The 72,089-nt window shown below is 45.5% G+C and overlaps 2 protein-coding genes across 3 annotated transcripts; one reads left to right on the top strand and one right to left on the bottom strand.

Moving 5' to 3' along the window:
- Window positions 1–43,165: 43,165 nt before the first annotated feature.
- LOC131446642 (PWWP domain-containing DNA repair factor 3A-like) lies at window positions 43,166–46,095 on the bottom strand. 2 transcript variants are annotated; one of them, XM_058618023.1, is made up of 6 exons: window positions 45,859–46,095; window positions 45,110–45,260; window positions 44,464–44,559; window positions 44,197–44,382; window positions 43,984–44,072; window positions 43,166–43,871 (listed from the first exon to the last, which is right to left on the bottom strand). In XM_058618023.1, the coding sequence occupies exons 3-6, from the start codon at window positions 44,479–44,481 to the stop codon at window positions 43,745–43,747; spliced, it is 420 nt and encodes a 139-aa protein (XP_058474006.1). In that variant the 5' UTR covers window positions 44,482–44,559; window positions 45,110–45,260; window positions 45,859–46,095; the 3' UTR covers window positions 43,166–43,744. The 2 variants fall into 2 exon arrangements, with proteins under 2 accessions (XP_058474006.1, XP_058474008.1); XM_058618025.1 differs by having other exon boundaries at window positions 45,110–46,066.
- A 65-nt stretch (window positions 46,096–46,160) lies between these two features.
- On the top strand, window positions 46,161–49,704 carry LOC131446641 (uncharacterized). The gene is made up of 9 exons (XM_058618022.1): window positions 46,161–46,568; window positions 47,462–47,564; window positions 47,642–47,870; window positions 47,957–48,227; window positions 48,319–48,497; window positions 48,614–48,690; window positions 48,780–48,875; window positions 48,958–49,106; window positions 49,294–49,704. The coding sequence occupies exons 1-7, from the start codon at window positions 46,284–46,286 to the stop codon at window positions 48,785–48,787; spliced, it is 1,152 nt and encodes a 383-aa protein (XP_058474005.1). The 5' UTR covers window positions 46,161–46,283; the 3' UTR covers window positions 48,788–48,875; window positions 48,958–49,106; window positions 49,294–49,704.
- The last annotated feature ends 22,385 nt before the right edge of the window (window positions 49,705–72,089 follow it).

The following is a 72,089-nucleotide window of genomic DNA, read 5'->3' as shown; positions in this document are numbered from 1 at the left end:
GCAGTAGTGAATGAAGATCAGGTTAGTTTACTGGCCTCAGTACAGTCCTCACAGTTTAAGTGAGGACACGCACCGCGGCCGCGGAACCACAAGGCTCCCCAGTTACGACAGGTACCGCCGCTGCAGCGCACGGCACCGGAACCGCAGCCGCGGAGCGCACGGAGCGCACAGCAGCCACGGAGCCCGCGCAAACCGAGATACATTCAAGATACATTCTCAACATTAACTTCATAAAAAAAGTGCGGTGCGCCCGGCCCCGCCTCGGCCCGGCGCGTGTCGGTCTTCACTTAAGCCGCGCGGCGTGGCGCAGCGCACAGGCGCACCCTCCATATCCGCACAACGGCGCGACGCGCACCGCAGCCGCTGAACCACCAGGCTCCTCAGTTGCCACACGTACCGCAGCCACAGCACACGGCACCGAGATCCCACCTCGGCCCGGCGCGTGTCGGTCCTCACTTAAGCCGCGCGGCGGGGCACACAGTCAGCGCAAACACGACACGTACCGCCGCCGCAGCGCCAAACGCACAGCAGCCGCGGAACCAGCGTCTCAGCAGACGCCATCCCTGCCGTGAAAACGCGGAAACACACTAAACTACAAACAACGCCACATTTCACAAATAATACATGCAACATGTTTACCTTTTTATTGACAGTGCTTCTATTTGACTATTGCATCGCAAGTAGTGATGATGACATCATGTTTTCTTTTTTAAGTTGAATGATTTGTCTGAATACACTGAAAACACTGAACATGTGTTTGTTCCCGAGCCACTCCATATCCACACTCCGGCGCACCGCTGCCGCTGAACCACCAGGCTCCTCAGTTGCGACACGTACCGCAGCCACAGCACACGGCACCGAGATCCCACCTCGGCCCGGCGCGTGTCGGTCCTCACTTAAGCCGCGCGGCGGGGCACACAGTCAGCGCAAACACGACACGTACCGCCACCGCAGCGCCAAACGCACAGCAGCCGCGGAATCAGCGTCTCAGCAGACGCCATCCCTGCCGTGAAAACGCGGAAACACACTAAACTACAAACAACGCCACATTTCACAAATAATACATGCAACATGTTTACCTTTTTATTGACAGTGCTTCTATTTGACTATTGCATCGCAAGTAGTGATGATGACATCATGTTTTCTTTTTTAAGTTGAATGATTTGTCTGAATACACTGAAAACACTGAACATGTGTTTGTTCCCTTTTCAGGATGAGTTGGAAGCAACCCAAGAGGGGCAGTGGCCCTGGTGGCAGTAGTGAATGAAGATCAGGTTAGTTTACTGGCCTGAGTACAGTCCTCACAGTTTAAGTGAGGACACGCACCGCGGCCGCGGAACCACAAGGCTCCCCAGTTACGACAGGTACCGCCGCCGCAGCGCACGGCACCGGAACCGCAGCCGCGGAGCGCACGGAGCGCACAGCAGCCACGGAGCCCGCGCAAACCGAGATACATTCAAGATACATTCTCAACATTAACTTCATAAAAAAAGTGCGGTGCGCCCGGCCCCGCCTCGGCCCGGCGCGTGTCGGTCTTCACTTAAGCCGCGCGGCGTGGCGCAGCGCACAGGCGCACCCTCCATATCCGCACAACGGCGCGACGCGCACCGCAGCCGCTGAACCACCAGGCTCCTCAGTTGCCACACGTACCGCAGCCACAGCACACGGCACCGAGATCCCACCTCGGCCCGGCGCGTGTCGGTCCTCACTTAAGCCGCGCGGCGGGGCACACAGTCAGCGCAAACACGACACGTACCGCCGCCGCAGCGCCAAACGCACAGCAGCCGCGGAACCAGCGTCTCAGCAGACGCCATCCCTGCCGTGAAAACGCGGAAACACACTAAACTACAAACAACGCCACATTTCACAAATAATACATGCAACATGTTTACCTTTTTATTGACAGTGCTTCTATTTGACTATTGCATCGCAAGTAGTGATGATGACATCATGTTTTCTTTTTTAAGTTGAATGATTTGTCTGAATACACTGAAAACACTGAACATGTGTTTGTTCCCGAGCCACTCCATATCCACACTCCGGCGCACCGCTGCCGCTGAACCACCAGGCTCCTCAGTTGCGACACGTACCGCAGCCACAGCACACGGCACCGAGATCCCACCTCGGCCCGGCGCGTGTCGGTCCTCACTTAAGCCGCGCGGCGGGGCACACAGTCAGCGCAAACACGACACGTACCGCCACCGCAGCGCCAAACGCACAGCAGCCGCGGAACCAGCGTCTCAGCGTCTCAGCAGACGCCATCCCTGCCGTGAAAACGCGGAAACACACTAAACTACAAACAACGCCACATTTCACAAATAATACATGCAACATGTTTACCTTTTTATTGACAGTGCTTCTATTTGACTATTGCATCGCAAGTAGTGATGATGACATCATGTTTTCTTTTTTAAGTTGAATGATTTGTCTGAATACACTGAAAACACTGAACATGTGTTTGTTCCCTTTTCAGGATGAGTTGGAAGCAACCCAAGAGGGGCAGTGGCCCTGGTGGCAGTAGTGAATGAAGATCAGGTTCCTGCAGGAGTTCCCTTTGAAACTCACCATGTGTCTCTGGTCCTCACAATCAGGTTGTAATGGCTCACACACTGATCTACGCTCTCCATTTGAAGTTGTCAGAAGTAGAATGTAATAATTTGATTTAGTAGAAAGAAAAGAGTCAATTCAACTTAAGTATTAACATTTGTATAAAGAAGATCATTTCAGTTCAGATAAATCCGTTTCACATAAGTGTCACATACTTAGTAGTTTTCATTAACTGAATGGAATTAGTACAATGCACTTTACCCAAGTTACTTTAACAACAAATACTTGAGTTACTTGTACTCAAATCAAATACTTTTGTATGCTTAAATTGTTTGAGTTAATAAACTTAATTGGTTTCCTAAATGGTTAAAGTTGAAGTAACTCATTCCCCGCAGACAAGATGCATTCTCAACATTAACTTCATAAAACCAGAGACCATTATGGCTACATTGTTGAAATGAAAGAAACACACTCAGTGCAAACATAGCCACAATCTGGAAATATAAAATGAGGTGGCCCCGTGACGCTGCCGACACCGAGGCTCATTTCATCACCGTGGACAGCGCTATGAAATCACGGCACACATTGACAAATGAACTCATGTGCATGCTCAAGCTACAATACAATTTCAAATGCATTCTTTTCTTTTTTTCTTTAGATACAAGGAAGTGCGGTGCGCCCGGCCCCGCCAGGATCCCACCTCAGCCCGGCGCGTGTCGGTCTTCACTTAAGCCGCGCGGCGTGGCGCGGCACACAGGCGCACACTCCATATCCACACTCCGGCTCAACGCGCACCGCAGCCACTGAACCACCAGGCTCCTCAGTCACAGCGCACATGTTTTCAATAATAAGCCCCGCCCCAAACATTTCAAGCTTTCACACCTGATTGGCTGACCATTGTGCCAATATTTAAACTCCTGTGTTGACAGCCGCACCAGAGGGACAGATCACAGACGTAAGTTTGACGTTACTTTGTTTCCTTGTTTTCTCACTGACTCCAGTCTTCTTCTCATCTCTTGTCTTTAATGAAACCATCACAGCCCCATGTTTGTGTCTCACTCTCTGTTTGCAGCACCAATGCAAACCTGCTACAGTACAAACCTGCTACAAACCCCAGACTGGATTCGGTTTACTGGCGTGAGTACAACAGAAAGTCATCACAACCAGACAGAAACAAACCGCAAACACACTTAACACTTGAATCTAAGTGTAGAGTCGAACGTTAACACTTTAATTTTGATCATATGACATTAAACTAATATTTAATTACCTCATTTATTTTTTTTATAATTTTAATAATGTAAATATTAGCATTTTAGCTCAATAGCTTCCAGGCAATGTGACCCAAAGACTCCAAGTGAGTGTACAAACATAGTACTAGACTGCCTAGTCAGGACACACCTCTTTATATTCCATTTAAATACTTGATTTACTTTCAATCATTTCTTTAATGCAAATATTAGCATTTTATCTCAATCGCGTCCAGGCCATGTGACCCTAAAGATTCCAAAACAGTGCAGCAACATAGAACTAGACTGCCTAGTCAGGACACACCTCTTTTTATTCCATTTTAGTACCTCCCATAATTTTTTTTAATCCATTTTTAACGGTAATTCGTTGATGCTTCCTAAATGAGACCACGGTTGTTGAGAGCAATGGGTCGGACTTTGTACAAGCCGTGATCGTGCACCTATCTCGGGGTGGAGAAGGAGGAGGGTGCCGTTGGATCTGGAGCGAATGTCTGTTGAATATCCAACCTGGAACTGATTTCAGCGCGGTACGTTGTCGGAGGTGATCAGCTCCGCCTCTGCGGACGCTCGGTGCTCACAGTGCCCAGGGCAGAGCAGCGTTACCTCGGCCTGTCCTGATGAAATGATCCTCTGGCTCAGACGTCTCTCAGATGCTTGGTGTGATCCATAGATTTGTGGTTGACATGTTACTTTGTTTTTAATGTAAACACTTTGTATATTATTACTAATAATTGATTTTACCTTCGAATTTTAGGTTTATATTAAAGTGGCACGGCCATTGTATATGTATTTGTTAAAATCCCAAGTCTCCTCCTCACCTGCCTCATCACTGGCACACCTACCTGGACCACACCCCTAATCCTATATAACCCGCCCCTTCCGCCCTTTGACCCCCCTATTTTCCCTCCAAACAATCCACGAGAACAAAGGGACACTGGCTGTGAGTTTTATGGACGTTCACTCATTTAATGATTCATTTGGTTGATACTACATCTTGTATGAAGACTTACTTATTGCTTGTGTGTCATTATACTAGATTCCTGAGTTTAATCCTTTGCTAAAGAGAGGAAAGTAAGAGTGGATGTATTATTGATGTTAGTCTAAGACAACCTCATTTCTTATTGTATATTTGATACTTTCTAGATTGTAATATTTCCTTTATCATTTTCATATAGACAGAATCATCCACCATTACCCCTCATCACCGACTACCGTTTACTTGGAAATAAAATATTGCAACTTGGAAAGCTGCCTGGATCCTGTGTTTAAATGTGCACCCAACATATGATGTTCAGTCAATCACCGCCACTATAGTGTACAGTTCTTTCATATTTGTGTATGTATTTGAATATAAATGTACAATTGTAAGTTCAAATAAATAATACATTAACTGTCAGTTGATGTACTGATATCTATGAGTAGTCTAGTGAAAAACAGACGTAGCACCATCAGTAGCTCTTTGTGTTTTATGTCACAGGTCTCCAGCAACATATGCAGCACTCGGGCATGAAGAAACTGTGAATTCAGCTCCTCCTTGCCGAACTAAAAGAGAGACGACCTGCACTCTTTAGTGAAGCTCAAGTGAGTGAAAGAGGATGGTGACACCCACACACTGTCAAAGTCATTGTTGTAGCAATGCCTCATCTGGAAAAGAGTTTTAATATGACAGCGAGGCTCATTTCAGCACCGTGGACAGCGCTATGAAATCACGGCACACATTGACAAATAAAATCATGCGCATGCTCAAGCTACAATACAATTTCAAATGCATTCTTTTCTTTTTATTAAGATACAAGGAAGTGCGGTGCGGCCCGGCGCGTGTCGGTCTTCACTTAAGCCGCGGCGCACCCTCCATATCCACACTCCGGCGCGACGCGCACTGCAGCCGCTGAACCACCAGGCTCCTCAGTTGCGACACGTACCGCAGCCACAGCGCCCAGCCCTGCCGAGATCCCACCTCGGCCTGGCGCGTGTCGGTCTTCACTTAAGTCGCGCGGCGTGGCGCACAAACCTACAAACCTGCTACAAACCCCAGACTGGATTCGGTTTACTGGCGTGAGTACAGTCCTCACAGTTTAAGTGAGGACACGCACTTGTATTCTCAGTTTGGTATAAGATGTGAGTACAGTGTAACGCCACATTTCACAACTAATACATGCAACATGTTTACCTTTTTATTGACAGTGCTTCTATTTGACTATTGCATCGCAAGTAGTGATGATGACATCATGTTTTCTTTTTTAAGTTGAATGATTTGTCTGAATACACTGAAAACACTGAACATGTGTTTGTTCCCTTTTCAGGATGAGTTGGAAGCAGCCCCAAGAGGGGCAGTGGCCCTGGTGGCAGTAGTGAATGAAGATCAGGTTCCTGCAGGAGTTCCCTTTGAAACTCACCATGTGTCTCTGGTCCTCACAATCAGGTTGTAATGGCTCACACACTGATCTACGCTCTCCATTTGAAGTTGTCAGAAGTAGAATGTAATAATTTGATTTAGTAGAAAGAAAAGAGTCAATTCAACTTAAGTATTAACATTTGTATAAAGAAGATCATTTCAGTTCAGATAAATCCGTTTCACATAAGTGTCACATACTTAGTAGTTTTCATTAACTGAATGGAATTAGTACAATGCACTTTACCCAAGTTACTTTAACAACAAATACTTGAGTTACTTGTACTCAAATCAAATACTTTTGTATGCTTAAATTGTTTGAGTTAATAAACTTAATTGGTTTCCTAAATGGTTAAAGTTGAAGTAACTCATTCCCCGCAGACAAGATACATTCTCAACATTAACTTCATAAAACCAGAGACCATTATGGCTACATTGTTGAAATGAAAGAAACACACTCAGTGCAAACATAGCCACAATCTGGAAATATAAAATGAGGTGGCCCCGTGACCCTGCCGACACCGAGGCTCATTTCATCACCGTGGACAGCGCTATGAAATCACGGCACACATTGACAAATGAACTCATGTGCATGCTCAAGCTACAATACAATTTCAAATGCATTCTTTTCTTCTTTTTTTTTAGATACAAGGAAGTGCGGTGCGCCCGGCCCCGCCAGGATCCCACCTCAGCCCGGCGCGTGTCGGTCTTCACTTAAGCCGCGCGGCGTGGCGCGGCACACAGGCGCACACTCCCTATCCACACTCCGGCTCAACGCTCACCGCAGCCACTGAACCACCAGGCTCCTCAGTCACAGCACACATGTTTTCAATAATAAGCCCCGCCCCAAACATTTCAAGCTTTCACACCTGATTGGCTGACCATTGTGCCAATATTTAAACTCCTGTGTTGACAGCCGCACCAGAGGGACAGATCACAGATGTAAGTTTGACGTTACTTTGTTTCCTTGTTTCTTCACTGACATCAGTCTTCTTCTCATCTCTTGTCTTTAATGAAACGATCACAGTCACCTGTTTGTGTCTCACTCTCTGTTTGCAGCATCAACGCAAACCTGCTACAAAACCCGGACTGGTATTCATGGACGGACTGAACTGGATTTGGTTTGCTGGTGTGAGTACAACAGAAACTCATCACAACCAAACAGAAACAAACACACTTAACACTTAATTGTAAGTGTACACTCAAACTTTCACACTTTTTTTTATCATATGACATTTAAACTAATATTTAAATAAACATTTAGTTTGGAATGAGTATCAAGTAAAACCTGAAGTGGAGCTCCACTGAATATTATTCTTCTTATTATTATTATTATTATTATTATTATTGTTGTTACTAAGTGATGACGAAAAAAACCCAGGTTAGTATTTTGTAACCTAAGAAAACCAATGTGATGTAAGTAATTATTGAAAAGGCTATTTATTAATTTAAATAATTAATGACACTTAAGTCGTTATTTAATGGTGTATTTATTAATATAAATCATCTAAAAAGGCTTGGGTTTCTAGTAACTAACTGGTGCGCGTTCCCGTCGGAGGCAGTCATTTTTCGGCAAGGTTCAATGTGTTGTGCCTTCAGATGGTGTTCTGCACACTTTGGTTGCGCTGATTTGAGTTCCTTTTGCTTTCTTAGCATGGCCTTTCTGCTGATCTTTGACCTCAACATGGCATCACTGTATATTTTCTGTTTGTCACACCGTGGTTGTGCAAGCAGTTTGTAAAAATACTACCAGTAACCATGCCACATTAAAAGCTCCTTGAATCACCTTTCTTCCTAATGCTGATAGTCTGTTTGAACTTGATTTGGGCGTCCTGATCATGTCTACCTGCCTAAATGCAATGACTTACTGCCATGTGATTGGCTCCTTCAATCAGTGTGTTCATAAACAGAAAATGTGTACCTAATAAATTGGCAGATGTGTGTTTAAATCCAACCAGGAAGGAATATAGAAAGCAGTTTATAGTAGACATGTAGTTTTTCCTCTGCAGCTATAGGTGGGTGGAGTTTGCACTGCAGCTTCTGTGGCGTTTGTTTTGTTCACCGTTGTTGGAGACCATTATGGCTACATTGTTGAAATTAAAGAAACACACTCAGTGCAAACATAGCCACAATCTGGAAATATAAAATGAGGTCACCCTGTGACGCTGCCGACACCGAGGCTCATTTCAGCACCGTGGACAGCGCTATGAAATCACGGCACACATTGACAAATAAACTCATGAGTACAGTCCTCACAGTTTAAGTGAGGACACGCACCTCCGCCGCAGCGCCAAACGCACAGCAGCCGCGGAACCAGCGTCTCAGCAGACGCCATCCCTGCCGTGAAAACGCGGAAACACACTAAACTACAAACAACGCCACATTTCACAAATAATACATGCAACATGTTTACCTTTTTATTGACAGTGCTTCTATTTGACTATTGCATCGCAAGTAGTGATGATGACATCATGTTTTCTTTTTTAAGTTGAATGATTTGTCTGAATACACTGAAAACACTGAACATGTGTTTGTTCCCTTTTCAGGATGAGTTGGAAGCAACCCAAGAGGGGCAGTGGCCCTGGTGGCAGTAGTGAATGAAGATCAGGTTCCTGCAGGAGTTCCCTTTGAAACTCACCATGTGTCTCTGGTCCTCACAATCAGGTTGTAATGGCTCACACACTGATCTACGCTCTCCATTTGAAGTTGTCAGAAGTAGAATGTAATAATTTGATTTAGTAGAAAGAAAAGAGTCAATTCAACTTAAGTATTAACATTTGTATAAAGAAGATCATTTCAGTTCAGATAAATCCGTTTCACATAAGTGTCACATACTTAGTAGTTTTCATTAACTGAATGGAATTAGTACAATGCACTTTACCCAAGTGACTTTAACAACAAATACTTGAGTTACTTGTACTCAAATCAAATACTTTTGTATGCTTAAATTGTTTGAGTTAATAAACTTAATTGGTTTCCTAAATGGTTAAAGTTGAAGTAACTCATTCCCCGCAGACAAGACACATTCTCAACATTAACTTCATAAAACCAGAGACCATTATGGCTACATTGTTGAAATGAAAGAAACACACTCAGTGCAAACATAGCCACAATCTGGAAATATAAAATGAGGTGGCCCCGTGACCCTGCCGACACCGAGGCTCATTTCATCACCGTGGACAGCGCTATGAAATCACGGCACACATTGACAAATGAACTCATGTGCATGCTCAAGCTACAATACAATTTCAAATGCATTCTTTTCTTTTTTTCTTTAGATACAAGGAAGTGCGGTGCGCCCGGCCCCGCCAGGATCCCACCTCAGCCCGGCGCGTGTCGGTCTTCACTTAAGCCGCGCGGCGTGGCGCGGCACACAGGCGCACACTCCATATCCACACTCCGGCTCAACGCGCACCGCAGCCACTGAACCACCAGGCTCCTCAGTCACAGCGCACATGTTTTCAATAATAAGCCCCGCCCCAAACATTTCAAGCTTTCACACCTGATTGGCTGACCATTGTGCCAATATTTAAACTCCTGTGTTGACAGCCGCACCAGAGGGACAGATCACAGATGTAAGTTTGACGTTACTTTGTTTCCTTGTTTCTTCACTGACATCAGTCTTCTTCTCATCTCTTGTCTTTAATGAAACGATCACAGTCACCTGTTTGTGTCTCACTCTCTGTTTGCAGCATCAACGCAAACCTGCTACAAAACCCGGACTGGTATTCATGGACGGACTGAACTGGATTCGGTTTGCTGGTGTGAGTACAACAGAAAGTCATCACAACCAAACAGAAACAAACACACTTAACACTTAATTGTAAGTGTACACTCAAACTTTAACACTTTTTTTTTATCATATGACATTTAAACTAATATTTAAATAAACATTTAGTTTGGAATGAGTATCAAGTAAAACCTGAAGTGGAGCTCCACTGAATATTATTCTTATTATTATTGTTGTTACTAAGTGATGACGAAAAAAACCCAGGTCAGTATTTTGTAACCTAAGAAAACCAATGTGATGTAAGTAATTATTGAAAAGGCTATTTATTAATTTAAATAATTAATGACACTTAAGTCATTATTTAATGGTGTATTTATTAATATAAATCATCTAAAAAGGCTTGGGTTTCTAGTAACTAACTGGTGCTAACTAACTCAGCAGCCAGGAGTCACACTGTGAGTGGCTAATTGGAAGAATCAGTAGAGGAGAGGAAAGTAGAGGAAACCAGGTGCATGTACAGTGAATTTGGTCAATATTGCTTCTTGCAATAAAGAGTTACAGGGTGCTGTCACATTTCGGCAGGGCCTGCCGAGAAGTGACTGCACCCTGTAACTCTGGATTGTTCGGGCTTACATTCTCTATCTTTTCAGCATTAGCAGTCGAGGAAAACAGGTGCATGTACAATGAATTTGGTCAGTATCGCTCCTTCAAACAACGACTTATAGGGTGTACCCTGTATACAGTATTATATCTACCAGTAGACCTACGCTCACTACCTCTTAACCGATGCGCGTTCCCGTCGGAGGCAGTCATTTTTCGGCAAGGTTCAATGTGTTGTGCCTTCAGATGGTGTTCTGCACACTTTGGTTGCGCTGATTTGAGTTCCTTTTGCTTTCTTAGCATGGCCTTTCTGCTGATCTTTGACCTCAACATGGCATCACTGGATATTTTCTGTTTGTCACACCGTGGTTGTGCAAGCAGTTTGTAAAAATACTACCAGTAACCATGCCACATTAAAAGCTCCTTGAATCACCTTTCTTCCTAATGCTGATAGTCTGTTTGAACTTGATTTGGGCGTCCTGATCATGTCTACCTGCCTAAATGCAATGACTTACTGCCATGTGATTGGCTCCTTCAATCAGTGTGTTCATAAACAGAAAATGTGTACCTAATAAATTGGCAGATGTGTGTTTAAATCCAACCAGGAAGGAATATAGAAAGCAGTTTATAGTAGACATGTAGTTTTTCCTCTGCAGCTATAGGTGGGTGGAGTTTGCACTGCAGCTTCTGTGGCGTTTGTTTTGTTCACCGTTGTTGGAGACCATTATGGCTACATTGTTGAAATTAAAGAAACACACTCAGTGCAAACATAGCCACAATCTGGAAATATAAAATGAGGTCACCCTGTGACGCTGCCGACACCGAGGCTCATTTCAGCACCGTGGACAGCGCTATGAAATCACGGCACACATTGACAAATAAACTCATGAGTACAGTCCTCACAGTTTAAGTGAGGACACGCACCGCCGCCGCAGCGCCAAACGCACAGCAGCCGCGGAATCAGCGTCTCAGCAGACGCCATCCCTGCCGTGAAAACGCGGAAACACACTAAACTACAAACAACGCCACATTTCACAAATAATACATGCAACATGTTTACCTTTTTATTGACAGTGCTTCTATTTGACTATTGCATCGCAAGTAGTGATGATGACATCATGTTTTCTTTTTTAAGTTGAATGATTTGTCTGAATACACTGAAAACACTGAACATGTGTTTGTTCCCTTTTCAGGATGAGTTGGAAGCAACCCAAGAGGGGCAGTGGCCCTGGTGGCAGTAGTGAATGAAGATCAGGTTCCTGCAGGAGTTCCCTTTGAAACTCACCATGTGTCTCTGGTCCTCACAATCAGGTTGTAATGGCTCACACACTGATCTACGCTCTCCATTTGAAGTTGTCAGAAGTAGAATGTAATAATTTGATTTAGTAGAAAGAAAAGAGTCAATTCAACTTAAGTATTAACATTTGTATAAAGAAGATCATTTCAGTTCAGATAAATCCGTTTCACATAAGTGTCACATACTTAGTAGTTTTCATTAACTGAATGGAATTAGTACAATGCACTTTACCCAAGTTACTTTAACAACAAATACTTGAGTTACTTGTACTCAAATCAAATACTTTTGTATTCTTAAATTGTTTGAGTTAATAAACTTAATTGGTTTCCTAAATGGTTAAAGTTGAAGTAACTCATTCCCCGCAGACAAGATACATTCTCAACATTAACTTCATAAAACCAGAGACCATTATGGCTACATTGTTGAAATGAAAGAAACACACTCAGTGCAAACATAGCCACAATCTGGAAATATAAAATGAGGTGGCCCCGTGACCCTGCCGACACCGAGGCTCATTTCATCACCGTGGACAGCGCTATGAAATCACGGCACACATTGACAAATGAACTCATGTGCATGCTCAAGCTACAATACAATTTCAAATGCATTCTTTTCTTCTTTTTTTTTAGATACAAGGAAGTGCGGTGCGCCCGGCCCCGCCAGGATCCCACCTCAGCCCGGCGCGTGTCGGTCTTCACTTAAGCCGCGCGGCGTGGCGCGGCACACAGGCGCACACTCCATATCCACACTCCGGCTCAACGCGCACCGCAGCCACTGAACCACCAGGCTCCTCAGTCACAGCGCACATGTTTTCAATAATAAGCCCCGCCCCAAACATTTCAAGCTTTCACACCTGATTGGCTGACCATTGTGCCAATATTTAAACTCCTGTGTTGACAGCCGCACCAGAGGGACAGATCACAGATGTAAGTTTGACGTTACTTTGTTTCCTTGTTTCTTCACTGACATCAGTCTTCTTCTCATCTCTTGTCTTTAATGAAACGATCACAGTCACCTGTTTGTGTCTCACTCTCTGTTTGCAGCATCAACGCAAACCTGCTACAAAACCCGGACTGGTATTCATGGACGGACTGAACTGGATTCGGTTTGCTGGTGTGAGTACAACAGAAAGTCATCACAACCAAACAGAAACAAACACACTTAACACTTAATTGTAAGTGTACACTCAAACTTTAACACTTTTTTTTTATCATATGACATTTAAACTAATATTTAAATAAACATTTAGTTTGGAATGAGTATCAAGTAAAACCTGAAGTGGAGCTCCACTGAATATTATTCTTATTATTATTATTATTATTATTGTTGTTACTAAGTGATGACGAAAAAAACCCAGGTCAGTATTTTGTAACCTAAGAAAACCAATGTGATGTAAGTAATTATTGAAAAGGCTATTTATTAATTTAAATAATTAATGACACTGAAGTCATTATTTAATGGTGTATTTATTAATATAAATCATCTAAAAAGGCTTGGGTTTCTAGTAACTAACTGGTGCTAACTAACTCAGCAGCCAGGAGTCACACTGTGAGTGGCTAATTGGAAGAATCAGTAGAGGAGAGGAAAGTAGAGGAAACCAGGTGCATGTACAGTGAATTTGGTCAATATTGCTTCTTGCAATAAAGAGTTACAGGGTGCTGTCACATTTCGGCAGGGCCTGCCGAGAAGTGACTGCACCCTGTAACTCTGGATTGTTAGGGCTTACATTCTCTATCTTTTCAGCATTAGCAGTCGAGGAAAACAGGTGCATGTACAATGAATTTGGTCAGTATCGCTCCTTCAAACAACGACTTATAGGGTGTACCCTGTATACAGAATTATATCTACCAGTAGACCTACGCTCACTACCTCTTAACCGATGCGCGTTCCCGTCGGAGGCAGTCATTTTTCGGCAAGGTTCAATGTGTTGTGCCTTCAGATGGTGTTCTGCACACTTTGGTTGCGCTGATTTGAGTTCCTTTTGCTTTCTTAGCATGGCCTTTCTGCTGATCTTTGACCTCAACATGGCATCACTGGATATTTTCTGTTTGTCACACCGTGGTTGTGCAAGCAGTTTGTAAAAATACTACCAGTAACCATGCCACATTAAAAGCTCCTTGAATCACCTTTCTTCCTAATGCTGATAGTCTGTTTGAACTTGATTTGGGCGTCCTGATCATGTCTACCTGCCTAAATGCAATGACTTACTGCCATGTGATTGGCTCCTTCAATCAGTGTGTTCATAAACAGAAAATGTGTACCTAATAAATTGGCAGATGTGTGTTTAAATCCAACCAGGAAGGAATATAGAAAGCAGTTTATAGTAGACATGTAGTTTTTCCTCTGCAGCTATAGGTGGGTGGAGTTTGCACTGCAGCTTCTGTGGCGTTTGTTTTGTTCACCGTTGTTGGAGACCATTATGGCTACATTGTTGAAATTAAAGAAACACACTCAGTGCAAACATAGCCACAATCTGGAGATATAAAATGAGGTCACCCTGTGACGCTGCCGACACCGAGGCTCATTTCAGCACCGTGGACAGCGCTATGAAATCACGGCACACATTGACAAATAAACTCATGAGTACAGTCCTCACAGTTTAAGTGAGGACACGCACCGCCGCCGCAGCGCCAAACGCACAGCAGCCGCGGAACCAGCGTCTCAGCAGACGCCATCCCTGCCGTGAAAACGCGGAAACACACTAAACTACAAACAACGCCACATTTCACAAATAATACATGCAACATGTTTACCTTTTTATTGACAGTGCTTCTATTTGACTATTGCATCGCAAGTAGTGATGATGACATCATGTTTTCTTTTTTAAGTTGAATGATTTGTCTGAATACACTGAAAACACTGAACATGTGTTTGTTCCCTTTTCAGGATGAGTTGGAAGCAACCCAAGAGGGGCAGTGGCCCTGGTGGCAGTAGTGAGTGAAGATCAGGTTAGTTTACTGGCCTGAGTACAGTCCTCACAGTTTAAGTGAGGACACGCACCGCGGCCGCGGAACCACCAGGCTCCCCAGTTAGGACAGGTACCGCCGCCGCAGCGCACGGCACCGGAACCGCAGCCGCGGAGCGCACGGAGCGCACAGCAGCCACGGAGCCCGCGCAAACCGAGATACATTCAAGATACATTCTCAACATTAACTTCATAAAAAAAGTGCGGTGCGCCCGGCCCCGCCTCGGCCCGGCGCGTGTCGGTCTTCACTTAAGCCGCGCGGCGTGGCGCAGCGCACAGGCGCACCCTCCATATCCGCACAACGGCGCGACGCGCACCGCAGTCGCTGAACCACCAGGCTCCTCAGTTGCGACACGTACCGCAGCCACAGCACACGGCACCGAGATCCCACCTCGGCCCGGCGCGTGTCGGTCCTCACTTAAGCCGCGCGGCGGGGCACACAGTCAGCGCAAACACGACATGTACCGCCACTGCAGCGCCAAACGCACAGCAGCCGCGGAATCAGCGTCTCAGCAGACGCCATCCCTGCCGTGAAAACGCGGAAACACACTAAACTACAAACAACGCCACATTTCACAAATAATACATGCAACATGTTTACCTTTTTATCGACAGTGCTTCTATTTGACTATTGCATCGCAAGTAGTGATGATGACATCATGTTTTCTTTTTTAAGTTGAATGATTTGTCTGAATGCACTGAAAACACTGAACATGTGTTTGTTCCCTTTTCAGGATGAGTTGGAAGCAACCCAAGAGGGGCAGTGGCCCTGGTGGCAGTAGTGAATGAAGATCAGGTTAGTTTACTGGCCTGAGTACAGTCCTCACAGTTTAAGTGAGGACACGCACCGCGGCCGCGGAACCACAAGGCTCCCCAGTTACGACAGGTACCGCCGCCGCAGCGCACGGCACCGGAACCGCAGCCGCGGAGCGCACGGAGCGCACAGCAGCCACGGAGCCCGCGCAAACCGAGATACATTCAAGATACATTCTCAACATTAACTTCATAAAAAAAGTGCGGTGCGCCCGGCCCCGCCTCGGCCCGGCGCGTGTCGGTCTTCACTTAAGCCGCGCGGCGTGGCGCAGCGCACAGGCGCACCCTCCATATCCGCACAACGGCGCGACGCGCACCGCAGCCGCTGAACCACCAGGCTCCTCAGTTGCCACACGTACCGCAGCCACAGCACACGGCACCGAGATCCCACCTCGGCCCGGCGCGTGTCGGTCCTCACTTAAGCCGCGCGGCGGGGCACACAGTCAGCGCAAACACGACACGTACCGCCGCCGCAGCGCCAAACGCACAGCAGCCGCGGAACCAGCGTCTCAGCAGACGCCATCCCTGCCGTGAAAACGCGGAAACACACTAAACTACAAACAACGCCACATTTCACAAATAATACATGCAACATGTTTACCTTTTTATTGACAGTGCTTCTATTTGACTATTGCATCGCAAGTAGTGATGATGACATCATGTTTTCTTTTTTAAGTTGAATGATTTGTCTGAATACACTGAAAACACTGAACATGTGTTTGTTCCCGAGCCACTCCATATCCACACTCCGGCGCACCGCTGCCGCTGAACCACCAGGCTCCTCAGTTGCGACACGTACCGCAGCCACAGCACACGGCACCGAGATCCCACCTCGGCCCGGCGCGTGTCGGTCCTCACTTAAGCCGCGCGGCGGGGCACACAGTCAGCGCAAACACGACACGTACCGCCACCGCAGCGCCAAACGCACAGCAGCCGCGGAATCAGCGTCTCAGCAGACGCCATCCCTGCCGTGAAAACGCGGAAACACACTAAACTACAAACAACGCCACATTTCACAAATAATACATGCAACATGTTTACCTTTTTATTGACAGTGCTTCTATTTGACTATTGCATCGCAAGTAGTGATGATGACATCATGTTTTCTTTTTTAAGTTGAATGATTTGTCTGAATACACTGAAAACACTGAACATGTGTTTGTTCCCTTTTCAGGATGAGTTGGAAGCAACCCAAGAGGGGCAGTGGCCCTGGTGGCAGTAGTGAATGAAGATCAGGTTAGTTTACTGGCCTGAGTACAGTCCTCACAGTTTAAGTGAGGACACGCACCGCGGCCGCGGAACCACAAGGCTCCCCAGTTACGAGAGGTACCGCCGCCACAGCGCACGGCACCGGAACCGCAGCCGCGGAGCGCACGGAGCGCACAGCAGCCACGGAGCCCGCGCAAACCGAGATACATTCAAGATACATTCTCAACATTAACTTCATAAAAAAAGTGCGGTGCGCCCGGCCCCGCCTCGGCCCGGCGCGTGTCGGTCTTCACTTAAGCCGCGCAGCGTGGCGCAGCGCACAGGCGCACCCTCCATATCCGCACAACGGCGCGACGCGCACCGCAGCCGCTGAACCACCAGGCTCCTCAGTTGCCACACGTACCGCAGCCACAGCACACGGCACCGAGATCCCACCTCGGCCCGGCGCGTGTCGGTCCTCACTTAAGCCGCGCGGCGGGGCACACAGTCAGCGCAAACACGACACGTACCGCCACCGCAGCGCCAAACGCACAGCAGCCGCGGAATCAGCGTCTCAGCAGACGCCATCCCTGCCGTGAAAACGCGGAAACACACTAAACTACAAACAACGCCACATTTCACAAATAATACATGCAACACGTTTACCTTTTTATTGACAGTGCTTCTATTTGACTATTGCATCGCAAGTAGTGATGATGACATCATGTTTTCTTTTTTAAGTTGAATGATTTGTCTGAATACACTGAAAACACTGCACATGTGTTTGTTCCCTTTTCAGGATGAGTTGGAAGCAACCCAAGAGGGGCAGTGGCCCTGGTGGCAGTAGTGAATGAAGATCAGGTTCCTGCAGGAGTTCCCTTTGAAACTCACCATGTGTCTCTGGTCCTCACAATCAGGTTGTAATGGCTCACACACTGATCTACGCTCTCCATTTGAAGTTGTCAGAAGTAGAATGTAATAATTTGATTTAGTAGAAAGAAAAGAGTCAATTCAACTTAAGTATTAACATTTGTATAAAGAAGATCATTTCAGTTCAGATAAATCCGTTTCACATACTTAGTAGTTTTCATTAACTGAATGGAATTAGTACAATGCACTTTACCCAAGTTACTTTAACAACAAATACTTGAGTTACTTGTACTCAAATCAAATACTTTTGTATGCTTAAATTGTTTGAGTTAATAAACTTAATTGGTTTCCTAAATGGTTAAAGTTGAAGTAACTCATTCCCCGCAGACAAGATACATTCTCAACATTAACTTCATAAAACCAGAGACCATTATGGCTACATTGTTGAAATGAAAGAAACACACTCAGTGCAAACATAGCCACAATCTGGAAATATAAAATGAGGTGGCCCCGTGACGCTGCCGACACCGAGGCTCATTTCATCACCGAGGACAGCGCTATGAAATCACGGCACACATTGACAAATGAACTCATGTGCATGCTCAAGCTACAATACAATTTCAAATGCATTCTTTTCTTTTTTTCTTTAGATACAAGGAAGTGCGGTGCGCCCGGCCCCGCCAGGATCCCACCTCAGCCCGGCGCGTGTCGGTCTTCACTTAAGCCGCGCGGCGTGGCGCGGCACACAGGCGCACACTCCATATCCACACTCCGGCTCAACGCGCACCGCAGCCACTGAACCACCAGGCTCCTCAGTCACAGCGCACATGTTTTCAATAATAAGCCCCGCCCCAAACATTTCAAGCTTTCACACCTGATTGGCTGACCATTGTGCCAATATTTAAACTCCTGTGTTGACAGCCGCACCAGAGGGACAGATCACAGATGTAAGTTTGACGTTACTTTGTTTCCTTGTTTCTTCACTGACATCAGTCTTCTTCTCATCTCTTGTCTTTAATGAAACGATCACAGTCACCTGTTTGTGTCTCACTCTCTGTTTGCAGCATCAACGCAAACCTGCTACAAAACCCGGACTGGTATTCATGGACGGACTGAACTGGATTCGGTTTGCTGGTGTGAGTACAACAGAAACTCATCACAACCAAACAGAAACAAACACACTTAACACTTAATTGTAAGTGTACACTCAAACTTTAACACTTTTTTTTAATCATATGACATTTAAACTAATATTTAAATAAACATTTAGTTTGGAATGAGTATCAAGTAAAACCTGAAGTGGAGCTCCACTGAATATTATTCTTATTATTATTGTTGTTACTAAGTGATGACGAAAAAAACCCAGGTCAGTATTTTGTAACCTAAGAAAACCAATGTGATGTAAGTAATTATTGAAAAGGCTATTTATTAATTTAAATAATTAATGACACTTAAGTCATTATTTAATGGTGTATTTATTAATATAAATCATCTAAAAAGGCTTGGGTTTCTAGTAACTAACTGGTGCTAACTAACTCAGCAGCCAGGAGTCACACTGTGAGTGGCTAATTGGAAGAATCAGTAGAGGAGAGGAAAGTAGAGGAAACCAGGTGCATGTACAGTGAATTTGGTCAATATTGCTTCTTGCAATAAAGAGTTACAGGGTGCTGTCACATTTCGGCAGGGCCTGCCGAGAAGTGACTGCACCCTGTAACTCTGGATTGTTCGGGCTTACATTCTCTATCTTTTCAGCATTAGCAGTCGAGGAAAACAGGTGCATGTACAATGAATTTGGTCAGTATCGCTCCTTCAAACAACGACTTATAGGGTGTACCCTGTATACAGTATTATATCTACCAGTAGACCTACGCTCACTACCTCTTAACCGATGCGCGTTCCCGTCGGAGGCAGTCATTTTTCGGCAAGGTTCAATGTGTTGTGCCTTCAGATGGTGTTCTGCACACTTTGGTTGCGCTGATTTGAGTTCCTTTTGCTTTCTTAGCATGGCCTTTCTGCTGATCTTTGACCTCAACATGGCATCACTGGATATTTTCTGTTTGTCACACCGTGGTTGTGCAAGCAGTTTGTAAAAATACTACCAGTAACCATGCCACATTAAAAGCTCCTTGAATCACCTTTCTTCCTAATGCTGATAGTCTGTTTGAACTTGATTTGGGCGTCCTGATCATGTCTACCTGCCTAAATGCAATGACTTACTGCCATGTGATTGGCTCCTTCAATCAGTGTGTTCATAAACAGAAAATGTGTACCTAATAAATTGGCAGATGTGTGTTTAAATCCAACCAGGAAGGAATATAGAAAGCAGTTTATAGTAGACATGTAGTTTTTCCTCTGCAGCTATAGGTGGGTGGAGTTTGCACTGCAGCTTCTGTGGCGTTTGTTTTGTTCACCGTTGTTGGAGACCATTATGGCTACATTGTTGAAATTAAAGAAACACACTCAGTGCAAACATAGCCACAATCTGGAAATATAAAATGAGGTCACCCTGTGACGCTGCCGACACCGAGGCTCATTTCAGCACCGTGGACAGCGCTATGAAATCACGGCACACATTGACAAATAAACTCATGAGTACAGTCCTCACAGTTTAAGTGAGGACACGCACCGCCGCCGCAGCGCCAAACGCACAGCAGCCGCGGAATCAGCGTCTCAGCAGACGCCATCCCTGCCGTGAAAACGCGGAAACACACTAAACTACAAACAACGCCACATTTCACAAATAATACATGCAACATGTTTACCTTTTTATCGACAGTGCTTCTATTTGACTATTGCATCGCAAGTAGTGATGATGACATCATGTTTTCTTTTTTAAGTTGAATGATTTGTCTGAATACACTGAAAACACTGAACATGTGTTTGTTCCCTTTTCAGGATGAGTTGGAAGCAACCCAAGAGGGGCAGTGGCCCTGGTGGCAGTAGTGAATGAAGATCAGGTTAGTTTACTGGCCTGAGTACAGTCCTCACAGTTTAAGTGAGGACACGCACCGCGGCCGCGGAACCACAAGGCTCCCCAGTTACGACAGGTACCGCCGCCGCAGCGCACGGCACCGGAACCGCAGCCGCGGAGCGCACGGAGCGCACAGCAGCCACGGAGCCCGCGCAAACCGAGATACATTCAAGATACATTCTCAACATTAACTTAATAAAAAAAGTGCGGTGCGCCCGGCCCCGCCTCGGCCCGGCGCGTGTCGGTCTTCACTTAAGCCGCGCGGCGTGGCGCAGCGCACAGGCGCACCCTCCATATCCGCACAACGGCGCGACGCGCACCGCAGCCGCTGAACCACCAGGCTCCTCAGTTGCGACACGTACCGCAGCCACAGCACACGGCACCGAGATCCCACCTCGGCCCGGCGCGTGTCGGTCCTCACTTAAGCCGCGCGGCGGGGCACACAGTCAGCGCAAACACGACACGTACCGCCGCCGCAGCGCCAAACGCACAGCAGCCGCGGAACCAGCGTCTCAGCAGACGCCATCCCTGCCGTGAAAACGCGGAAACACACTAAACTACAAACAACGCCACATTTCACAAATAATACATGCAACATGTTTACCTTTTTATTGACAGTGCTTCTATTTGACTATTGCATCGCAAGTAGTGATGATGACATCATGTTTTCTTTTTTAAGTTGAATGATTTGTCTGAATACACTGAAAACACTGAACATGTGTTTGTTCCCTTTTCAGGATGAGTTGGAAGCAACCCAAGAGGGGCAGTGGCCCTGGTGGCAGTAGTGAATGAAGATCAGGTTAGTTTACTGGCCTGAGTACAGTCCTCACAGTTTAAGTGAGGACACGCACCGCGGCCGCGGAACCACCAGGCTCCCCAGTTAGGACAGGTACCGCCGCCGCAGCGCACGGCACCGGAACCGCAGCCGCGGAGCGCACGGAGCGCACAGCAGCCACGGAGCCCGCGCAAACCGAGATACATTCAAGATACATTCTCAACATTAACTTCATAAAAAAAGTGCGGTGCGCCCGGCCCCGCCTCGGCCCGGCGCGTGTCGGTCTTCACTTAAGCCGCGCGGCGTGGCGCAGCGCACAGGCGCACCCTCCATATCCGCACAACGGCGCGACGCGCACCGCAGTCGCTGAACCACCAGGCTCCTCAGTTGCGACACGTACCGCAGCCACAGCACACGGCACCGAGATCCCACCTCGGCCCGGCGCGTGTCGGTCCTCACTTAAGCCGCGCGGCGGGGCACACAGTCAGCGCAAACACGACACGTACCGCCGCCGCAGCGCCAAACGCACAGCAGCCGCGGAACCAGCGTCTCAGCAGACGCCATCCCTGCCGTGAAAACGCGGAAACACACTAAACTACAAACAACGCCACATTTCACAAATAATACATGCAACATGTTTACCTTTTTATTGACAGTGCTTCTATTTGACTATTGCATCGCAAGTAGTGATGATGACATCATGTTTTCTTTTTTAAGTTGAATGATTTGTCTGAATACACTGAAAACACTGAACATGTGTTTGTTCCCGAGCCACTCCATATCCACACTCCGGCGCTCCGCTGCCGCTGAACCACCAGGCTCCTCAGTTGCGACACGTACCGCAGCCACAGCACACGGCACCGAGATCCCACCTCGGCCCGGCGCGTGTCGGTCCTCACTTAAGCCGCGCGGCCGGGCACACAGTCAGCGCAAACACGACACGTACCGCCACCGCAGCGCCAAACGCACAGCAGCCGCGGAATCAGCGTCTCAGAAGACGCCATCACTGCCGTGAAAACGCGGAAACACACTAAACTACAAACAACGCCACATTTCACAAATAATACATGCAACATGTTTACCTTTTTATTGACAGTGCTTCTATTTGACTATTGCATCGCAAGTAGTGATGATGACATCATGTTTTCTTTTTTAAGTTGACTGATTTGTCTGAATACACTGAAAACACTGAACATGTGTTTGTTCCCGAGCCACTCCATATCCACACTCCGGCGCACCGCTGCCGCTGAACCACCAGGCTCCTCAGTTGCGACACGTACCGCAGCCACAGCACACGGCACCGAGATCCCACCTCGGCCCGGCGCGTGTCGGTCCTCACTTAAGCCGCGCGGCGGGGCACACAGTCAGCGCAAACACGACACGTACCGCCACCGCAGCGCCAAACGCACAGCAGCCGCGGAATCAGCGTCTCAGCAGACGCCATCCCTGCCGTGAAAACGCGGAAACACACTAAACTACAAACAACGCCACATTTCACAAATAATACATGCAACATGTTTACCTTTTTATCGACAGTGCTTCTATTTGACTATTGCATCGCAAGTAGTGATGATGACATCATGTTTTCTTTTTTAAGTTGAATGATTTGTCTGAATACACTGAAAACACTGAACATGTGTTTGTTCCCTTTTCAGGATGAGTTGGAAGCAACCCAAGAGGGGCAGTGGCCCTGGTGGCAGTAGTGAATGAAGATCAGGTTAGTTTACTGGCCTGAGTACAGTCCTCACAGTTTAAGTGAGGACACGCACCGCGGCCGCGGAACCACAAGGCTCCCCAGTTACGACAGGTACCGCCGCCGCAGCGCACGGCACCGGAACCGCAGCCGCGGAGCGCACGGAGCGCACAGCAGCCACGGAGCCCGCGCAAACCGAGATACATTCAAGATACATTCTCAACATTAACTTCATAAAAAAAGTGCGGTGCGCCCGGCCCCGCCTCGGCCCGGCGCGTGTCGGTCTTCACTTAAGCCGCGCGGCGTGGCGCAGCGCACAGGCGCACCCTCCATATCCGCACAACGGCGCGACGCGCACCGCAGCCGCTGAACCACCAGGCTCCTCAGTTGCCACACGTACCGCAGCCACAGCACACGGCACCGAGATCCCACCTCGGCCCGGCGCGTGTCGGTCCTCACTTAAGCCGCGCGGCGGGGCACACAGTCAGCGCAATCACGACACGTACCGCCGCCGCAGCGCCAAACGCACAGCAGCCGCGGAACCAGCGTCTCAGCAGACGCCATCCCTGCCGTGAAAACGCGGAAACACACTAAACTACAAACAACGCCACATTTCACAAATAATACATGCAACATGTTTACCTTTTTATTGACAGTGCTTCTATTTGACTATTGCAAGTAGTGATGATGACATCATGTTTTCTTTTTTAAGTTGAATGATTTGTCTGAATACACTGAAAACACTGAACATGTGTTTGTTCCCTTTTCAGGATGAGTTGGAAGCAACCCAAGAGGGGCAGTGGCCCTGGTGGCAGTAGTGAATGAAGATCAGGTTCCTGCAGGAGTTCCCTTTGAAACTCACCATGTGTCTCTGGTCCTCACAATCAGGTTGTAATGGCTCACACACTGATCTACGCTCTCCATTTGAAGTTGTCAGAAGTAGAATGTAATAATTTGATTTAGTAGAAAGAAAAGAGTCAATTCAACTTAAGTATTAACATTTGTATAAAGAAGATCATTTCAGTTCAGATAAATCCGTTTCACATAAGTGTCACATACTTAGTAGTTTTCATTAACTGAATGGAATTAGTACAATGCACTTTACCCAAGTTACTTTAACAACAAATACTTGAGTTACTTGTACTCAAATCAAATACTTTTGTATGCTTAAATTGTTTGAGTTAATAAACTTAATTGGTTTCCTAAATGGTTAAAGTTGAAGTAACTCATTCCCCGCAGACAAGACACATTCTCAACATTAACTTCATAAAACCAGAGACCATTATGGCTACATTGTTGAAATGAAAGAAACACACTCAGTGCAAACATAGCCACAATCTGGAAATATAAAATGAGGTGGCCCCGTGACCCTGCCGACACCGAGGCTCATTTCATCACCGTGGACAGCGCTATGAAATCACGGCACACATTGACAAATGAACTCATGTGCATGCTCAAGCTACAATACAATTTCAAATGCATTCTTTTCTCTTTTTTTTTAGATACAAGGAAGTGCGGTGCGCCCGGCCCCGCCAGGATCCCACCTCAGCCCGGCGCGTGTCGGTCTTCACTTAAGCCGCGCGGCGTGGCGCGGCACACAGGCGCACACTCCATATCCACACTCCGGCTCAACGCGCACCGCAGCCACTGAACCACCAGGCTCCTCAGTCACAGCGCACATGTTTTCAATAATAAGCCCCGCCCCAAACATTTCAAGCTTTCACACCTGATTGACTGACCATTGTGCCAATATTTAAACTCCTGTGTTGACAGCCGCACCAGAGGGAGAGGAGATGCTGACAGATCACAGACGTAAGTTTGACGTTACTTTGTTTCCTTGTTTTCTCACTGACTCCAGTCTTCTTCTCATCTCTTGTCTTTAATGAAACCATCACAGTCCCATGTTTGTGTCTCACTCTCTGTTTGCAGCACCAATGCAAACCTGCTACAGTACAAACCTGCTACAAACCCCAGACTGGATTCGGTTTACTGGCGTGAGTACAACAGAAAGTCATCACAACCAGACAGAAACAAACCGCAAACACACTTAACACTTGAATCTAAGTGTAGAGTCGAACGTTAACACTTTAATTTTGATCATATGACATTAAACTAATATTTAATTACCTCATTTATTTTTTTTATAATTTTAATAATGTAAATATTAGCATTTTAGCTCAATAGCTTCCAGGCAATGTGACCCAAAGACTCCAAATGAGTGTACAAACATAGTACTAGACTGCCTAGTCAGGACACACCTCTTTATATTCCATTTAAATACTTGATTTACTTTCAATCATTTCTTTGATGCAAATATTAGCATTTTATCTCAATCGCGTCCAGGCCATGTGACCCTAAAGATTCCAAAACAGTGCAGCAACATAGAACTAGACTGCCTAGTCAGGACACACCTCTTTTTATTCCATTTTAGTACCTCCCATCATTTTTTTTAATCCATTTTTAACGGTAATTCGTTGATGGTCCCTAAATGAGACCACGGTTGTTGAGAGCGATGGGTCGGACTTTGTACAAGCCGTGATCGTGCACCTATCTCGGGGTGGAGAAGGAGGAGGGTGCCGTTGGATCTGGAGCGAATGTCTGTTGAATATCCAACCTGGAACTGATTTCAGCGCGGTACGTTGTCGGAGGTGATCAGCTCCGCCTCTGCGGACGCTCGGTGCTCACAGTGCCCAGGGCAGAGCAGCGTTACCTCGGCCTGTCCTGATGAAATGATCCGCTGGCTCAGACGTCTCACAGATGCTTGGTGTGATCCATAGATTTGTGGTTGACGTGTTACTTTGTTTTTAATGTAAACACTTTGTATATTATTACTAATAATTGATTTTACCTTCGAATTTTAGGTTTATATTAAAGTGGCACGGCCATTGTATATGTATTTGTTAAAATCCCAAGTCTCCTCCTCACCTGCCTCATCACTGGCACACCTACCTGGACCACACCCCTAATCCTATATAACCCGCCCCTTCCGCCCTTTGACCCCCCTATTTTCCCTCCAAACAATCCACGAGAACAAAGGGACACTGGCTGTGAGTTTTATGGACGTTCACTCATTTAATGTTTCATTTGGTTGATACTACATCTTGTATGAAGACTTACTTATTGCTTGTGTGTCATTATACTAGATTCCTGAGTTTAATCCTTTGCTAAAGAGAGGAAAGTAAGAGTGGATGTATTATTGATGTTAGTCTAAAACAACCTCATTTCTTATTGTATATTTGATACTTTCTAGATTGTAATATTTCCTTTATCATTTTCATATAGACAGAATCATCCACCATTACCCCTCATCACCGACTACCGTTTACTTGGAAATAAAATATTGCAACTTGGAAAGCTGCCTGGATCCTGTGTTTAAATGTGCACCCAACATATGATGTTCAGTCAATCACCGCCACTATAGTGTACAGTTCTTTCATATTTGTGTATGTATTTGAATATAAATGTACAATTGTAAGTTCAAATAAATAATACATTAACTGTCAGTTGATGTACTGATATCTATGAGTAGTCTAGTGAAAAACAGACGTAGCACCATCAGTAGCTCTTTGTGTTTTATGTCACAGGTCTCCATCAACATATGCAGCACTCGGGCATGAAGAAACTGTGAATTCAGCTCCTCCTTGCCGAACTAAAAGAGAGACGACCTGCACTCTTTAGTGAAGCTCAAGTGAGTGAAAGAGGATGGTGACACCCACACACTGTCAAAGTCATCGTTGTAGCAATGCCTCATCTGGAAAAGAGTTTTAATATGACAGCGAGGCTCATTTCAGCACCGTGGACAGCGCTATGAAATCACGGCACACATTGACAAATAAAATCATGCGCATGCTCAAGCTACAATACAATTTCAAATGCATTCTTTTCTTTTTTTTAAGATACAAGGAAGTGCGGTGCGGCCCGGCGCGTGTCGGTCTTCACTTAAGCCGCGGCGCACCCTCCATATCCACACTCCGGCGCGACGCGCACTGCAGCCGCTGAACCACCAGGCTCCTCAGTTGCGACACGTACCGCAGCCACAGCGCCCAGCCCTGCCGAGATCCCACCTCGGCCTGGCGCGTGTCGGTCTTCACTTAAGCCGCGCAGCGTGGCGCACAAACCTACAAACCTGCTACAAACCCCAGACTGGATTCGGTTTACTGGCGTGAGTACAGTCCTCACAGTTTAAGTGAGGACACGCACTTGTATTCTCAGTTTGGTATAAGATGTGAGTACAGTGTAACGCCACATTTCACAACTAATACATGCAACATGTTTACCTTTTTATTGACAGTGCTTCTATTTGACTATTGCATCGCAAGTAGTGATGATGACATCATGTTTTCTTTTTTAAGTTGAATGATTTGTCTGAATACACTGAAAACACTGAACATGTGTTTGTTCCCTTTTCAGGATGAGTTGGAAGCAACCCAAGAGGGGCAGTGGCCCTGGTGGCAGTAGTGAATGAAGATCAGGTTCCTGCAGGAGTTCCCTTTGAAACTCACCATGTGTCTCTGGTCCTCACAATCAGGTTGTAATGGCTCACACACTGATCTACGCTCTCCATTTGAAGTTGTCAGAAGTAGAATGTAATAATTTGATTTAGTAGAAAGAAAAGAGTCAATTCAACTTAAGTATTAACATTTGTATAAAGAAGATCATTTCAGTTCAGATAAATCCGTTTCACATAAGTGTCACATACTTAGTAGTTTTCATTAACTGAATGGAATTAGTACAATGCACTTTACCCAAGTTACTTTAACAACAAATACTTGAGTTACTTGTACTCAAATCAAATACTTTTGTATGCTTAAATTGTTTGAGTTAATAAACTTAATTGGTTTCCTAAATGTTTAAAGTTGAAGTAACTCATTCCCCGCAGACAAGATACATTCTCAACATTAACTTCATAAAACCAGAGACCATTATGGCTACATTGTTGAAATGAAAGAAACACACTCAGTGCAAACATAGCCACAATCTGGAAATATAAAATGAGGTGGCCCCGTGACCCTGCCGACACCGAGGCTCATTTCATCACCGTGGACAGCGCTATGAAATCACGGCACACATTGACAAATGAACTCATGTGCATGCTCAAGCTACAATACAATTTCAAATGCATTCTTTTCTCTTTTTTTTTAGATACAAGGAAGTGCGGTGCGCCCGGCCCCGCCAGGATCCCACCTCAGCCCGGCGCGTGTCGGTCTTCACTTAAGCCGCGCGGCGTGGCACACAGGCGCACACTCCATATCCACACTCCGGCTCAACGCGCACCGCAGCCACTGAACCACCAGGCTCCTCAGTCACAGCGCACATGTTTTCAATAATAAGCCCCGCCCCAAACATTTCAAGCTTTCACACATGATTGGCTGACCATTGTGCCAATATTTAAACTCCTGTGTTGACAGCCGCACCAGAGGGACAGATCACAGATGTAAGTTTGACGTTACTTTGTTTCCTTGTTTCTTCACTGACATCAGTCTTCTTCTCATCTCTTGTCTTTAATGAAACGATCACAGTCACCTGTTTGTGTCTCACTCTCTGTTTGCAGCATCAACGCAAACCTGCTACAAAACCCGGACTGGTATTCATGGACGGACTGAACTGGATTCGGTTTGCTGGTGTGAGTACAACAGAAACTCATCACAACCAAACAGAAACAAACACACTTAACACTTAATTGTAAGTGTACACTCAAACTTTAACACTTTTTTTTATCATATGACATTTAAACTAATATTTAAATAAACATTTAGTTTGGAATGAGTATCAAGTAAAACCTGAAGTGGAGCTCCACTGAATATTATTCTTCTTATTATTATTATTATTATTGTTGTTACTAAGTGATGACGAAAAAAACCCAGGTCAGTATTTTGTAACCTAAGAAAACCAATGTGATGTAAGTAATTATTGAAAAGGCTATTTATTAATTTAAATAATTAATGACACTTAAGTCGTTATTTAATGGTGTATTTATTAATATAAATCATCTAAAAAGGCTTCTGTTTCTAGTAACTAACTGGTGCTAACTAACTCAGCAGCCAGGAGTCACACTGTGAGTGGCTAATTGGAAGAATCAGTAGAGGAGAGGAAAGTAGAGGAAACCAGGTGCATGTACAGTGAATTTGGTCAATATTGCTTCTTGCAATAAAGAGTTACAGGGTGCTGTCACATTTCGGCAGGGCCTGCCGAGAAGTGACTGCACCCTGTAACTCTGGATTGTTCGGGCTTACATTCTCTATCTTTTCAGCATTAGCAGTCGAGGAAAACAGGTGCATGTACAATGAATGTGGTCAGTATTGCTCCTTCAAACAACGACTTATAGGGTGTACCCTGTATACAGTATTATATCTACCAGTAGACCTACGCTCACTACCTCTGAACCGATGCGCGTTCCCGTCGGAGGCAGTCATTTTTCGGCAAGGTTCAATGTGTTGTGCCTTCAGATGGTGTTCTGCACACTTTGGTTGCGCTGATTTGAGTTCCTTTTGCTTTCTTAGCATGGCCTTTCTGCTGATCTTTGACCTCAACATGGCATCACTGGATATTTTCTGTTTGTCACACCGTGGTTGTGCAAGCAGTTTGTAAAAATACTACCAGTAACCATGCCACATTAAAAGCTCCTTGAATCACCTTTCTTCCTAATGCTGATAGTCTGTTTGAACTTGATTTGGGCGTCCTGATCATGTCTACCTGCCTAAATGCAATGACTTACTGCCATGTGATTGGCTCCTTCAATCAGTGTGTTCATAAACAGAAAATGTGTACCTAATAAATTGGCAGATGTGTGTTTAAATCCAACCAGGAAGGAATATAGAAAGCAGTTTATAGTAGACATGTAGTTTTTCCTCTGCAGCTATAGGTGGGTGGAGTTTGCACTGCAGCTTCTGTGGCGTTTGTTTTGTTCACCGTTGTTGGAGACCATTATGGCTACATTGTTGAAATGAAAGAAACACACTCAGTGCAAACATAGCCACAATCTGGAAATATAAAATGAGGTCACCCTGTGACGCTGCCGACACCGAGGCTCATTTCAGCACCGTGGACAGCGCTATGAAATCACGGCACACATTGACAAATAAACTCATGAGTACAGTCCTCACAGTTTAAGTGAGGACACGCACCGCGGCCGCCGAACCACCAGGCTCCCCAGTTACGACAGGTACCGCCGCCGCAGCGCACGGCACCGGAACCGCAGCCGCGGAGCGCACTGCAGCCGCGTAGCGCACAGCAGCCGCGGAGCCCGCGCAAACCGAGATACATTCAAGATACATTCTCAACATTGACTTCATAAAAAAAGTGCGGTGCGCCCGGCCCCGCCTCGGCCCGGCGCGTGTCGGTCTTCACTTAAGCCGCGCGGCGTGGCGCAGCGCACAGGCGCACCCTCCATATCCGCACAACGGCGCGACGCGCACCGCAGCCGCTGAACCACCAGGCTCCTCAGTTGCGACACGTACCGCAGCCACAGCACACGGCACCGAGATCCCACCTCGGCCCGGCGCGTGTCGGTCCTCACTTAAGCCGCGCGGGGGGGCACACAGTCAGCGCAAACACGACACGTACCGCCGCCGCAGCGCCAAACGCACAGCAGCCGCGGAACCAGCGTCTCAGCAGACGCCATCCCTGCCATGAAAACGCGGAAACACACTAAACTACAAACAACGCCACATTTCACAAATAATACATGCAACATGTTTACCTTTTTATTGACAGTGCTTCTATTTGACTATTGCATCGCAAGTAGTGATGATGACATCATGTTTTCTTTTTTAAGTTGAATGATTTGTCTGAATACACTGAAAACACTGAACATGTGTTTGTTCCCTTTTCAGGATGAGTTGGAAGCAACCCAAGAGGGGCAGTGGCCCTGGTGGCAGTAGTGAATGAAGATCAGGTTAGTTTACTGGCCTGAGTACAGTCCTCACAGTTTAAGTGAGGACACGCACCGCGGCCGCGGAACCACAAGGCTCCCCAGTTACGAGAGGTACCGCCGCCGCAGCGCACGGCACCGGAACCGCAGCCGCGGAGCGCACGGAGCGCACAGCAGCCACGGAGCCCGCGCAAACCGAGATACATTCAAGATACATTCTCAACATTAACTTCATAAAAAAAGTGCGGTGCGCCCGGCCCCGCCTCGGCCCGGCGCGTGTCGGTCTTCACTTAAGCCGCGCGGCGTGGCGCAGCGTGTCTATTTGACTATTGCATCTTAAGTAGTGATGATGACATCATGTTTTCTTTTTTAAGTTGAATGATTTGTCTGAATACACTGAACATGTGTTTGTTCCCTTTTCAGGATGAGTTGGAAGCAGCCCAAGAGGGGCAGTGGCCCTGGTGGCAGTAGTGAATGAAGATCAGGTTAGTTTACTGGCCTCAGTACAGTCCTCACAGTTTAAGTGAGGACACGCACCGCGGCCGCGGAACCACAAGGCTCCCCAGTTACGACAGGTACCGCCGCTGCAGCGCACGGCACCGGAACCGCAGCCGCGGAGCGCACGGAGCGCACAGCAGCCACGGAGCCCGCGCAAACCGAGATACATTCAAGATACATTCTCAACATTGACTTCATAAAAAAAGTGCGGTGCGCCCGGCCCCGCCTCGGCCCGGCGCGTGTCGGTCTTCACTTAAGCCGCGCGGCGTGGCGCAGCGCACAGGCGCACCCTCCATATCCGCACAACGGCGCGACGCGCACCGCAGCCGCTGAACCACCAGGCTCCTCAGTTGCGACACGTACCGCAGCCACAGCACACGGCACCGAGATCCCACCTCGGCCCGGCGCGTGTCGGTCCTCACTTAAGCCGCGCGGCGGGGCACACAGTCAGCGCAAACACGACACGTACCGCCGCCGCAGCGCCAAACGCACAGCAGCCGCGGAACCAGCGTCTCAGCAGACGCCATCCCTGCCATGAAAACGCGGAAACACACTAAACTACAAACAACGCCACATTTCACAAATAATACATGCAACATGTTTACCTTTTTATTGACAGTGCTTCTATTTGACTATTGCATCGCAAGTAGTGATGATGACATCATGTTTTCTTTTTTAAGTTGAATGATTTGTCTGAATACACTGAAAACACTGAACATGTGTTTGTTCCCTTTTCAGGATGAGTTGGAAGCAACCCAAGAGGGGCAGTGGCCCTGGTGGCAGTAGTGAATGAAGATCAGGTTAGTTTACTGGCCTGAGTACAGTCCTCACAGTTTAAGTGAGGACACGCACCGCGGCCGCGGAACCACAAGGCTCCCCAGTTACGACAGGTACCGCCGCCGCAGCGCACGGCACCGGAACCGCAGCCGCGGAGCGCACGGAGCGCACAGCAGCCACGGAGCCCGCGCAAACCGAGATACATTCAAGATACATTCTCAACATTAACTTCATAAAAAAAGTGCGGTGCGCCCGGCCCCGCCTCGGCCCGGCGCGTGTCGGTCTTCACTTAAGCCGCGCGGCGTGGCGCAGCGCACAGGCGCACCCTCCATATCCGCACAACGGCGCGACGCGCACCGCAGCCGCTGAACCACCAGGCTCCTCAGTTGCCACACGTACCGCAGCCACAGCACACGGCACCGAGATCCCACCTCGGCCCGGCGCGTGTCGGTCCTCACTTAAGCCGCGCGGCGGGGCACACAGTCAGCGCAATCACGACACGTACCGCCGCCGCAGCGCCAAACGCACAGCAGCCGCGGAACCAGCGTCTCAGCAGACGCCATCCCTGCCGTGAAAACGCGGAAACACACTAAACTACAAACAACGCCACATTTCACAAATAATACATGCAACATGTTTACCTTTTTATTGACAGTGCTTCTATTTGACTATTGCATCGCAAGTAGTGATGATGACATCATGTTTTCTTTTTAAGTTGAATGATTTGTCTGAATACACTGAAAACACTGAACATGTGTTTGTTCCCGAGCCACTCCATATCCAAACTCCGGCGCACCGCTGCCGCTGAACCACCAGGCTCCTCAGTTGCGACACGTACCGCAGCCACAGCACACGACACCGAGATCCCACCTCGGCCCGGCGCGTGTCGGTCCTCACTTAAGCCGCGCGGCGGGGCACACAGTCAGCGCAAACACGACACGTACCGCCACCGCAGCGCCAAACGCACAGCAGCCGCGGAATCAGCGTCTCAGCAGACGCCATCCCTGCCGTGAAAACGCGGAAACACACTAAACTACAAACAACGCCACATTTCACAAATAATACATGCAACATGTTTACCTTTTTATTGACAGTGCTTCTATTTGACTATTGCATCGCAAGTAGTGATGATGACATCATGTTTTCTTTTTTAAGTTGAATGATTTGTCTGAATACACTGAAAACACTGAACATGTGTTTGTTCCCGAGCCACTCCATATCCACACTCCGGCGCACCGCTGCCGCTGAACCACCAGGCTCCTCAGTTGCGACACGTACCGCAGCCACAGCACACGGCACCGAGATCCCACCTCGGCCCGGCGCGTGTCGGTCCTCACTTAAGCCGCGCGGCGGGGCACACAGTCAGCGCAAACACGACACGTACCGCCACCGCAGCGCCAAACGCACAGCAGCCGCGGAATCAGCGTCTCAGCAGACGCCATCCCTGCCGTGAAAACGCGGAAACACACTAAACTACAAACAACGCCACATTTCACAAATAATACATGCAACATGTTTACCTTTTTATTGACAGTGCTTCTATTTGACTATTGCATCGCAAGTAGTGATGATGACATCATGTTTTCTTTTTTAAGTTGAATGATTTGTCTGAATACACTGAAAACACTGAACATGTGTTTGTTCCCTTTTCAGGATGAGTTGGAAGCAACCCAAGAGGGGCAGTGGCCCTGGTGGCAGTAGTGAATGAAGATCAGGTTAGTTTACTGGCCTGAGTACAGTCCTCACAGTTTAAGTGAGGACACGCACCGCGGCCGCGGAACCACAAGGCTCCCCAGTTACGACAGGTACCGCCGCCGCAGCGCACGGCACCGGAACCGCAGCCGCGGAGCGCACGGAGCGCACAGCAGCCACGGAGCCCGCGCAAACCGAGATACATTCAAGATACATTCTCAACATTAACTTCATAAAAAAAGTGCGGTGCGCCCGGCCCCGCCTCGGCCCGGCGCGTGTCAGTCTTCACTTAAGCCGCGCGGCGTGGCGCAGCGCACAGGCGCACCCTCCATATCCGCACAACGGCGCGACGCGCACCGCAGCCGCTGAACCACCAGGCTCCTCAGTTGCCACACGTACCGCAGCCACAGCACACGGCACCGAGATCCCACCTCAGCCCGGCGCGTGTCGGTCTTCACTTAAGCCGCGGCGTGGCGTGGCGCGGCACACAGGCGCACACTCCATATCCACACTCCGGCTCAACGCGCACCGCAGCCACTGAACCACCAGGCTCCTCAGTCACAGCGCACATGTTTTCAATAATAAGCCCCGCCCCAAACATTTCAAGCTTTCACACCTGATTGGCTGACCATTGTGCCAATATTTAAACTCCTGTGTTGACAGCCGCACCAGAGGGACAGATCACAGATGTAAGTTTGACGTTACTTTGTTTCCTTGTTTCTTCACTGACATCAGTCTTCTTCTCATCTCTTGTCTTTAATGAAACGATCACAGTCACCTGTTTGTGTCTCACTCTCTGTTTGCAGCATCAACGCAAACCTGCTACAAAACCCGGACTGGTATTCATGGACGGACTGAACTGGATTTGGTTTGCTGGTGTGAGTACAACAGAAACTCATCACAACCAAACAGAAACAAACACACTTAACACTTAATTGTAAGTGTACACTCAAACTTTAACACTTTTTTTTTATCATATGACATTTAAACTAATATTTAAATAAACATTTAGTTTGGAATGAGTATCAAGTAAAACCTGAAGTGGAGCTCCACTGAATATTATTCTTATTATTATTATTATTATTATTATTATTATTATTATTATTATTATTATTATTGTTGTTACTAAGTGATGACGAAAAAAACCCAGGTTAGTATTTTGTAACCTAAGAAAACCAATGTGATGTAAGTAATTATTGAAAAGGCTATTTATTAATTTAAATAATTAATGACACTGAAGTCATTATTTAATGGTGTATTTATTAATATAAATCATCTAAAAAGGCTTGGGTTTCTAGTAACTAACTGGTGCTAACTAACTCAGCAGCCAGGAGTCACACTGTGAGTGGCTAATTGGAAGAATCAGTAGAGGAGAGGAAAGTAGAGGAAACCAGGTGCATGTACAGTGAATTTGGTCAATATTGCTTCTTGCAATAAAGAGTTACAGGGTGCTGTCACATTTCGGCAGGGCCTGCCGAGAAGTGACTGCACCCTGTAACTCTGGATTGTTAGGGCTTACATTCTCTATCTTTTCAGCATTAGCAGTCGAGGAAAACAGGTGCATGTACAATGAATTTGGTCAGTATCGCTCCTTCAAACAACGACTTATAGGGTGTACCCTGTATACAGTATTATATCTACCAGTAGACCTACGCTCACTACCTCTTAACCGATGCGCGTTCCCGTCGGAGGCAGTCATTTTTCGGCAAGGTTCAATGTGTTGTGCCTTCAGATGGTGTTCTGCACACTTTGGTTGCGCTGATTTGAGTTCCTTTTGCTTTCTTAGCATGGCCTTTCTGCTGATCTTTGACCTCAACATGGCATCACTGGATATTTTCTGTTTGTCACACCGTGGTTGTGCAAGCAGTTTGTAAAAATACTACCAGTAACCATGCCACATTAAAAGCTCCTTGAATCACCTTTCTTCCTAATGCTGATAGTCTGTTTGAACTTGATTTGGGCGTCCTGATCATGTCTACCTGCCTAAATGCAATGACTTACTGCCATGTGATTGGCTCCTTCAATCAGTGTGTTCATAAACAGAAAATGTGTACCTAATAAATTGGCAGATGTGTGTTTAAATCCAACCAGGAAGGAATATAGAAAGCAGTTTATAGTAGACATGTAGTTTTTCCTCTGCAGCTATAGGTGGGTGGAGTTTGCACTGCAGCTTCTGTGGCGTTTGTTTTGTTCACCGTTGTTGGAGACCATTATGGCTACATTGTTGAAATTAAAGAAACACACTCAGTGCAAACATAGCCACAATCTGGAAATATAAAATGAGGTCACCCTGTGACGCTGCCGACACCGAGGCTCATTTCAGCACCGTGGACAGCGCTATGAAATCACGGCACACATTGACAAATAAACTCATGAGTACAGTCCTCACAGTTTAAGTGAGGACACGCACCGCCGCCGCAGCGCCAAACGCACAGCAGCCGCGGAACCAGCGTCTCAGCAGACGCCATCCCTGCCGTGAAAACGCGGAAACACACTAAACTACAAACAACGCCACATTTCACAAATAATACATGCAACATGTTTACCTTTTTATTGACAGTGCTTCTATTTGACTATTGCATCGCAAGTAGTGATGATGACATCATGTTTTCTTTTTTAAGTTGAATGATTTGTCTGAATACACTGAAAACACTGAACGTGTGTTTGTTCCCGAGCCACTCCATATCCACACTCCGGCGCACCGCTGCCGCTGAACCACCAGGCTCCTCAGTTGCGACACGTACCGCAGCCACAGCACACGGCACCGAGATCCCACCTCGGCCCGGCGCGTGTCGGTCCTCACTTAAGCCGCGCGGCGGGGCACACAGTCAGTGCAAACACGACACGTACCGCCGCCGCAGCGCCAAACGCACAGCAGCCGCGGAACCAGCGTCTCAGCAGACGCCATCCCTGCCGTGAAAACGCGGAAACACACTAAACTACAAACAACGCCACATTTCACAAATAATACATGCAACATGTTTACCTTTTTATTGACAGTGCTTCTATTTGACTATTGCATCGCAAGTAGTGATGATGACATCATGTTTTCTTTTTTAAGTTGAATGATTTGTCTGAATAGACTGAAAACACTGAACATGTGTTTGTTCCCTTTTCAGGATGAGTTGGAAGCAACCCAAGAGGGGCAGTGGCCCTGGTGGCAGTAGTGAATGAAGATCAGGTTCCTGCAGGAGTTCCCTTTGAAACTCACCATGTGTCTCTGGTCCTCACAATCAGGTTTTAATGGCTCACACACTGATCTACGCTCTCCATTTGAAGTTGTCAGAAGTAGAATGTAATAATTTGATTTAGTAGAAAGAAAAGAGTCAATTCAACTTAAGTATTAACATTTGTATAAAGAAGATCATTTCAGTTCAGATAAATCCGTTTCACATAAGTGTCACATACTTAGTAGTTTTCATTAACTGAATGGAATTAGTACAATGCACTTTACCCAAGTTACTTTAACAACAAATACTTGAGTTACTTGTACTCAAATCAAATACTTTTGTATGCTTAAATTGTTTGAGTTAATAGACTTAATTGGTTTCCTAAATGGTTAAAGTTGAAGTAACTCATTCCCCGCAGACAAGATACATTCTCAACATTAACTTCATAAAACCAGAGACCATTATGGCTACATTGTTGAAATGAAAGAAACACACTCAGTGCAAACATAGCCACAATCTGGAAATATAAAATGAGGTGGCCCCGTGACCCTGCCGACACCGAGGCTCATTTCATCACCGTGGACAGCGCTATGAAATCACGGCACACATTGACAAATGAACTCATGTGCATGCTCAAGCTACAATACAATTTCAAATGCATTCTTTTCTTTTTTTCTTTAGATACAAGGAAGTGCGGTGCGCCCGGCCCCGCCAGGATCCCACCTCAGCCCGGCGTGTGTCGGTCTTCACTTAAGCCGCGCGGCGTGGCGCGGCACACAGGCGCACACTCCATATCCACACTCCGGCTCAACGCGCACCGCAGCCACTGAACCACCAGGCTCCTCAGTCACAGCGCACATGTTTTCAATAATAAGCCCCGCCCCAAACATTTCAAGCTTTCACACCTGAGGGGTATTCCAGAAAGCGGGTTATGTGAGAACTCTGAGTTTGTTAACCCTGAGATGAGGGAAACTCTGAGTTATCCGTTCCAGAAAGAGAGGTAACTTAAACTCTGGGTCTGTTACTGCGGTAACTTACTCTGTGAACATAACCTGCTCGCTGGCAGGTTTACTATAAGAAACCCAGAGTTTCTACCTGTCTTCTCCCACACAAGAAAGCAGTTAGACATGGATTGCCCATTCATTAGAAATCCAATCGACATCGAAGCCGTATTTATTAGAAATGCATTACGTCGTGAGAGAATCTTCCGACCCAGATTAGACGTTTTGATTAAAATTAAAAGACAAATTCACACGTGATTTGGTTCTTCTTTATTCTCTAAAAGTACAAAAGCAACAGTCAGGATTTGTAATATAGTTCCAACTATTAACATATTTCACATATTCACCTGTTTCACCATGACAATGCACCCACCTCAACTGGCGTTCAAGTAATAGAATTTACAAGTCTGTTTTTCTGATTTGCCGGTCCAGGTACACCATTTCTTTCTCGGTTTTTTGAATGGTTTTCATTAGGTGCACCCTGTACAACTCTTTTACCGGCAACTGGGAAACATATGGACGACATTTAATTCCTGCAGTTCTATATACAGATTTAACATGGTATTGACTGAAAATCTCACTGTGTCAAGCTGTGCTCTAGAAGTTGATGGACCCTCCTCTTGGTGATGCCCAGCCATGTTCTGTTGAAGGACAAGAATGTGCTAGTTTGTCCATTATCTATGCTCATCACTTCAGTGTACATGTCAAACTCCAAATTCCACTCAAGAATGTAAATGAATATGAATGGGTAGAGCAGTGCCAGTAGCTATACATAATATTAAGACACACTTCAGTAGGCCCCTCCGGATCTCTCCCTGTGGCAGCAGACAGCGTCGTCGTCTCCTCCTCATATATATATATATATATATATATACATAAAAAGTTTTATTTAAAAAAAATACATAAGTGTATACTTGCATCTGATGTATGCACTTGTGTCCTGGGGGTGACAGGCTCAGATGAGCTTACCCCAGGGATGCCTTCAGCCACAGGGCGACCCCTGTATTGGCTGAGAGCCAGCTCCTCAGCCTCTGACAGAGGTGGTGGAGGTGGCCCTCCACCCGTTTTTCGGGCCTCTGCCTTCTTTCTGTTGGCTGAGCAGAACTCAATGTTTGCAATCTGAATTAATATTTACGTTACGTTTAATAGCCTTAGTCAATTAAAAATAAAAAAATAAATCAAAGTGAGGTGCAATCATAGCCTAGCAAAATATGCCTTACCTTTTTGAATGATGTTTTTATGTTTCATTTTGAGCTGCTTCCAAGTCCTCCTTTCTCCTGTTGGATTGCACCTAAATGAAAAACTCAGATTTCATTCCTACTTATATTCATAACTATAGACTATGTTATGATCTTACGGTTAAATGTTACGTCAATGGAATAGTACGTTCAAACTTACGCGTTGACTCGGGCAGCAATTTTCTCCCATGCGGTCTCTCTCTCCTTCGCTGCTGCAGCTGTGTTGCATTCGCGGCGAAATATGTGCTCATATTCTCCGTAGCCCAGCATAAGGATCTCCAACTCCTTCGCACTGAAATATGTTGATCTTTTTTTTCTCGGTTGTCATGGTGACTCGTGGTATCGGGGCTCCATTGATGATGGCTTTTTTCAGTGGTTGTGCACGCGCGTACCTCGAGGTTAACATACTCAGAGTTGATTGAACTAACTCAGATCAGCTGTTCTGGAACCGGATACTCAGTTTCCCGACTCAGAGTAAGTCAACTCAGAGTTCAGGGATAGACTCAGAGTGTGTTGAACCTGCTTTCTGGAATACCCCTCTGATTGGCTGACCATTGTGCCAATATTTAAACTCCTGTGTTGACAGCCGCACCAGAGGGACAGATCACAGATGTAAGTTTGACGTTACTTTGTTTCCTTGTTTCTTCACTGACATCAGTCTTCTTCTCATCTCTTGTCTTTAATGAAACGATCACAGTCACCTGTTTGTGTCTCACTCTCTGTTTGCAGCATCAACGCAAACCTGCTACAAAACCCGGACTGGTATTCATGGACGGACTGAACTGGATTCGGTTTGCTGGTGTGAGTACAACAGAAACTCATCACAACCAAACAGAAACAAACACACTTAACACTTAATTGTAAGTGTACACTCAAACTTTAACACTTTTTTTTATCATATGACATTTAAAATAATATTTAAATAAACATTTAGTTTGGAATGGGTATCAAGTAAAACCTGAAGTGGAGCTCCACTGAATATTATTCTTATTATTATTATTATTATTATTGTTGTTACTAAGTGATGACGAAAAAAACCCAGGTCAGTATTTTGTAACCTAAGAAAACCAATGTGATGTAAGTAATTATTGAAAAGGCTATTTATTAATTTAAATAATTAATGATACTTAAGTCGTTATTTAATGGTGCATTTATTAATATAAATCATCTAAAAAGGCTTGGGTTTCTAGTAACTAACTGGTGCTAACTAACTCAGCAGCCAGGAGTCACACTGTGAGTGGCTAATTGGAAGAATCAGTAGAGGAGAGGAAAGTAGAGGAAACCAGGTGCATGTACAGTGAATTTGGTCAATATTGCTTCTTGCAATAAAGAGTTACAGGGTGCTGTCACATTTCGGCAGGGCCTGCCGAGAAGTGACTGCACCCTGTAACTCTGGATTGTTAGGGCTTACATTCTCTATCTTTTCAGCATTAGCAGTCGAGGAAAACAGGTGCATGTACAATGAATTTGGTCAGTATCGCTCCTTCAAACAACGACTTATAGGGTGTACCCTGTATACAGTATTATATCTACCAGTAGACCTACGCTCACTACCTCTTAACCGATGCGCGTTCCCGTCGGAGGCAGTCATTTTTCGGCAAGGTTCAATGTGTTGTGCCTTCAGATGGTGTTCTGCACACTTTGGTTGCGCTGATTTGAGTTCCTTTTGCTTTCTTAGCATGGCCTTTCTGCTGATCTTTGACCTCAACATGGCATCACTGGATATTTTCTGTTTGTCACACCGTGGTTGTGCAAGCAGTTTGTAAAAATACTACCAGTAACCATGCCACATTAAAAGCTCCTTGAATCACCTTTCTTCCTAATGCTGATAGTCTGTTTCAACTTGATTTGGGCGTCCTGATCATGTCTACCTGCCTAAATGCAATGACTTACTGCCATGTGATTGGCTCCTTCAATCAGTGTGTTCATAAACAGAAAATGTGTACCTAATAAATTGGCAGATGTGTGTTTAAATCCAACCAGGAAGGAATATAGAAAGCAGTTTATAGTAGACATGTAGTTTTTCCTCTGCAGCTATAGGTGGGTGGAGTTTGCACTGCAGCTTCTGTGGCGTTTGTTTTGTTCACCGTTGTTGGAGACCATTATGGCTACATTGTTGAAATTAAAGAAACACACTCAGTGCAAACATAGCCACAATCTGGAAATATAAAATGAGGTCACCCTGTGACGCTGCCGACACCGAGGCTCATTTCAGCACCGTGGACAGCGCTATGAAATCACGGCACACATTGACAAATAAACTCATGAGTACAGTCCTCACAGTTTAAGTGAGGACACGCACCGCGGCCGCCGAACCACCAGGCTCCCCAGTTACGACAGGTACCGCCGCCGCAGCGCACGGCACCGGAACCGCAGCCGCGGAGCGCACAGCAGCCGCGGAGCGCACAGCAGCCGAGGAGCGCACAGCAGCCGCGGAGCCCGCGCAAACCGAGATACATTCAAGATACATTCTCAACATTAACTTAATAAAAAAAGTGCGGTGCGCCCGGCCCCGCCTCGGCCCGGCGCGTGTCGTTCTTCACTTAAGCTGCGCGGCGTGGCGCAGTGCACAGGCGCACCCTCCATATCCGCACAACGGCGCGACGCGCACCGCAGCCGCTGAACCACCAGGCTCCTCAGTTGCGACACGTACCGCAGCCACAGCACACGGCACCGAGATCCCACCTCGGCCCGGCGCGTGTCGGTCCTCACTTAAGCCGCGCGGCGGGGCACACAGTCAGCGCAAACACGACACGTACCGCCGCCGCAGCGCCAAACGCACAGCAGCCGCGGAACCAGCGTCTCAGCAGACGCCATCCCTGCCGTGAAAACGCGGAAACACACTAAACTACAAACAACGCCGCATTTCACAAATAATACATGCAACATGTTTACCTTTTTATTGACAGTGCTTCTATTTGACTATTGCATCGCAAGTAGTGATGATGACATCATGTTTTCTTTTTTAAGTTGAATGATTTGTCTGAAAGGCGACAAAGACCGGAAGCTCCAATTAACGCTGCGTTTGTGTGTGTATCTGCGTCATTACCTCGTTTATGAAACCCTGAAGTTTCAGAACAAACAGTTCAGCCACTGCTGAGAAAATAGTGTTGTATTGTTGTCCTGGGCTCTGCCAAGCGGATCTGCACTTCCCGACAAGTAGGTCCAGCTGCAGACCCGCAGACCACTCAACGAAACGCCCCTTTACTCAACGAAACGCCCCTTCACTCAACGAAACGCCCCTTTACTCAACGAAACGCCCCTTCACACTACACGACACTCTGATTGGCTCTCAAGAGACTGCGTCTGAAACGTGATGACGTTTACTAACGTGATAACGTCTTCTTTTATTGAAACTTTATTTACACACGCGTATCTCATAGACACTTGTTGACAGAGACTTTTATCCCGGTGTGCGACAGGAATAGAGAAGAATAAATACTCGTGTTGACTTTTGTGAACACAGAAATGTACTTTCTGTGAAATTTGTGAATAATTAATGTCACTTTGTAAAGTATGAAATGTTATAGCCAAACTGCTAAAATATATAAATGCCGATTGGAAAAGTTCTTTGAACATCACGTTTACACAATATAGTATCACGTTTTTGTGATATAATTATCACGTTTATACAATATAATATCACGTTTATGTGATATAATTATCACGTTTATACAATATAATTATCACGTTTATACAATATAATATCACGTTTATACAATATAATTATCACGTTTATACAATATAATATCACGTTTATACAATATAATTATCACGTTTATACAATATAATATCACGTTTATACAATGTTTATACAATATAATATCACGTTTATACAATATAATATCACGTTTATACAATATAATATCACAAATTCCACTTTGAACACACACTTTGAATAATTTCATTTGTTTTTGCAAACTTCCAACATCATGGCAACCTGTATGTTACAAAAAGGTGTGTTTAATATAGGCCTACATTTATTGAATGTCTTATTAGTCTGTAGTTTGACATGTTGTTCAACTGGACAGAACAACGATTAGAACTAATAAAAGTCTACTTGATCAGGTTTTTAACCTGAAAGAAACCCTCCTTAAATTCTGTGCTGGTGTGGTCCAGGTGGTGGTAGACAGAAGTTAAGTAGACAAGATCTGCTGAGTATGTCATTAAGGAGATGTTACCTATTTCCAGGAAGATATGTGAAACATTGGTATCTGAATCAAACCCAGCCAGTTGGACATCAGTAGGTCTTTTGATGAAAGTAAAACAAATGCACTGAAACCCTTGATTCTGCACAGGAAGTTGTATAACTTTCAAATCCATGTAATGAATACAAGTGTTGAATGATATATTTTCTTTCTTTTATACACAACAGACTATCCAGCAGACACATTCACTACCCAGGGATTACAGGCGCCTGAGGAATTCCTTAGACTCCAAGGCTTTCTTGTAATTGCTCAGGAAGATATCCAGGTTCTGCCTCGCTTTTGAGGAAATGTGGCTCTGAAGCTGTTCCCCAAGCTGGGTTATCTCGCTGACAAGACAAAATGATATAGCAAAATAATTAAGTCGTTAAAGACACTCAAATACATAATAAGATATAAACTGAAAATTAGATTAACAGTTTCCTAAACTATCCGGCTTACCTTGAGTCAAACTCTGTGCCACGCATGTACATCTCCTTGGCTTTGTCCAGGGAGATGGAGTGAACAGCTCCGAGGGCGTATACTGTTGCCTGTGGCATGAAGATTAAGATTTAAGATGGTGTTAGACAGTGACCATGTGTTAAAAGGAGACAGACATATGCAGTCACATAAAACATGTAGTCTACAAATCAGTGTCAGTGTCTGAGATCTCACCTCTGGCAAAAGTACATCCATTACGAATGCCACTGGATCTGCAGACTTCTTGTCTGTCTCAGTACGTTCGAGTACTTCAGACAAGAAGTGCATGACTTTGTCCACTTGTTCATCATCTTCAAAAAGAAGGATGACCCTGTCCTGTTTCTTGGCCCAAGGAGACACCGTGTTGCCTGTGATGATGTTCTATAAAAATTGTATAGGATTTTAGTTTGGGTATTCATATACAAATACACAAACACCACACTAAATGCCATTGTCACTCACTTTAAGGTGTTGCAGCATGCCCTGATCCTCTGTGATTACACTGGTTAACAGACAACATGCCTCGCGTCACTTCTGTTGGGCTTGTTGGGCCCTTTCCTAAAATTAAATTACACATAATATGCAACACTGAATAGATGTGATTAAGAACTTTGAATAAGACATTTTCTTTCCCTGATTATTTGCACTTCCTCTGATATGAGGTGTCATCCTGGCTGGCAACTTGTTTGGCCACAGTAACATCACTGCCCTAAATGGATATACAGATAAGCCTGAGAGGCAAATTGTTACATTATTTCTGAGAACAATCATTATTATCAGGGGCATCTATAAAATGCAGGAATCTTGAAACTTTTTCTCAATATCTAAATTCTCAACAAGAGTGAAAATAAAATACACATTGACTTAAGATTCTACACACATGAAGTACAGTACACATAGATGAAATGGCTCCAGCATTAGTTTACTTTACTTTACTTATTTTGAGTTTCTGATACTCAAATGGATGAGTTGAATAGTTTGATGGTCACAGTTATCCATGGCCAGGACAAACAGAAATAACATCACATTTCATAATACATAAGGCTCATGGGGAAATTAAAGCCTTTCAGCGTTGAAATGAAAAAATATTTGATAATTTAGGACTTACCACCGTACTCCACCATTGACCTTTGGTGTCCCTGCAGATGGGACACAAGCTTTGCATAGCTCCCCTTTTTTGTGCAGATCGGACCCTGATAAGTGTCCGAGTCGGATCTCCTCAGCTCAGGGTCTGCTCCTTCACTGAACGTAGTGTTGCTCTATAAGAGAAAATGTAAATTAAAATTGTATTTTGTATTTTTTATCATGGAAACATTATTAATCCAGAATCAAGTAGTAATGAACTGGACTGCATTTGCCTTTAAGACTTTCCCTGTCCTAAAATATAAGCAGGCTAACTGAAATAAATCAAATCAAATGACACTGTTGACTGTGATTCAACAGAACTTCTAATTTCTAAACATGAAAAATATTATTCATCATCAAATCTTTTATCTTAACAATTGTAGAACTGAGGTCACACGTTTTCAAATGAGCAAAGCTGTCATTTAAAGATTAAAAAACAGATAAATACTAATATATAGAGGTCATATAGTTTATCTTATACGTTTCTTGGTTGAGATGATGAGACAATGTTATATTGTCAATGTTATAACCTGTACATATAAATGAAAGAAAAAAAGGAAAAAAAAGAAAAAAGGGAGAAAATCGCTGCGTCTTGCTTGCTGTTACAATCCCTATCGTTACAGCATGCAGACATAACTGGTTAATAAACCGCACTTAATTGATATAATGGATACAAATAATGACTATTCATCCAGTGTTCAATATCTAAATGTGTTTTTTATCCATTCTTACCTTTTCCTCCGTTATTTTCCCCATGTTTTAACCGTGTTACTTTTTCGGGTTCCCTCTTCATACTCGGTCAACGTAAACTTCATCACGTTTCAGACGCAGTCTCTTGAGAGCCAATCAGAGTGTCGGGTAGTGTGAGGGGGTGTTTCGTTGAGTGTGAGGGGGCGTTTCGTTGAGTAAAGGGGCGTTTCGTTGAGTGAAGGGGCGTTTCGTTGAGTAAAGGGGCGTTTCGTTGAGTGGTCTGCGGGTCTGCAGCTAGACCCTTCTCCTTCCCGAAGCTGATGATGTCATCAGAAATCCTCAACACTCCTCTCACCACCGTAGCTCCTCCTGGTGCGGGCACTACTCCGGGCACATCCGGTTGCGTAAATTCAACCGCAGAAGAAGAACTAGTCTCGTTGTAGCTGCTGAGCATATCGGTTGAGAACATGTCTTCGAAAAAAAGATCAGTTTGCTCTGTTCTGGGTTGTAGTAAACAAGGACAGACGCTCCACAAGCTCCCCACCAATGAGCAAACAAAAGCTCAGTGGATATTGTTCATTTTTGATGGGAATGTGCCTGCTACATTTCCCAAAATTCTCCATGTATGTGGCAACCACTTCACGGAGGATTGTTACACAAACTTCGCGCAATACAAAGCAGGGCACAGCACCACACTTCGCCTCAAAGAAGGAGCAGTACCTACAATACATGCTGGATTACCTGCAGCACAAGTAAGTATTTCAAACAGTAATACTGTCTTTGTGTGCTCGTTCTGCCGTTTAGCATTAGCGATAGCCGGCTACATGCTAAGCTACACGCGTTCGCTCGTGTTTCAATTGCGTGTATGGGTATGGTAAACACGGCTGTATTGTGGGTGACTAACCGGGGAGCACAGAGCTAAGCAGGCTTATCGATGTAGAAGTTTGGGACCGTGTTCGCTCGTTTCAATTGCGTGTATGCGTCTCTCCATGCCGGTAAACACGGCTGTATTGTGGGTGACTGACCGGGGAGCACAGAGCTAAGCAGGCTTATCGATGTAGAAGTTTGGGACCGTGTTCGCTCGTTTCAATTGCGTGTATGCGTCTCTCCATGCCGGTAAACACGGCTGTATTGTGGGTGACTGACCGGGGAGCACAGAGCTAAGCAGGCTTATCGATGTAGAAGTTTGGGACCGTGTTCGCTCGTTTCAATTGCGTGTATGCGTCTCTCCATGCCGGTAAACACGGCTGTATTGTGGGTGACTAACCGGGGAGCACAGAGCTAAGCAGGCTAATCGCTGTAGAAGTTTGGGACCGTGTTCGCTCGTTTCAGTTGCGTGTATGCGTCTCTCCATGCCGATAAACACGGCTGTATTTTGGGTGACTATCCGGGGAGCACAGAGCTAAGCAGGTGAATCGCTGTAGAAGTTTGGGACCGTGTTCGCTCGTTTCAATTGCGTGCATGTGTCTCTCTCACTTGTAAACACAACGTTATTCAGGCGGTGTTGGAAACGTGTGTTTATGTTAAAGTAGGGAACAAGTTATAGTCGAATTGGGGCAGATTCAGGAAAGTTAATGAAGTAGAAAGCCAGTCTTTTGAGCATGATCTGTATTATTGTTTTAACCTTTACTATTTTCCATACCAGGATCGTTTTATCCACACGGGCACACAAACAGAAGCTCCAAGTGTGAGAACATGTGCCACTCAACTGTCAATTGGGACCTTGAAAGCACACGTGCACAGCCAAAGTAAGTAGAATTGAAATTTCATAAGAACCAAATTATTGAAGAGCATGAAATGTTCACACATTGTATCTACTCCATAGGGACCCAGACACCAGTGTTGTCACATGAGACTGCTGGCACACAAACCACACTACCGGAGTACATGTTTTCATCCACACCTATAAAGGTGCCAGGGTTTGGACCACAAAAAAGAGCAGGTGTTGAGTCAGAGGAGGAAGAGGGATTCACCTCACCAGAGTCACAAGTCGACCCAAATGACCCAACCTTTACTCCTGGCGGATCCCTAACAACACATGATTCAACAATGTTGTAAGTACTGACTTCAAGTTCACTAGGCATGTCACTTCAGATCAAAGAAGTGAGGCTAAATGCTTTTTGTCTTGTTACATTTGTAGGACGGAAAGTGCTGTATACATGGATAAAAAATGCATTGTATTTGAGTCCTGCCTGAGGGAGCTTTTTGACACATGTCCAGTGTGCAAGAGAAATTGCGAAGTGCAGCAGCAACAGAAGGGCACGTATGTTGCATTTCATCAAACGTGTCCAAAATGCAACTACTCCAGGAAGTGGCAAAGTCAGCCCATGATTAAGAACACCCCAGTTGGCAATGTACAGTTATCTGCTGCTACATATTTCACTGGTGCATCCTTCATCCAGCTGGAAAAGGTATTACTATTAATGTTTTGTCGTCCAAATCATATGACACTTTCGACCAATAAACAATTACTAAACACTGTTTGTATTATTGTTATGTTAGCTATGCCGCGCCTTGCAGCTCCAGATTTCTCATTATGACACCTTCCGGAAACATGCAAGGAAATACCTGGAACCTGCAATCGTCCACAAGTGGAAGAGTGACCAGCAGGTCCTTTTCTCCACATTGAAACCGGGGGGGGAAAGTTCAAGTTGCAGGAGACATGCGTGCAGATTCTCCAGGTAATGAAAAAAATCAGACCATCATCAAAATCATAAATACCACTTGTAAACATAAAAAAAATATCAATCACTAGTTTTTTTCAAGAAATGAATTCATATTGTTCTGTTTACTTCAGGGCACTCTGCAAAATTTGGGAGCTATTCCTTGATGCACATGGACAGCAACAAAATTTTGGACCTCCAGCTAGTTCAGGTGTGTAGGATTCTCGTGACATTTTACTTTGAAGAAAGATATGTTTTTAATTTGTTGCTTCTACTTTGTGTTTGCAATTCTCTCAACAGAGCAATGAAGTGGGTGGTAGCTACCACATGGAAAAGGAGGGACTACGACGAAGTCTGTACTACAGTGCAACGTCCTCAACATCGGGCCCAGAGAAGGTGGCAAAGTGGACATCATAACCGTTGGAACTAAAAATCAAAACAAGACTGTCTCATTGATTGGAATCTTTATATTACATAGGTTGTACCTTGCATCCATGCATCACAACGAAAATTCCAGCCGTGAGCAGGCAACAACAGCTTTAGGCCAAGCTGTCTACAGAGTGTCGTATTCGAAGGCCAAGAAGGGAGAACCCACCGCAAAGCCGGTCAAAACAGACCCCACGTACAGTAAGTCACTAAAATGTTTTACAAATACTGACAAACTTTTTTTGGCTTTTTTTTCTTTCTTATTAACTTAAATTAACACCTAACACAACAAATAACACATTTAAATTTAAATAGCTGAAAATGTAATGACACAGTAAAGAAATTACTGTCTGAATGTAATGTCATGGTTCTCTGTTACATTTTAAAGACTATGTGGCTGAATTGATGAGGCTGGTGTTCGAGGAGGTGATGGAGGACCCAGAGTCTTTCGCTGAGGACATGAGGAAGATCGCCATCCCAGAGACCCTGTCAGCCCAGTATGACAGACCCTCAAAGGAGGAAGTCATTGCCTCACACGTGACCCGCTTCAGTCAAGGGGTGGGCGGAAGCCAACATATTGTCCAGCCAGATCAGGAAACTCCTGGCGTATCCGACACACGACGGGATGACAACTCGTACACGTCGTCCCAAATATCCCCAGCACCAGCTGACAAAGCTGCGGTATGCTAAATGCCGGTAGCGACTGGAAAGTGGATAGAAATGTAAAAAAATTAAATGCTGCTCTTGCACTGTGCACATTTTGTGTAAAAAGTTTTTATTAAACATTTCTAAGACACAATTCTTTTATCACTTATGTGTGTTATGATTTAAATATGCCTCTTATTTGTATGTTACATACATACTCGTGTATTGTTCTTCCCCGCAAAGGCCCATAGTCTGCCCGGTAGATGTTGTTCATGTTCTGCAGTGTGTATGGGTTCAAACAGTTAGGCTCCAGGCCTGGATGGTAGATCATGCATGTTGGTGTGTCCGGAAGTTCATTCATTCTTCGGATAACCTAAAAAGGGGCAGAGCAATACTGTTACAGTAATGGCATAGAGTCATTAGGTGAAAATAGCTGGATCACTCAAAAAAGTGATGGATTATTACTGTAAAAAGGTTGGTACAATCATAGTTACAGACAGGATTAAAGAAAATGGAGCTACATTATAGGGCACTGGCCTAATTACAGGATTGAAAATAGTTAAATTTGTACTACATTGCACGGCTGCTGTGCGTTGATGGTCCCTAAATGAGACCACGGTTGTTGAGAGCGATGGGTCGGACTTTGTACAAGCCGTGATCGTGCACCTATCTCGGGGTGGAGAAGGAGGAGGGTGCCGTTGGATCTGGAGCGAATGTCTGTTGAATATCCAACCTGGAACTGATTTCAGCGCGGTACGTTGTCGGAGGTGATCAGCTCCGACCTCTGCGGACGCTCGGTGCTCACAGTGCCCAGGGCAGAGCAGCGTTACCTCGGCCTGTCCTGATGAAATGATCCGCTGGCTCAGACGTCTCACAGATGCTTGGTGTGATCCATAGATTTGTGGTTGACATGTTACTTTGTTTTTAATGTAAACACTTTGTATATTATTACTAATAATTGATTTTACCTTCGAATTTTAGGTTTATATTAAAGTGGCACGGCCATTGTATATGTATTTGTTAAAATCCCAAGTCTCCTCCTCACCTGCCTCATCACTGGCACACCTACCTGGACCACACCCCTAATCCTATATAACCCGCCCCTTCCGCCCTTTGACCCCCCTATTTTCCCTCCAAACAATCCACGAGAACAAAGGGACACTGGCTGTGAGTTTTATGGACGTTCACTCATTTAATGATTCATTTGGTTGATACTACATCTTGTATGAAGACTTACTTATTGCTTGTGTGTCATTATACTAGATTCCTGAGTTTAATCCTTTGCTAAAGAGAGGAAAGTAAGAGTGGATGTATTATTGATGTTAGTCTAAGACAACCTCATTTCTTATTGTATATTTGATACTTTCTAGATTGTAATATTTCCTTTATCATTTTCATATAGACAGAATCATCCACCATTACCCCTCATCACCGACTACCGTTTACTTGGAAATAAAATATTGCAACTTGGAAAGCTGCCTGGATCCTGTGTTTAAATGTGCACCCAACATATGATGTTCAGTCAATCACCGCCACTATAGTGTACAGTTCTTTCATATTTGTGTATGTATTTGAATATAAATGTACAATTGTAAGTTCAAATAAATAATACATTAACTGTCAGTTGATGTACTGATATCTATGAGTAGTCTAGTGAAAAACAGACGTAGCACCATCAGTAGCTCTTTGTGTTTTATGTCACAGGTCTCCATCAACATATGCAGCACTCGGGCATGAAGAAACTGTGAATTCAGCTCCTCCTTGCCGAACTAAAAGAGAGACGACCTGCACTCTTTAGTGAAGCTCAAGTGAGTGAAAGAGGATGGTGACACCCACACACTGTCAAAGTCATCGTTGTAGCAATGCCTCATCTGGAAAAGAGTTTTAATATGACAGCGAGGCTCATTTCAGCACCGTGGACAGCGCTATGAAATCACGGCACACATTGACAAATAAAATCATGCGCATGCTCAAGCTACAATACAATTTCAAATGCATTCTTTTCTTTTTTTTAAGATACAAGGAAGTGCGGTGCGGCCCGGCGCGTGTCGGTCTTCACTTAAGCCGCGGCGCACCCTCCATATCCACACTCCGGCGCGACGCGCACTGCAGCCGCTGAACCACCAGGCTCCTCAGTTGCGACACGTACCGCAGCCACAGCGCCCAGCCCTGCCGAGATCCCACCTCGGCCTGGCGCGTGTCGGTCTTCACTTAAGCCGCGCGGCGTGGCGCACAAACCTACAAACCTGCTACAAACCCCAGACTGGATTCGGTTTACTGGCGTGAGTACAGTCCTCACAGTTTAAGTGAGGACACGCACTTGTATTCTCAGTTTGGTATAAGATGTGAGTACAGTGTAACGCCACATTTCACAACTAATACCTGCAACATGTTTACCTTTTTATTGACAGTGCTTCTATTTGACTATTGCATCGCAAGTAGTGATGATGACATTCAAGATACATTCTCAACATTAACTTAATAAAAAAAGTGCGGTGCGCCCGGCCCCGCCTCGGCCCGGCGCGTGTTGGTCTTCACTTAAGCTGCGCGGCGTGGCGCAGCGCACAGGCGCACCCTCCATATCCGCACAACGGCGCGACGCGCACCGCAGCCGCTGAACCACCAGGCTCCTCAGTTGCGACACGTACCGCAGCCACAGCACACGGCACCGAGATCCCACCTCGGCCCGGCGCGTGTCGGTCCTCACTTAAGCCGCGCGGCGGGGCACACAGTCAGTGCAAACACGACACGTACCGCCGCCGCAGCGCCAAACGCACAGCAGCCGCGGAACCAGCGTCTCAGCAGACGCCATCCCTTCAGTGAAAACGCGGAAACACACTAAACTACAAACAACGCCACATTTCACAAATAATACATGCAACATGTTTACCTTTTTATTGACAGTGCTTCTATTTGACTATTGCATCGCAAGTAGTGATGATGACATCATGTTTTCTTTTTTAAGTTGAATGATTTGTCTGAATACACTGAAAACACTGAACATGTGTTTGTTCCCTTTTCAGGATGAGTTGGAAGCAACCCAAGAGGGGCAGTGGCCCTGGTGGCAGTAGTGAATGAAGATCAGGTTCCTGCAGGAGTTCCCTTTGAAACTCACCATGTGTCTCTGGTCCTCACAATCAGGTTGTAATGGCTCACACACTGATCTACGCTCTCCATTTGAAGTTGTCAGAAGTAGAATGTAATAATTTGATTTAGTAGAAAGAAAAGAGTCAATTCAACTTAAGTATTAACATTTGTATAAAGAAGATCATTTCAGTTCAGATAAATCCGTTTCACATAAGTGTCACATACTTAGTAGTTTTCATTAACTGAATGGAATTAGTACAATGCACTTTACCCAAGTTACTTTAACAACAAATACTTGAGTTACTTGTACTCAAATCAAATACTTTTGTATGCTTAAATTGTTTGAGTTAATAAACTTAATTGGTTTCCTAAATGGTTAAAGTTGAAGTAACTCATTCCCCGCAGACAAGATACATTCTCAACATTAACTTCATAAAACCAGAGACCATTATGGCTACATTGTTGAAATGAAAGAAACACACTCAGTGCAAACATAGCCACAATCTGGAAATATAAAATGAGGTGGCCCCGTGACGCTGCCGACACCGAGGCTCATTTCATCACCGTGGACAGCGCTATGAAATCACGGCACACATTGACAAATGAACTCATGTGCATGCTCAAGCTACAATACAATTTCAAATGCATTCTTTTCTTTTTTTCTTTAGATACAAGGAAGTGCGGTGCGGTGCGGTCTTCACTTAAGCCGCGCGGCGTGGCGCGGCACACAGGCGCACACTCCATATCCACACTCCGGCTCAACGCGCACCGCAGCCACTGAACCACCAGGCTCCTCAGTCACAGCGCACATGTTTTCAATAATAAGCCCCTCCCCAAACATTTCAAGCTTTCACACCTGATTGGCTGACCATTGTGCCAATATTTAAACTCCTGTGTTGACAGCCGCACCAGAGGGAGAGGAGATGCTGACAGATCACAGACGTAAGTTTGACGTTACTTTGTTTCCTTGTTTTCTCACTGACTCCAGTCTTCTTCTCATCTCTTGTCTTTAATGAAACCATCACAGTCCCATGTTTGTGTCTCACTCTCTGTTTGCAGCACCAATGCAAACCTGCTACAGTACAAACCTGCTACAAACCCCAGACTGGATTCGGTTTACTGGCGTGAGTACAACAGAAAGTCATCACAACCAGACAGAAACAAACCGCAAACACACTTAACACTTGAATCTAAGTGTAGAGTCGAACGTTAACACTTTAATTTTGATCATATGACATTAAACTAATATTTAATTACCTCATTTATTTTTTTTATAATTTTAATAATGTAAATATTAGCATTTTAGCTCAATAGCTTCCAGGCAATGTGACCCAAAGACTCCAAATGAGTGTACAAACATAGTACTAGACTGCCTAGTCAGGACACACCTCTTTATATTCCATTTAAATACTTGATTTACTTTCAATCATTTCTTTAATGCAAATATTAGCATTTTATCTCAATCGCGTCCAGGCCATGTGACCCTAAAGATTCCAAAACAGTGCAGCAACATAGAACTAGACTGCCTAGTCAGGACACACCTCTTTTTATTCCATTTTAGTACCTCCCATAATTTTTTTTAATCCATTTTTAACGGTAATTCGTTGATGGTCCCTAAATGAGACCACGGTTGTTGAGAGCGATGGGTCGGACTTTGTACAAGCCGTGATCGTGCACCTATCTCGGGGTGGAGAAGGAGGAGGGTGCCGTTGGATCTGGAGCGAATGTCTGTTGAATATCCAACCTGGAACTGATTTCAGCGCGGTACGTTGTCGGAGGTGATCAGCTCCGACCTCTGCGGACGCTCGGTGCTCACAGTGCCCAGGGCAGAGCAGCGTTACCTCGGCCTGTCCTGATGAAATGATCCGCTGGCTCAGACGTCTCTCAGATGCTTGGTGTGATCCATAGATTTGTGGTTGACGTGTTACTTTGTTTTTAATGTAAACACTTTGTATATTATTACTAATAATTGATTTTACCTTCGAATTTTAGGTTTATATTAAAGTGGCACGGCCATTGTATATGTATTTGTTAAAATCCCAAGTCTCCTCCTCACCTGCCTCATCACTGGCACACCTACCTGGACCACACCCCTAATCCTATATAACCCGCCCCTTCCGCCCTTTGACCCCCCTATTTTCCCTCCAAACAATCCACGAGAACAAAGGGACACTGGCTGTGAGTTTTATGGACGTTCACTCATTTAATGTTTCATTTGGTTGATACTACATCTTGTATGAAGACTTACTTATTGCTTGTGTGTCATTATACTAGATTCCTGAGTTTAATCCTTTGCTAAAGAGAGGAAAGTAAGAGTGGATGTATTATTGATGTTAGTCTAAGACAACCTCATTTCTTATTGTATATTTGATACTTTCTAGATTGTAATATTTCCTTTATCATTTTCATATAGACAGAATCATCCACCATTACCCCTCATCACCGACTACCGTTTACTTGGAAATAAAATATTGCAACTTGGAAAGCTGCCTGGATCCTGTGTTTAAATGTGCACCCAACATATGATGTTCAGTCAATCACCACCACTATAGTGTACAGTTCTTTCATATTTGTGTATGTATTTGAATATAAATGTACAATTGTAAGTTCAAATAAATAATACATTAACTGTCAGTTGATGTACTGATATCTATGAGTAGTCTAGTGAAAAACAGACGTAGCACCATCAGTAGCTCTTTGTGTTTTATGTCACAGGTCTCCATCAACATATGCAGCACTCGGGCATGAAGAAACTGTGAATTCAGCTCCTCCTTGCCGAACTAAAAGAGAGACGACCTGCACTCTTTAGTGAAGCTCAAGTGAGTGAAAGAGGATGGTGACACCCACACACTGTCAAAGTCATCGTTGTAGCAATGCCTCATCTGGAAAAGAGTTTTAATATGACAGCGAGGCTCATTTCAGCACCGTGGACAGCGCTATGAAATCACGGCACACATTGACAAATAAAATCATGCGCATGCTCAAGCTACAATACAATTTCAAATGCATTCTTTTCTTTTTTTTAAGATACAAGGAAGTGCGGTGCGGCCCGGCGCGTGTCGGTCTTCACTTAAGCCGCGGCGCACCCTCCATATCCACACTCCGGCGCGACGCGCACTGCAGCCGCTGAACCACCAGGCTCCTCAGTTGCGACACGTACCGCAGCCACAGCGCCCAGCCCTGCCGAGATCCCACCTCGGCCTGGCGCGTGTCGGTCTTCACTTAAGCCGCGCGGCGTGGCGCACAAACCTACAAACCTGCTACAAACCCCAGACTGGATTCGGTTTACTGGCGTGAGTACAGTCCTCACAGTTTAAGTGAGGACACGCACTTGTATTCTCAGTTTGGTATAAGATGTGAGTACAGTGTAACGCCACATTTCACAACTAATACATGCAACATGTTTACCTTTTTATTGACAGTGCTTCTATTTGACTATTGCATCGCAAGTAGTGATGATGACATCATGTTTTCTTTTTTAAGTTGAATGATTTGTCTGAATACACTGAAAACACTGAACATGTGTTTGTTCCCTTTTCAGGATGAGTTGGAAGCAACCCAAGAGGGGCAGTGGCCCTGGTGGCAGTAGTGAATGAAGATCAGGTTCCTGCAGGAGTTCCCTTTGAAACTCACCATGTGTCTCTGGTCCTCACAATCAGGTTGTAATGGCTCACACACTGATCTACGCTCTCCATTTGAAGTTGTCAGAAGTAGAATGTAATAATTTGATTTAGTAGAAAGAAAAGAGTCAATTCAACTTAAGTATTAACATTTGTATAAAGAAGATCATTTCAGTTCAGATAAATCCGTTTCACATAAGTGTCACATACTTAGTAGTTTTCATTAACTGAATGGAATTAGTACAATGCACTTTACCCAAGTTACTTTAACAACAAATACTTGAGTTACTTGTACTCAAATCAAATACTTTTGTATGCTTAAATTGTTTGAGTTAATAAACTTAATTGGTTTCCTAAATGGTTAAAGTTGAAGTAACTCATTCCCCGCAGACAAGATACATTCTCAACATTAACTTCATAAAACCAGAGACCATTATGGCTACATTGTTGAAATGAAAGAAACACACTCAGTGCAAACATAGCCACAATCTGGAAATATAAAATGAGGTGGCCCCGTGACGCTGCCGACACCGAGGCTCATTTCATCACCGTGGACAGCGCTATGAAATCACGGCACACATTGACAAATGAACTCATGTGCATGCTCAAGCTACAATACAATTTCAAATGCATTCTTTTCTTTTTTTCTTTAGATACAAGGAAGTGCGGTGCGCCCGGCCCCGCCAGGATCCCACCTCAGCCCGGCGCGTGTCGGTCTTCACTTAAGCCGCGCGGCGTGGCGCGGCACACAGGCGCACACTCCATATCCACACTCCGGCTCAACGCGCACCGCAGCCACTGAACCACCAGGCTCCTCAGTCACAGCGCACATGTTTTCAATAATAAGCCCCGCCCCAAACATTTCAAGCTTTCACACCTGATTGGCTGACCATTGTGCCAATATTTAAACTCCTGTGTTGACAGCCGCACCAGAGGGACAGATCACAGATGTAAGTTTGACGTTACTTTGTTTCCTTGTTTCTTCACTGACATCAGTCTTCTTCTCATCTCTTGTCTTTAATGAAACGATCACAGTCACCTGTTTGTGTCTCACTCTCTGTTTGCAGCATCAACGCAAACCTGCTACAAAACCCGGACTGGTATTCATGGACGGACTGAACTGGATTCGGTTTGATGGTGTGAGTACAACAGAAACTCATCACAACCAAGCAGAAACAAACACACTTAACACTTAATTGTAAGTGTACACTCAAACTTTAACACTTTTTTTTATCATATGACATTTAAACTAATATTTAAATAAACATTTAGTTTGGAATGAGTATCAAGTAAAACCTGAAGTGGAGCTCCACTGAATATTATTCTTATTATTATTATTATTATTATTATTATTATTGTTACTAAGTGATGACGAAAAAAACCCAGGTCAGTATTTTGTAACCTAAGAAAACCAATGTGATGTAAGTAATTATTGAAAAGGTTATTTATTAATTTAAATAATTAATGACACTTAAGTCGTTATTTAATGGTGTATTTATTAATATAAATCATCTAAAAAGGCTTGGGTTTCTAGTAACTAACTGGTGCTAACTAACTCAGCAGCCAGGAGTCACACTGTGAGTGGCTAATTGGAAGAATCAGTAGAGGAGAGGAAAGTAGAGGAAACCAGGTGCATGTACAGTGAATTTGGTCAATATTGCTTCTTGCAATAAAGAGTTACAGGGTGCTGTCACATTTCGGCAGGGCCTGCCGAGAAGTGACTGCACCCTGTAACTCTGGATTGTTAGGGCTTACATTCTCTATCTTTTCAGCATTAGCAGTCGAGGAAAACAGGTGCATGTACAATGAATTTGGTCAGTATCGCTCCTTCAAACAACGACTTATAGGGTGTACCCTGTATACAGTATTATATCTACCAGTAGACCTACGCTCACTACCTCTTAACCGATGCGCGTTCCCGTCGGAGGCAGTCATTTTTCGGCAAGGTTCAATGTGTTGTGCCTTCAGATGGTGTTCTGCACACTTTGGTTGCGCTGATTTGAGTTCCTTTTGCTTTCTTAGCATGGCCTTTCTGCTGATCTTTGACCTCAACATGGCATCACTGGATATTTTCTGTTTGTCACACCGTGGTTGTGCAAGCAGTTTGTAAAAATACTACCAGTAACCATGCCACATTAAAAGCTCCTTGAATCACCTTTCTTCCTAATGCTGATAGTCTGTTTGAACTTGATTTGGGCGTCCTGATCATGTCTACCTGCCTAAATGCAATGACTTACTGCCATGTGATTGGCTCCTTCAATCAGTGTGTTCATAAACAGAAAATGTGTACCTAATAAATTGGCAGATGTGTGTTTAAATCCAACCAGGAAGGAATATAGAAAGCAGTTTATAGTAGACATGTAGTTTTTCCTCGGCAGCTATAGGTGGGTGGAGTTTGCACTGCAGCTTCTGTGGCGTTTGTTTTGTTCACCGTTGTTGGAGACCATTATGGCTACATTGTTGAAATTAAAGAAACACACTCAGTGCAAACATAGCCACAATCTGGAAATATAAAATGAGGTCACCCTGTGACGCTGCCGACACCGAGGCTCATTTCAGCACCGTGGACAGCGCTATGAAATCACGGCACACATTGACAAATAAACTCATGAGTACAGTCCTCACAGTTTAAGTGAGGACACGCACCGCGGCCGCGGAACCACCAGGCTCCCCAGTTACGACAGGTACCGCCGCCGCAGCGCACGGCACCGGAACCGCAGCCGCGGAGCGCACTGCAGCCGCGTAGCGCACAGCAGCCGCGGAGCCCGCGCAAACCGAGATACATTCAAGATACATTCTCAACATTGACTTCATAAAAAAAGTGCAGTGCGCCCGGCCCCGCCTCGGCCCGGCGCGTGTCGGTCTTCACTTAAGCCGCGCGGCGTGGCGCAGCGCACAGGCGCACCCTCCATATCCGCACAACGGCGCGACGCGCACCGCAGCCGCTGAACCACCAGGCTCCTCAGTTGCGACACGTACCGCAGCCACAGCACACGGCACCGAGATCCCACCTCGGCCCGGCGCGTGTCGGTCCTCACTTAAGCCGCGCGGCGGGGCACACAGTCAGCGCAAACACGACACGTACCGCCGCCGCAGCGCCAAACGCACAGCAGCCGCGGAACCTGCGTCTCAGCAGACGCCATCCCTGCCATGAAAACGCGGAAACACACTAAACTACAAACAACGCCACATTTCACAAATAATACATGCAACATGTTTACCTTTTTATTGACAGTGCTTCTATTTGACTATTGCATCGCAAGTAGTGATGATGACATCATGTTTTCTTTTTTAAGTTGAATGATTTGTCTGAATACACTGAAAACACTGAACATGTGTTTGTTCCCGAGCCACTCCATATCCACACTCCGGCGCACCGCTGCCGCTGAACCACCAGGCTCCTCAGTTGCGACACGTACCGCAGCCACAGCACACGGCACCGAGATCCCACCTCGGCCCGGCGCGTGTCGGTCCTCACTTAAGCCGCGCGGCGGGGCACACAGTCAGCGCAAACACGACACGTACCGCCACCGCGGGGCACACAGTCAGCGCAAACACGACACGTACCGCCGCCGCAGCGCCAAACGCACAGCAGCCGCGGAACCAGCGTCTCATCAGACGCCATCCCTGCCGTGAAAACGCGGAAACACACTAAACTACAAACAACGCCACATTTCACAAATAATACATGCAACATGTTTACCTTTTTATTGACAGTGCTTCTATTTGACTATTGCATCGCAAGTAGTGATGATGACATCATGTTTTCTTTTTTAAGTTGAATGATTTGTCTGAATACACTGAAAACACTGAACATGTGTTTGTTCCCTTTTCAGGATGAGTTGGAAGCAACCCAAGAGGGGCAGTGGCCCTGGTGGCAGTAGTGAATGAAGATCAGGTTAGTTTACTGGCCTGAGTACAGTCCTCACAGTTTAAGTGAGGACACGCACCGCGGCCGCGGAACCACAAGGCTCCCCAGTTACGAGAGGTACCGCCGCCGCAGCGCACGGCACCGGAACCGCAGCCGCGGAGCGCACGGAGCGCACAGCAGCCACGGAGCCCGCGCAAACCGAGATACATTCAAGATACATTCTCAACATTAACTTCATAAAAAAAGTGCGGTGCGCCCGGCCCCGCCTCGGCCCGGCGCGTGTCGGTCTTCACTTAAGCCGCGCGGCGTGGCGCAGCGCACAGGCGCACCCTCCATATCCGCACAACGGCGCGACGCGCACCGCAGCCGCTGAACCACCAGGCTCCTCAGTTGCCACACGTACCGCAGCCACAGCACACGGCACCGAGATCCCACCTCGGCCCGGCGCGTGTCGGTCCTCACTTAAGCCGCGCGGCGGGGCACACAGTCAGCGCAAACACGACACGTACCGCCACCGCAGCGCCAAACGCACAGCAGCCGCGGAATCAGCGTCTCAGCAGACGCCATCCCTGCCGTGAAAACGCGGAAACACACTAAACTACAAACAACGCCACATTTCACAAATAATACATGCAACATGTTTACCTTTTTATTGACGGTGCTTCTATTTGACTATTGCATCGCAAGTAGTGATGATGACATCATGTTTTCTTTTTTAAGTTGAATGATTTGTCTGAATACACTGAAAACACTGAACATGTGTTTGTTCCCTTTTCAGGATGAGTTGGAAGCAACCCAAGAGGGGCAGTGGCCCTGGTGGCAGTAGTGAATGAAGATCAGGTTCCTGCAGGAGTTCCCTTTGAAACTCACCATGTGTCTCTGGTCCTCACAATCAGGTTGTAATGGCTCACACACTGATCTACGCTCTCCATTTGAAGTTGTCAGAAGTAGAATGTAATAATTTGATTTAGTAGAAAGAAAAGAGTCAATTCAACTTAAGTATTAACATTTGTATAAAGAAGATCATTTCAGTTCAGATAAATCCGTTTCACATAAGTGTCACATACTTAGTAGTTTTCATTAACTGAATGGAATTAGTACAATGCACTTTACCCAAGTTACTTGAACAACAAATACTTGAGTTACTTGTACTCAAATCAAATACTTTTGTATGCTTAAATTGTTTGAGTTAATAAACTTAATTGGTTTCCTAAATGGTTAAAGTTGAAGTAACTCATTCCCCGCAGACAAGATACATTCTCAACATTAACTTCATAAAACCAGAGACCATTATGGCTACATTGTTGAAATGAAAGAAACACACTCAGTGCAAACATAGCCACAATCTGGAAATATAAAATGAGGTGGCCCCGTGACGCTGCCGACACCGAGGCTCATTTCATCACTGTGGACAGCGCTATGAAATCACGGCACACATTGACAAATGAACTCATGTGCATGCTCAAGCTACAATACAATTTCAAATGCATTCTTTTCTTTTTTTCTTTAGATACAAGGAAGTGCGGTGCGCCCGGCCCCGCCAGGATCCCACCTCAGCCCGGCGCGTGTCGGTCTTCACTTAAGCCGCGCGGCGTGGCGCGGCACACAGGCGCACACTCCATATCCACACTCCGGCTCAACGCGCACCGCAGCCACTGAACCACCAGGCTCCTCAGTCACAGCGCACATGTTTTCAATAATAAGCCCCGCCCCAAACATTTCAAGCTTTCACACCTGATTGGCTGACCATTGTGCCAATATTTAAACTCCTGTGTTGACAGCCGCACCAGAGGGAGAGGAGATGCTGACAGATCACAGACGTAAGTTTGACGTTACTTTGTTTCCTTGTTTTCTCACTGACTCCAGTCTTCTTCTCATCTCTTGTCTTTAATGAAACCATCACAGCCCCATGTTTGTGTCTCACTCTCTGTTTGCAGCACCAATGCAAACCTGCTACAGTACAAACCTGCTACAAACCCCAGACTGGATTCGGTTTACTGGCGTGAGTACAACAGAAAGTCATCACAACCAGACAGAAACAAACCGCAAACACACTTAACACTTGAATCTAAGTGTAGAGTCGAACGTTAACACTTTAATTTTGATCATATGACATTAAACTAATATTTAATTACCTCATTTATTTTTTTTATAATTTTGATAATGTAAATATTAGCATTTTAGCTCAATAGCTTCCAGGCAATGTGACCCAAAGACTCCAAATGAGTGTACAAACATAGTACTAGACTGCCTAGTCAGGACACACCTCTTTATATTCCATTTAAATACTTGATTTACTTTCAATCATTTCTTTAATGCAAATATTAGCATTTTATCTCAATCGCGTCCAGGCCATGTGACCCTAAAGATTCCAAAACAGTGCAGCAACATAGAACTAGACTGCCTAGTCAGGACACACCTCTTTTTATTCCATTTTAGTACCTCCCATAATTTTTTTTAATCCATTTTTAACGGTAATTCGTTGATGGTCCCTAAATGAGACCACGGTTGTTGAGAGCGATGGGTCGGACTTTGTACAAGCCGTGATCGTGCACCTATCTCGGGGTGGAGAAGGAGGAGGGTGCCGTTGGATCTGGAGCGAATGTCTGTTGAATATCCAACCTGGAACTGATTTCAGCGCGGTACGTTGTCGGAGGTGATCAGCTCCGACCTCTGCGGACGCTCGGTGCTCACAGTGCCCAGGGCAGAGCAGCGTTACCTCGGCCTGTCCTGATGAAATGATCCGCTGGCTCAGACGTCTCTCAGATGCTTGGTGTGATCCATAGATTTGTGGTTGACGTGTTACTTTGTTTTTAATGTAAACACTTTGTATATTATTACTAATAATTGATTTTACCTTCGAATTTTAGGTTTATATTAAAGTGGCACGGCCATTGTATATGTATTTGTTAAAATACCAAGTCTCCTCCTCACCTGCCTCATCACTGGCACACCTACCTGGACCACACCCCTAATCCTATATAACCCGCCCCTTCCGCCCTTTGACCCCCCTATTTTCCCTCCAAACAATCCACGAGAACAAAGGGACACTGGCTGTGAGTTTTATGGACGTTCACTCATTTAATGTTTCATTTGGTTGATACTACATCTTGTATGAAGACTTACTTATTGCTTGTGTGTCATTATACTAGATTCCTGAGTTTAATCCTTTGCTAAAGAGAGGAAAGTAAGAGTGGATGTATTATTGATGTTAGTCTAAGACAACCTCATTTCTTATTGTATATTTGATACTTTCTAGATTGTAATATTTCCTTTATCATTTTCATATAGACAGAATCATCCACCATTACCCCTCATCACCGACTACCGTTTACTTGGAAATAAAATATTGCAACTTGGAAAGCTGCCTGGATCCTGTGTTTAAATGTGCACCCAACATATGATGTTCAGTCAATCACCGCCACTATAGTGTACAGTTCTTTCATATTTGTGTATGTATTTGAATATAAATGTACAATTGTAAGTTCAAATAAATAATACATTAACTGTCAGTTGATGTACTGATATCTATGAGTAGTCTAGTGAAAAACAGACGTAGCACCATCAGTAGCTCTTTGTGTTTTATGTCACAGGTCTCCATCAACATATGCAGCACTCGGGCATGAAGAAACTGTGAATTCAGCTCCTCCTTGCCGAACTAAAAGAGAGACGACCTGCACTCTTTAGTGAAGCTCAAGTGAGTGAAAGAGGATGGTGACACCCACACACTGTCAAAGTCATTGTTGTAGCAATGCCTCATCTGGAAAAGAGTTTTAATATGACAGCGAGGCTCATTTCAGCACCGTGGACAGCGCTATGAAATCACGGCACACATTGACAAATAAAATCATGCGCATGCTCAAGCTACAATACAATTTCAAATGCATTCTTTTCTTTTTATTAAGATACAAGGAAGTGCGGTGCGGCCCGGCGCGTGTCGGTCTTCACTTAAGCCGCGGCGCACCCTCCATATCCACACTCCAGCGCGACGCGCACTGCAGCCGCTGAACCACCAGGCTCCTCAGTTGCGACACGTACCGCAGCCACAGCGCCCAGCCCTGCCGAGATCCCACCTCGGCCTGGCGCGTGTCGGTCTTCACTTAAGTCGCGCGGCGTGGCGCACAAACCTACAAACCTGCTACAAACCCCAGACTGGATTCGGTTTACTGGCGTGAGTACAGTCCTCACAGTTTAAGTGAGGACACGCACTTGTATTCTCAGTTTGGTATAAGATGTGAGTACAGTGTAACGCCACATTTCACAACTAATACATGCAACATGTTTACCTTTTTATTGACAGTGCTTCTATTTGACTATTGCATCGCAAGTAGTGATGATGACATCATGTTTTCTTTTTTAAGTTGAATGATTTGTCTGAATACACTGAAAACACTGAACATGTGTTTGTTCCCGAGCCACTCCATATCCACACTCCGGCGCACCGCTGCCGCTGAACCACCAGGCTCCTCAGTTGCGACACATATCGCAGCCACAGCACACGGCACCGAGATCCCACCTCGGCCCAGCGCGTGTCGGTCCTCACTTAAGCCGCGCGGCGGGGCACACAGTCAGCGCAAACACGACACGTACCGCCGTGCAAACATAGCCACAATCTGGAAATATAAAATGAGGTCACCCTGTGACGCTGCCGACACCTAGGCTCATTTCAGCACCGTGGACAGCGCTATGAAATCACAGCACACATTGACAATTAAACTCATGAGTACAGTCCTCACAGTTTAAGTGAGGACACGTACCGCGGCCGCCGAACCACCAGGCTCCCCAGTTACGACAGGTACCACCGCCGCAGCGCACGGCACCGGAACCGCCGCCGCGGAGCGCACAGCAGCCGCGGAGCGCACAGCAGCCGCGGAGCCCGCGCAAACCGAGATACATTCAAGATACATTATCAACATTAACTTCATAAAAAAAGTGCGGTGCGCCCGGCCCCGCCTCGGCCCGGCGCGTGTCGGTCTTCACTTAAGGCGCGCGGCGTGGCGCAGCGCACAGGCGCACCCTCCATATCCACACAACGGCGTGACGCGCACCGCAGCCGCTGAACCACCAGGCTCCTCAGTTGCGACACGTACCGCAGCCACAGCACACGGCACCGAGATCCCACCTCCCACCTACGTGTCATGTTTGCACCTCGGCCCGGCGCGTGTCGGTCCTCACTTAAGCCGCGCGGCGGGGCACACAGTCAGTGCAAACACGACACGTACCGCCGCCGCAGCGCCAAACGCACAGCAGCCGCGGAACCAGCGTCTCAGCAGACGCCGTCCCTGCCGTGAAAACGCGGAAACACACTAAACTCCAAACAACGCCACATTTCACAAATAATACATGCAACATGTTTACCTTTTTATTGACAGTGCTTCTATTTGACTATTGCATCGCAAGTAGTGATGATGACATCATGTTTTCTTTTTTAAGTTGAATGATTTGTCTGAAAACACTGAACATGTGTTTGTTCCCTTTTCAGGATGAGTTGTAAGCAACCCAAGAGGGGCAGTGGCCCTGGTGGCAGTAGTGAATGAAGATCAGGTTCCTGCAGGAGTTCCCTTTGAAACTCACCATGTGTCAGATCACAGATGTAAGTTTGACGTTACTTTGTTTCCTTGTTTCTTCACTGACATCAGTCTTCTTCTCATCTCTTGTCTTTAATGAAACGATCACAGTCACCTGTTTGTGTCTCACTCTCTGTTTGCAGCATCAACGCAAACCTGCTACAAAACCCGGACTGGTTTTCATGGACGGACTGAACTGGATTTGGTTTGCTGGTGTGAGTACAACAGAAACTCATCACAACCAAACAGAAACAAACACACTTAACACTTAATTGTAAGTGTACACTCAAACTTTAACACTTTTTTTTTATCATATGACATTTAAACTAATATTTAAATAAACATTTAGTTTGGAATGAGTATCAAGTAAAACCTGAAGTGGAGCTCCACTGAATATTATTCTTATTATTATTATTATTATTATTATTATTATTATTATTATTGTTACTAAGTGATGACGAAAAAAACCCAGGTTAGTATTTTGTAACCTAAGAAAACCAATGTGATGTAAGTAATTATTGAAAAGGCTATTTATTAATTTAAATAATTAATGACACTGAAGTCATTATTTAATGGTGTATTTATTAATATAAATCATCTAAAAAGGCTTGGGTTTCTAGTAACTAACTGGTGCTAACTAACTCAGCAGCCAGGAGTCACACTGTGAGTGGCTAATTGGAAGAATCAGTAGAGGAGAGGAAAGTAGAGGAAACCAGGTGCATGTACAGTGAATTTGGTCAATATTGCTTCTTGCAATAAAGAGTTACAGGGTGCTGTCACATTTCGGCAGGGCCTGCCGAGAAGTGACTGCACCCTGTAACTCTGGATTGTTAGGGCTTACATTCTCTATCTTTTCAGCATTAGCAGTCGAGGAAAACAGGTGCATGTACAATGAATTTGGTCAGTATCGCTCCTTCAAACAACGACTTATAGGGTGTACCCTGTATACAGTATTATATCTACCAGTAGACCTACGCTCACTACCTCTTAACCGATGCGCGTTCCCGTCGGAGGCAGTCATTTTTCGGCAAGGTTCAATGTGTTGTGCCTTCAGATGGTGTTCTGCACACTTTGGTTGCGCTGATGTGAGTTCCTTTTGCTTTCTTAGCATGGCCTTTCTGCTGATCTTTGACCTCAACATGGCATCACTGTATATTTTCTGTTTGTCACACCGTGGTTGTGCAAGCAGTTTGTAAAAATACTACCAGTAACCATGCCACATTAAAAGCTCCTTGAATCACCTTTCTTCCTAATGCTGATAGTCTGTTTGAACTTGATTTGGGCGTCCTGATCATGTCTACCTGCCTAAATGCAATGACTTACTGCCATGTGATTGGCTCCTTCAATCAGTGTGTTCATAAACAGAAAATGTGTACCTAATAAATTGGCAGATGTGTGTTTAAATCCAACCAGGAAGGAATATAGAAAGCAGTTTATAGTAGACATGTAGTTTTTCCTCTGCAGCTATAGGTGGGTGGAGTTTGCACTGCAGCTTCTGTGGCGTTTGTTTTGTTCACCGTTGTTGGAGACCATTATGGCTACATTGTTGAAATTAAAGAAACACACTCAGTGCAAACATAGCCACAATCTGGAAATATAAAATGAGGTCACCCTGTGACGCTGCCGACAACGAGGCTCATTTCAGCACCGTGGACAGCGCTATGAAATCACGGCACACATTGACAAATAAACTCATGAGTACAGTCCTCACAGTTTAAGTGAGGACACGCACCGCGGCCGCGGAACCACCAGGCTCCCCAGTTACGAGAGGTACCGCCGCCGCAGCGCACGGCACCGGAACCGCAGCCGCGGAGCGCACAGCAGCCGCGGAGCGCACAGCAGCCGCGGAGCCCGCGCAAACCGAGATACATTCAAGATACATTCTCAACATTAACTTCATAAAAAAAGTGCGGTGCGCCCGGCCCCGCCTCGGCCCGGCGCGTGTCGGTCTTCACTTAAGACGCGCGGCGTGGCGCAGCGCACAGGCGCACCCTCCATATCCGCACAACGGCGCGACGCGCACCGCGCACCGCAGCCGCTGAACCACCAGGCTCCTCAGTTGCGACACGTACCGCAGCCACAGCACACGGCACCGAGATCCCACCTCGGCCCGGCGCGTGTCGGTCCTCACTTAAGCCGCGCGGCGGGGCACACAGTCAGCGCAAACACGACACGTACCGCCGCCGCAGCGCCAAACGCACAGCAGCCGCGCAACCAGCGTCTCAGCAGACGCCATCCCTGCCATGAAAACGCGGAAACACACTAAACTACAAACAACGCCACATTTCACAAATAATACATGCAACATGTTTACCTTTTTATTGACAGTGCTTCTATTTGACTATTGCATCGCAAGTAGTGATGATGACATCATGTTTTCTTTTTTAAGTTGAATGATTTGTCTGAATACACTGAAAACACTGAACATGTGTTAGTTCCCTTTTCAGGATGAGTTGGAAGCAACCCAAGAGGGGCAGTGGCCCTGGTGGCAGTAGTGAATGAAGATCAGGTTAGTTTACTGGCCTGAGTACAGTCCTCACAGTTTAAGTGAGGACACGCACCGCGGCCGCGGAACTACCAGGCTCCCCAGTTACGACACGTACCGCAGCCACAGCACACGGCACCGAGATCCCTCCTCGGCCCGGCGCGTGTCGGTCCTCACTTAAGCCGCGCGGCGGGGCACACAGTCAGCGCAAACACGACACGTACCGCCACCGCAGCGCCAAACGCACAGCAGCCGCGGAATCAGCGTCTCAGCAGACGCCATCCCTGCCGTGAAAACGCGGAAACACACTAAACTACAAACAACGCCACATTTCACAACTAATACATGCAACATGTTTACCTTTTTATTGACAGTGCTTCTATTTGACTATTGCATCGCAAGTAGTGATGATGACATCATGTTTTCTTTTTTAAGTTGAATGATTTGTCTGAATACACTGAAAACACTGAACATGTGTTTGTTCCCTTTTCAGGATGAGTTGGAAGCAACCCAAGAGGGGCAGTGGCCCTGGTGGCAGTAGTGAATGAAGATCAGGTTCCTGCAGGAGTTCCCTTTGAAACTCACCATGTGTCTCTGGTCCTCACAATCAGGTTGTAATGGCTCACACACTGATCTACGCTCTCCATTTGAAGTTGTCAGAAGTAGAATGTAATAATTTGATTTAGTAGAAAGAAAAGAGTCAATTCAACTTAAGTATTAACATTTGTATAAAGAAGATCATTTCAGTTCAGATAAATCCGTTTCACATAAGTGTCACATACTTAGTAGTTTTCATTAACTGAATGGAATTAGTACAATGCACTTTACCCAAGTTACTTTAACAACAAATACTTGAGTTACTTGTACTCAAATCAAATACTTTTGTATGCTTAAATTGTTTGAGTTAATAAACTTAATTGGTTTCCTAAATGGTTAAAGTTGAAGTAACTCATTCCCCGCAGACAAGATACATTCTCAACATTAACTTCATAAAACCAGAGACCATTATGGCTACATTGTTGAAATGAAAGAAACACACTCAGTGCAAACATAGCCACAATCTGGAAATATAAAATGAGGTGGCCCCGTGACGCTGCCGACACCGAGGCTCATTTCATCACCGTGGACAGCGCTATGAAATCACGGCACACATTGACAAATGAACTCATGTGCATGCTCAAGCTACAATACAATTTCAAATGCATTCTTTTCTTTTTTTCTTTAGATACAAGGAAGTGCGGTGCGCCCGGCCCCGCCAGGATCCCACCTCAGCCCGGCGCGTGTCGGTCTTCACTTAAGCCGCGCGGCGTGGCGCGGCACACAGGCGCACACTCCATATCCACACTCCGGCTCAACGCGCACCGCAGCCACTGAACCACCAGGCTCCTCAGTCACAGCGCACATGTTTTCAATAATAAGCCCCGCCCCAAACATTTCAAGCTTTCACACCTGATTGGCTGACCATTGTGCCAATATTTAAACTCCTGTGTTGACAGCCGCACCAGAGGGAGAGGAGATGCTGACAGATCACAGACGTAAGTTTGACGTTACTTTGTTTCCTTGTTTTCTCACTGACTCCAGTCTTCTTCTCATCTCTTGTCTTTAATGAAACCATCACAGTCCCATGTTTGTGTCTCACTCTCTGTTTGCAGCACCAATGCAAACCTGCTACAGTACAAACCTGCTACAAACCCCAGACTGGATTCGGTTTACTGGCGTGAGTACAACAGAAAGTCATCACAACCAGACAGAAACAAACCGCAAACACACTTAACACTTGGATCTAAGTGTAGAGTCGAACGTTAACACTTTAATTTTGATCATATGACATTAAACTAATATTTAATTACCTCATTTATATTTTTTATAATTTTAATAATGTAAATATTAGCATTTTAGCTCAATAGCTTCCAGGCAATGTGACCCAAAGACTCCAAATGAGTGTACAAACATAGTACTAGACTGCCTAGTCAGGACACACCTCTTTATATTCCATTTAAATACTTGATTTACTTTCAATCATTTCTTTAATGCAAATATTAGCATTTTATCTCAATCGCGTCCAGGCCATGTGACCCTAAAGATTCCAAAACAGTGCAGCAACATAGAACTAGACTGCCTAGTCAGGACACACCTCTTTTTATTCCATTTTAGTACCTCCCATAATTTTTTTTAATCCATTTTTAACGGTAATTCGTTGATGGTCCCTAAATGAGACCACGGTTGTTGAGAGCGATGGGTCGGACTTTGTACAAGCCGTGATCGTGCACCTATCTCGGGGTGGAGAAGGAGGAGGGTGCCGTTGGATCTGGAGCGAATGTCTGTTGAATATCCAACCTGGAACTGATTTCAGCGCGGTACGTTGTCGGAGGTGATCAGCTCCGACCTCTGCGGACGCTCGGTGCTCACAGTGCCCAGGGCAGAGCAGCGTTACCTCGGCCTGTCCTGATGAAATGATCCGCTGGCTCAGACGTCTCTCAGATGCTTGGTGTGATCCATAGATTTGTGGTTGACGTGTTACTTTGTTTTTAATGTAAACACTTTGTATATTATTACTAATAATTGATTTTACCTTCGAATTTTAGGTTTATATTAAAGTGGCACGGCCATTGTATATGTATTTGTTAAAATCCCAAGTCTCCTCCTCACCTGCCTCATCACTGGCACACCTACCTGGACCACACCCCTAATCCTATATAACCCGCCCCTTCCGCCCTTTGACCCCCCTATTTTCCCTCCAAACAATCCACGAGAACAAAGGGACACTGGCTGTGAGTTTTATGGACGTTCACTCATTTAATGTTTCATTTGGTTGATACTACATCTTGTATGAAGACTTACTTATTGCTTGTGTGTCATTATACTAGATTCCTGAGTTTAATCCTTTGCTAAAGAGAGGAAAGTAAGAGTGGATGTATTATTGATGTTAGTCTAAGACAACCTCATTTCTTATTGTATATTTGATACTTTCTAGATTGTAATATTTCCTTTATCATTTTCATATAGACAGAATCATCCACCATTACCCCTCATCACCGACTACCGTTTACTTGGAAATAAAATATTGCAACTTGGAAAGCTGCCTGGATCCTGTGTTTAAATGTGCACCCAACATATGATGTTCAGTCAATCACCGCCACTATAGTGTACAGTTCTTTCATATTTGTGTATGTATTTGAATATAAATGTACAATTGTAAGTTCAAATAAATAATACATTAACTGTCAGTTGATGTACTGATATCTATGAGTAGTCTAGTGAAAAACAGACGTAGCACCATCAGTAGCTCTTTGTGTTTTATGTCACAGGTCTCCATCAACATATGCAGCACTCGGGCATGAAGAAACTGTGAATTCAGCTCCTCCTTGCCGAACTAAAAGAGAGACGACCTGCACTCTTTAGTGAAGCTCAAGTGAGTGAAAGAGGATGGTGACACCCACACACTGTCAAAGTCATCGTTGTAGCAATGCCTCATCTGGAAAAGAGTTTTAATATGACAGCGAGGCTCATTTCAGCACCGTGGACAGCGCTATGAAATCACGGCACACATTGACAAATAAAATCATGCGCATGCTCAAGCTACAATACAATTTCAAATGCATTCTTTTCTTTTTATTAAGATACAAGGAAGTGCGGTGCGGCCCGGCGCGTGTCGGTCTTCACTTAAGCCGCGGCGCACCCTCCATATCCACACTCCGGCGCGACGCGCACTGCAGCCGCTGAACCACCAGGCTCCTCAGTTGCGACACGTACCGCAGCCACAGCGCCCAGCCCTGCCGAGATCCCACCTCGGCCTGGCGCGTGTCGGTCTTCACTTAAGCCGCGCGGCGTGGCGCACAAACCTACAAACCTGCTACAAACCCCAGACTGGATTCGGTTTACTGGCGTGAGTACAGTCCTCACAGTTTA

This window comes from Solea solea, chromosome 19 (genome assembly GCF_958295425.1).
Source record: "Solea solea chromosome 19, fSolSol10.1, whole genome shotgun sequence".
Lineage (NCBI taxonomy): Eukaryota > Metazoa > Chordata > Actinopteri > Pleuronectiformes > Soleidae > Solea > Solea solea.
The sequence above is the reverse complement of the archived record's forward strand: the minus strand, read 5'-3'. Positions and strand labels throughout refer to the sequence as shown.

What these genes read in the sequence shown, in the direction of transcription:
- LOC131446642 (XM_058618023.1), bottom strand. An exon ending in TGGATGTACTTTTGCCAGAG is followed by an intron (nt 44,073 to 44,196) that starts GTGAGATCTCAG and finishes TTCATGCCACAG; the next exon opens with GCAACAGTATACGCCCTCGG. An exon ending in GGCACAGAGTTTGACTCAAG is followed by an intron (nt 43,872 to 43,983) that starts GTAAGCCGGATA and finishes TTGTCTTGTCAG; the next exon opens with CGAGATAACCCAGCTTGGGG.
- LOC131446641 (XM_058618022.1), top strand. Translation starts at nt 46,284, where the DNA reads ATGTCTTCGAAAAAAAGATCAGTTTGCTCTGTTCTGGGTTGTAGTAAA. An exon ending in AGCACACGTGCACAGCCAAA is followed by an intron (nt 47,565 to 47,641) that starts GTAAGTAGAATT and finishes TCTACTCCATAG; the next exon opens with GGACCCAGACACCAGTGTTG. An exon ending in CATGCGTGCAGATTCTCCAG is followed by an intron (nt 48,498 to 48,613) that starts GTAATGAAAAAA and finishes TGTTTACTTCAG; the next exon opens with GGCACTCTGCAAAATTTGGG.